Here is a 72089-nt window from a genome sequence, read left to right on the forward strand (position 1 = left end):
AAGTGGATTCTACGGTATATTGCGGGGACCGTAGATGTTGGTTTGAGGTTCGAGAAGAGTGAAGATAGTCTAGTAACTGGATATGTTGACTCAGGCTATGCAGGTGATCTTGACAAACGTCGATCGACAACTGGTTATGTGTTCACTATGGCTGGAGGACCAGTTAGTTGGCGATCAACTTTGCAGTCAACAATTGCACTATCATCAACTGAGGCTGAATACATGGCTGTAACAGAAGCCGTGAAAGAAGCTATTTGGTTACAGGGATTGGTAACAGATTTGGGCTTTGAGCAGCAAGAGGTTACCGTTTACTGTGACAGTCAGAGTGCAATTCATTTGGCCAAGAATCAAGTATATCACTCTCGAACAAAACATATAGATGTCAGATTTCACTTTGTACGTGAAATATTGGAAGAAGATGACATCAAATTTTAGAAGATTGGCACTGAAGATAATCCAGTAGATATGTTGACGAAGGTCGTCACAGGGATCAAGTTCCAACACTGTTTGGACTTGATCAGTATTGAACACTGCTGAGCACCCTCGGGTGCATTGGAGCGTATTCGATAGCAGAAGTCTCTCATGTCAAAGAATGTGGTGCATTCATTTGAAAAATGAATCAGTTTGTAAGCATCCTGGTATGACACACTTGGGTGGAGGGGGTGATTGTTGAAATCAACCCAAGTGTAAGTGTGAGTGTGAAATGAGTTTGGGTTTGCAGCCACCAACTCATGCTCACCCACCACCACCCACCACCACCTACCATAGTTAGGCCACCCACCCTCTCCCAAGTCAGAAGAAGCTGCAACAGGTGGGCTGCTCTTCTCCTATAAATAAAAGAGAGCTCTGAAGATAAAATGCAATGGGTAAAAGAGAGGAAGAGGAACGTGAGAGAGAGAAATAGAATTTTGTAGAGTGTTTTGTAAATCTCGTATAAATTCTATAAAAGAGACTCCAGTGGACGTAAGCAATTTGCTGAACCACTTTAAAATTGTTTTGTGTGATTTTCGGACAGACCGGAGGCACAACAGTTAGACCTTCTGATATTCTATTTTATTTGAATCCCACAGGTTCTCAATAGCATGGTGGGCCTACACTTTCCCAATGACTGGTGCTGCCATTGCAACCATCAGGTACTCAAATGAAGTCAGAAGTGTCTTGACCCAAGCTCTATCCGTCATACTCTCTTCCGCTGCTACGCTTACAGTGACGGCCCTGCTTATAACAACCATCTTGCATGCCTTTGTTCTCTGAGACCTTTTCCCTAATGACATTGCTATCGCCATCAATGACAAAAGGCCAAAAACAATGAGAAAGTGGTTCCATCTAAGACATAATAGCTCAGATTCCAGAGATGTAGAGAATTTCTTAAAATTTTCAAGCTCAGATAGCAACGATTTAGAAGCGTCTCTAAAATCTTCAAGCTCTCAACGTAGAGAATCTTAAGCTTCCACTATTAGGCCCGTGATTCAACTGCCTTAAACGTTAAGAGATTTGTGACATTATTCAATGAGTCGTTTGCTCTGATACATGGGAGGAACAAAAGCGATGGTTTTGGCAGTTCCAGGGAACATTTAACAGAGTGATCAAAGATTCAGTAGTAAGAGAAGAGTAATGCTCAAACAGAAGCTTAGTTGTAAATTGTAGGAGAAGGTTTGCTGGGAATACACTTTTAGTCTATATCTTGTGCAACAATGTTCAATTATAGCTCAAAAGAATAAAAGAACAATGGATCCTGAGTAGTTCATTTGCACTTAACTTTCTTATGCTGGTAAGGAATCTTGCTTGCTCATATGGGGAGCTTTAATCTTTAACCAGAGTATGTAAATGAAATGTAGTGTCTATTACGTTTGCCTTTTCAATTGGTTCGCGAAAGTAATTTCAATTGCTGGAATTTATCACCACAAGCATTAGATTTAAGCATGCATACTGATCACACTCCTCATTTTAAACCATGATGGGGTGGGAACTAACTCAGATAATATACTAGATGCCTACTAGAAAACTTTTGGTAGTTTAAGAGGCGAAATCATGTCATTTTTTGCATGTGCTACGATCTGTGTACAACCTGAGACGAATTCGAATGATCTGAACCCAACACATACATTTATGACCCAAATTCGACACAAACTCCAATGACCTGAAGTAAATTGCCATCCTTAAGAGCCCGCGAGTGCAAAACAAATGTTGGGTTTTAAAAAAACCCAAATTGCCTGAGTTTAGTACGAGTTTCTAATGCTCTAGATGTTACAAGGTTGACATGACAAAAGATTTCTTGGCAGAAGCTAAGCAACTGTAATATGGACCCTGTCCTAGTGCAATGATCTTAAGTGCAACATAAGGTCTGCACAAAAGCCATATCATGTACCATTCATTGTCCTTGAACTTAAGAAAGGTCTTACGCAGGATTGTTTTCGACATAGGACATGTAAAAAGGTTGTGGTCCCCTGGTTTGTTCGGAAAAACCTGTCTACAAGTTTTTCTAATTCTCAAGAAGCCTTCTGAAGTCTCTTGACAAGGAAGTTAACTCAATATCTTCGTCATACTCATTTTATTAATTCATTTTTTTCTTCCAAGAACAATCTATGTGACATTTAACTTCCTAGGGATTAAAAGGACATAGCAGTTGATGGAAGCTGAGATCCTTGGTGCATATGTATAGCACATAGTTTGCTTCTCTCATTTTTGTGCCACATGTTCTTAATTTAGACCCATCATTATCTGTGGCTCGATCTCTGATCTCTGCAGTGGAATTGGTTGCTTCCGTATGTACAAGTAAGACAACAAAAATCTAGTCATTTTGTGTTGGATAATAAGAGAAATTCAAATGTTACAACTCAAGTACGTCAGGAACACTGTCATTTACAATAGTAAGAATGAAACGGTTATATCTTTTGCTTTCGAGGGTTTACATAGATCGGAGGAGTGTCCCTAAGGAGGTGACAGGTTCGATGGCAGTGGAAAGATGGGGTCTACCTCATATACGATGTAAATGAATTTTGATTCCTGCTTAGTATAGTGTGGAAAAGTTGTGCAGCATTTTCTAGTATGGTTTGTGGTTGTTATACATATGTAAAAGTATATATATCACTGGCCATGGCAGACCTTCTCAATGTGACAAAAACCATGTCGAATTTTTGTGTTCACATTCGTTTGTTAATTATTTGTTGTGTATTCAAAGATGAAAGGGGACCGCAAGAATGTCTTTCCACACTGATTCCGATGTCAACATTTGAAGGACTTATCTTGAAAATGCACACATCCTCTGCTTGCAAGTTTATGCAATGTAATGAGGACAGGCAGAGTTATCACTTGGCCGCTATGGTCTTGTTACAAGCTAAAGTGACTCAAGGTTCAATAGCAGCGACAAGTAGCATGTTTGAGGTAACATGGTCCCCTCCAACAAGGCTAATTGATGTAGCAACATTTATAACCCTTGGTTCTGCTTTCTTTCAAATTGAAGCAAAACATCCAACAGGTAAGACAAAAAAAGATGTAGAAGGAAATGCAAAAGCAGTGTTTCAAACTTTGGCATATCTCCAACACTTTTTTTCCATGTCTCCCTATCCTGCTTGGTCACGCGACAAACTTCTTACTCTCAGCCACTTCTCTTTCCCAGTCCCACTTGGATGAAATTGGGCCACCTAAACTTGAATTTAGGTATCATGGGAATGAATTGCAATGCAAATTCAAGAAGAACATCAACATGCATGTTTAGAAGAGCAAGTCCTGTCACATACTAGACCCATGACTAAGGGAACCCAGAGCAGAACATCTATGGTTATCCACCCTTATCAAAACAGAATGGTCCTAAAAGTTCTGTTTATCTGGTAAAAACAGCTAGTTGAAAATGACACCACCATACTATTGCAGGAAGGATATGTCACTATTCTATAGTTCCTGGCCCCCCAAGTATAACAAAAATTATGTGAAGAATGCAGTAAATTATGGGGAAATTAACTTGCTATATTATATATGTATTTGAAATATTATAGGAAGTTGGGGATGTCTTTGCATGATGTGGCTGTACTCGTTGCCTATGATCTTTTGTGGTAAGAGTATGACAATATTATCCATCTGTGATGATCTCCGATTTCAAAAGGCATTAATTAATTTGGTCATTAATTATATATCAGTGAAGTATAGATAATGTTGTAGACGAGCATAGAACAAGGTAGATTGTGGTACAATGATATGATGAGATTGGAATTTTTAGTACCAGACTAGTAGTTACTTAGAATGACGCCAATATATACACACTATAGCTGTCGCTAAACATGACAATATATTCAAAGAATCAAACATCTTTCTGAGGGACGTGGGAGGGGACCTACTTCAACTTTGTAGAGCCATTTTTTTAAAAGGAGGGAAAAAATCACATGATTCTTGTAAGTAGTTAAAATTTAAAAAAGAGGAAAATGTAATTAAGAAGGTACAATTTTCTTACAAACAAGGAACCTCGATTGGGATTTTCCAGAACGACGAGAGTACTTCAGTTTTCCATTTTATACAAGAGTAATGCTGAAATTATAGTTTTATCTTGGTCTATTTAATCGCATGATCTCATAACTCATTGTATTAAAGTGAAACTATCCATCAATTTGAATTAATTTTTTAAAGCAAGAATTAATCACATGATCAACACAATGATAAGGTGATAATAGGATGACGGTCTATGATATTACATAATTCTTGATTTAATTAATTTATAAAAATAAATGTGTGACGAACAAAAAGAGTTGACAACTCTAATAAATAAGTACATTATATATATATATATATATATTGATCTATGTATAAGGAAATGATGTATCAAATTAATTGATCAAATTAGCCAGGAATGACAGGAAGTGATCGATCTAGCTAGCAGCTTAATTGATCTAATTTATAAGATAGATATAGATCGAAACAGGCGTACTATATATATAATTATGAGTACATATAATCGTGAAATATATAAGTACTGTATAATTATTTTAAAAAATAATATAGCGATCTATTATTAAAAAATTAATTTCTTTTATATAAATTCTATATTTATTTACTTTTTTTAAAAATACTTACACGACAATTTAACACTCACCATATGATTTCTCTATAACTACAAGAGTAGTGATTATTCATGTATTTTTTTATTTCTTTTCCGAGAGTGGGTCAGCTGCTCACATGACTCCATCCACTTGGTTTAATCAATTAAAATCATGACTTTCTCAGTACAAACAACGTACTATTATTATACATACATACTTTCCCCCGGTTTGAATCAAAATTAAATACGATATGGTCTATATATATATATATATATATGCATGCATGGACCACAAAGCTGCAGGCCGGTTGTCATACCTAATTGTTCAATATAATTACCAAGCTAATTTTTCCAACGTTTATTAGCTAGCCTAGCATGCATTATTATTGCAATGCAAAATGGGCAACCTTTTGCTCACAAGAAATTAAAGTCCATGCTGGTGGCCGATGCGTGAGGGCTTGTAGAAATAAGCATCGTGTCAAAATGTCTAGCCTCAATTAAAATCGATTACACCAGGCTGCACAAATGTATAAAACATTGATGAACTTTAGTTTTTATGTCAAGTAAAAACTAATCAGGAATAATAATGGTGGCAGAGCCTTTGCAGAAGTAATTAAGCTACATCCCATAATTACAAATTCGTACAAAATGTTTCAACCTTCACTCCCTGATCATACCCACCACCACCAGATCTCCCGGCCTAGTTCCTGATCTACCTCAAGGCCAGAATTTCCATTGCCGACCATCACACAGCTTCTCTACTCCCTTGGAGGACAAAACCATTGCATTATCATCCCAAAAATATGGTGGAAAATGATAAAAGAACACGTGGCCGATGATTTTCTGGTCACTCCAACATTCTCTTTCCATGTGTATCTTGAATTGCTCCCATAATTAATTCTTCCCACTTCCTCCTCTTCCCTTCCTTTTGTGGTCTTCATTTCTTTGTTTTGTACGACACCACCCACCATTCATTTTCCTGAAAAGAAAATGTTTTGAAATATCTTAAAATGGTGCCCCAAAATGTTTGCTGAATGATTATGGAATGAAAGCAATAACCTCTTTAGGAAAGAAAGACATATATAAATATATATCTATCTATATATATATATACCTATGGATCTTTTGCAATGGAGAACTGCCTCGTAAATTGAGCTCTCAGAGTCACAAGATCTGCGCCGATGATCCGATGGATAAGCTACACTAATTCGAGGAGATGTTCTAGACGAGTATGCCCAGTTCTTAAGTCTCTTATCAACAACTTCAGCTTTAGAACTTCTTGATTTGTTTCCTCCGAGTCTTCGAAGCAATGGCCTAAGAAAATCCAAGTACTTTTGAAAGATGTGCTTTGACATTCTTCGACATGACCTTCTAAGGGAAGAGCAATAAGGATTATTTTCAGCTGCAGGAACAAGGAGTTTTGGTGCATGGGAATAGGCCGATGGCAGAGCAGAAGTGGAATGATCTGAGGCCTCATAATATGCCTCCATCTTCCCGGTGTCCATAAAAAGAGGCATAAGATAGCCATCGGAGAAAAGCTCATCTGCATGAACAACAGCGAGAGGAGACTGCGAAATAGGGAAGTCAAACTTAAAATCTTGAGAGTTTCTGAAGAATCTCTTGGAGGCTGTCATTGTTGGGTCCATCTCGATGAAAGAAGCTTCATCGGAGGCGTCCAGTGAGGATCTGAAGGAGTTATCTAGGCTTAAATCTACAGATGGTTTCAGGTTCACCAACCAACTGTACGAAAAGCTTTCAATTGAAAGAGGATGTGAGGCTTCCATGAATGTCGACCTATTAAGGTATGTAAGGAATACGAGGAAGGAAAAACAAGAACAAATATAAACACTACAAGCAAGGGAAAAATGAACAAGGTTTAATTTATAGCAAGCAAAGGCCCCTCCTACTGTATATAAATGTAACATATCTTTACTATGTGTGTGTATGAATAATTTCATCTCCTATTTCTCCACGAAATTGATTGTGTGGTTGTCTTACTTAGAGACAAGGGATTTTAATAATTGAAAAAGAGAAGAGAGAAAAGAAACAGAAATGTGAGCCCCAGCAAGACCCCTCATCAATGTACTGTTGCATCAATAGTTGACCCCACTGTTTTTTTTTTTTTTTTTTTGGCCTTTCAATATATCATTGTTTTTTCCAAGCCATCTTTAGAAATTAAAATAAGAAGAGATTCATCAAGTGTCATGCTTTTAAATTCTTATAAACCTATATAAATTCATAGGAGTAAAGTAATTAGAAGGAAATCAGTGTTCATTGGAAGCATGCAGGTTCATGCATGCATGCTTGTTGCATGAATTGTCCAACTGCTCTAAAATAGAAAATAAACAGAGTACAATCAGTTTTATTAATTTAAATTCTTTTTCTCTAGTAATCCTAGTAATATATTCATTCTCGACCATTGGATGAGGCTATCTTAGCTTGCTCTCTTTTGTCCTCGTCTTTTCATGTTATTTTTGTGCCAAATTTGGAGTGGGTATGACCATTTTGAAAGGACGATGTCACCAAAATGATGCTTACATCCTAGCGACTTCAGGACAAGGCACAACCTCAATGATATGATGTTAATTTGATTGTACAAAGTTGGTAATTAGTTGCCAATGAATGACCTACTCTCTTTTTTTTTTGTCATCAAACTTGCATTCAATTAAAAAGGAGAATACAAGAGGAGAGGGCGGAGGACCCTGACAAAAATTCCTTCATAAAAATTGCAGTGCTTACAATAGAAAACTAAAAGTAAAAACGAGCGATGGAACTAATAAATTGGACCAACCCCAAGGGAAAGCTGCAATAGCGGTTTTAAAATCCAACTAGTGGATTTGTCGAAAACTATTGTGATCTGCATATGTGAAAGCAGCATCGCTACCATCTGATCCAGATTCGTTGATGAAGGTTTTCACATCCTTTTTCCCTAGATTCTCGATTAGGGAAAGCAGTAACATAGCAAGATAGTTAGAATTGGACAGTTTGGATTGCTAGCAGTCTTTCAGAGGGACACGTGGCAGAGCTGGTGTTTGTGCTACACTCACCGGTGCGGATGGAGCCTGGAGATTGGGGTCATAAGGATCCAGATGTGGCGAGTCCAACTGCAATTAGACCTACTTAATTAGACCTTTGTAACATATTTTTTTCTTGGAACAAAATATAGCAATTTTTTTTATATTATATTCGTAAGTACATTCGTTTGTTTTAGAAGAAAACATATTACGAACGAAGGTAATGAATAAGCGACCACTTTTTTCTTTTAAATTATGAATAAGAGACCACTCACACATGTATGGTAAAATAAATAAATAAATAAATAACACATCGATTCTAATCTTGAGAGATTAGGTTACGTGTAGATGCTAAGATGATTTGAGTTAAGTTGTAAATAATAATTTTTTACAAGTCTCATTAAGATAGGTTTAACTTTTTTAGGTTGAGATGAATTTAACTTTTTAAATTTAAATGTATGAAATAGGTTGAGATAAGTTTTTTTTTTAAGTTAAAAAAATAGTAAGTCCCATCAGTGATTGGTTAAAATAAGTTGAGTTTGATTCAACAACCAACCACAAATGGTGGTGGTGTTCGGGTCAAACCTCCTCAAGCTTAAAGCCTCGTTTGGTTACACAACACAAACTATCTAATCTCATTTCATCTCATCTCATATCATCTAATCATTACAATTTTTCTAAACTCTCACACAAAATATAATAAAAAATTTAATTTTTTCAAATCTCAAAACAAAACTAATATTAAAAAAATACATTCTAACAATATTTTATTTAAATTTTTAACTTTCATCTCATCTGATCTGTATAATAAAATGTTAAAAAGATTATCACGCATGTCCTTATTTCAGACACAAATGAACCAAGTAGTATGGTATATTTACAAAAGGTTAATAAAAATAAAGAAATATTGCAGACACTGGTCCCGGGGTTGTCGGAGAAAGAAATGAACACACAACAAGGCTTTTGTGACAAAAACCAGAGCTAGAGAGTGACTTGAGTGAACTGGTCCCCCTTGATCATGTGCCCCTTCTAGTCAATAACCCAATCTAAAAATGAAGTTATATATATCATAAAGGAAGGGAAAAGGCCATTTTAAAATTTGTCCATGTGATACTGCACAAATCCTCCGTCCAGTTTCTCTGCCGGCGATACATGCAGCATTTTCAAAGATTTCAAGGTTGATGGGGGCCAAGATCTGACTTAACTTCAGTCATAAAACTTCATCTTCATTATCATAAAGAATTTAAAATTCTCTTAGCTCTTACCACCGGAACCGCAAGGAAATCAACATGCAACTCATTCATGAATAATACAAGGAGTATCATCTGTCTGTTCTAATGAAAGGTCGCTGTATGCCTGCCAGCATATTCCAAAATCATGCATAACACTAGTTGTTACATGGGATGGTCGCGTACGTACAAAGCCAAGGAAAGAGGTCAAAACAAGGTTGTTTGTTTTTCTTCGCAAGTAAACTCTCATTTCAAGAAATCGTTCTTTATTTACGATTTCTTTATTTCTTTGTTAGGGATTATAGGTTTGAAATAGCTTGTTTTAGTAAAACTTGTGAATCAAACTTAGAACCTTTACATGCTGGCACTTAGGTGGCCGGGTTGCAGTGATGGGCTGCCTCTCTCAAGAACAGTAGTTAAGGCTCGATCCGAATATGCTTCAATGAGTGGGGCCTTTATGATCACACTCAGGGAGAGAACGTATACTGACTTTAGTGATGTTGACAGAGTAAATGGAAAATACTTTATCCATAAAAAAATATATAAAATTAAATTTATGATGTGGTTTGATATACTTTATCAGATTATAAAATTATTTTTATTATAAAATAAATCTAACGTATTTTTATTAATATAAAATAAATTTAACGGATATTATAAAATTATATAAGTTTGTGAATTTATTTTTTATAATTTCTTTATATTTTTAACAATCCTCAAAGTAAATAGAATGACAAAAACCAGCTACAATTGCAATAGACAATGATTAATCTTAAAAACATGAATTATTTGAGAGGAGAGAAATCATTGAAAGGAACATGTGAACCTCCACAAATTGTTTACCTTATCTTCGCTCGGTACTGAAGTTCTCGATCCTTAGCAATTTAGTTATGTTGATAGCTATTGTTACGTAGGGTACTCTGCCTCCAAGTACTGGAAATAGGCTTGCCTCCGGGAACTCTTCAATATTAACGATCCACAAACTCTCCAAAATTGGTGGAAATCCAAATTAATATGAGATTTCAGTTACTTCTTCCAAAATCATTCAAAATAATATCAGTTATTTTATTTCAAATCATTATATATTTATGAGAACTGTTACAAACATAAAAAAAATTATACAAATTAAACCCACAAATTGACGTGGTTTCATGAGATCCATTAAATTTATTTTATAATAAAAATAACTTTATAATATATCGTATAACATGATCAAACTACATCAGTTTATGAGTTTATTTTTATATAATTTCTTTATGCATGTCTAAAGTATTTATCTATATTTATACTATTAATGATCTTACCCTACTTGTAAACATTTGGTTAAGTTTAGAAATGATTTTGATTAAATTTTTAGCAGGATTCTTGTTTTTTTTTATATTAATTTCTCGTACAATAATTTAGATTCTTGTATATTAATGTAGCAATCCAACGTCGCAAATGAATTAACCAGATAATTATCCGACAAAACTCAGCCTTTGGGTAAAGAGATTATACTTTTCCATTCAGCGTTTTCCAGCACGACGATCGATAGGTAGCCAAAGGCTACAGCCAAGTAGAAGGGATGAGTTCACATTCATGGTCTTATCTACAAATTTATATAGACAAGGAAAGTGGAGACCGAGAGATGATCGATCAAGTTCTTTTCCAACAACGTACCAGCAACGCAAATTAAAGATTATTCATTTATTTTCATTCGGCTCAAAGCCGTACATGCAAGGATATCAACTAATTTTATTTATTGATAATTATAATAATTATACGAGGATATCCAGCTCCTTAATATTCAAACTAGAAGCACAATTTCACACCTTTTTCACAATTTTGGAACTATATCCAGTCCTATCATCAAAATACTTAGACCACAGCATCACACCTCCATACTTTGGTGACTTCTTAATGACAGGAAGAATTCGAGAAATCAGCATATTGGGTGGAATATATCCACTTCCGGCGGCATTAGGAGCTGCAGGCAAACCCAAAAATATCTTCCCAGCCTTTATTGACTTAGTCCATCGGTTCCACGAACTTATTAATTTTTTGATGTTACCTGAACTATATTGGCATTGTGGATTGTTATAGAATTGAATCCAGACATAGTCAAAAAGGCCTGTGTTTAGAGCTTTACCAAGGAATTTATCAGGAAATGGACATTGGGGAGCTGCGCTTAAGTACACCTTTCTTCGTGGCGTGCTGTAGGACTTTAGGTACCGTGCAAGATCGTTCCAATACTTTGTGGATCCAAGCTCTATGTCAAAGTCTATGCCATCCAAAATGGCATCGCCTAATGGACGTGAGGAAGACTTTCCACCCAAGAAATTATTCCACAAATAGTGTGCTACATTTCTTGCGTCTGCAGCAGAAGCTAGGGAGTAGCTTCCAACACCACCCCCAAGGGAGAGCATTACCTTCACTCCTCGCTTTTGGCAATTTCTAATGCCATTGCTGACTATCTTGCATCCGTTGGATGCTGGGTTGCAATGACCTGCAAGGTTGATCACTGGTTTTCGGCCATTGCCGAATTTGATGAGGAAAGCTATGTTTACATATTTGTATCTTCCGGTGGCACAGGTTTGGGTTAAGGTTCCCTCGTTGCCGTTCTGACCCCAGTAGATGGCGATGCCACCAGCATGAGAGGTTTCGATTAGTGTTAGGAATAAGATGGCAAAGAGGAGTAGAGGTGTTACTCGAAGGACGTTGGAAGCTACCATTTTTTCTGCCAACCTCTTTGGTGTTTCGTGCTTTCATAATGTTGAGAGGATCGAGGGTCCTTTTATAGGGTTCAGGGTGCATATGGAGCAGTAGATCAGGTTTGACCAATTATTCTTAAGAACGTGTAAACACATGCATGCATGCCCTTCTCAAGCCAAATAAACTTAATATATATCAAATTAACAATTCCTTCTTTTGTTTATATCACATTAATCTAGAAAATAGAAGTGTCATCAGAGAAAATGTCGAGGCTCGGATACACATGATGTACTATATAATATTATAAATAGATAGATGCTGCATAGTACTAGTGGTACTGCAGTACTTTTGGAGTGTTACTTCTGCTTAAATATTACCATTGACAGATCATGACTAGCAATCGTAGCTCACGAGACGAAATTATGTGAAAAATATAAGGAATCATGTATAATGAACATAAGGCGTAGAAGTTCACGTACATGCAATGTTTGCGCCATACTCCATGCTGCGCGCTGGCTCAAAATTTTATCAAAGCTAGCTAGGCTTCTTCACTATTGACCAATTATATTAATGCACCTGGCTAATAGCAGCATTAAAATAAGTTTTATTGCTTGCTTAACGCGCGCCATAATCTCACATGAATCAAAACCAATTAAGTAATTGCAATATGCATCCTTATCACTTTGCTCGTGAACGGTGAACGTTCTTCGTACTATTTTTCTATATATATATAATCTTCACTTAATATACAAGATATATATAATTAACCAATACCAGATGGCGCTTGATCCGCGGGCAGATATTACTCGACCGGCTAATCAGCTAGCATGATAATATATACTGAATAATAATGCAACCATATCATTTGCTTGCAACAACATTTTGGGGCCGGGAAATGATCACGACTTACATTAATGGCGACTAACTAATTAAGAAAAGTCTAATCCTGGACTCTGATCTACTCTTACTGATCTTATCTTATCCTCTAAAATGACTTCAAGAAGTAGGCATGCACGCACGCATGCAGCTAAAAACTGATCAGTTTAAGATCAACTTTTTCTAAGTCCGAACATCAACTACTTATACATGATTGAGGATGTAAGAATAAGAAAAAAGGTAGAGTTTGACAAAAAAGAAATTCTACCTTCTTGTATTCAATCATGGTAGCAAACTTTACAGACTACTATCTATATATAACAAAAGGTACAACCAGTTGACAGACTGGAGAATAAAGGAATATTTATACAATTTACTAACTAACTCTGAAAATACAAAATAGTACATGACACTTCATGTATTTCATGAGGGACTTTCTAGTAATTTATTTACAATGGAATCTTTGTTGATAAGTGCTGAATGTGGAGGCAGCAACTACAAGTCTGGTGCAATGTTGTTGCCACGACTAATATGATCATCATGATTCTGCTACTCCAAGGTGATGGCATTTTGTGGTGGATGTTGCTCCAATACTCCCCTGCAAGATGGATAATAGATATTTGCTATTTCCATCTTGGAGAGGTGTGAATAAAGAAGATGAGATGGCAAAGACTTGGTAAATATATCAGCTAATTGTGAGAGAGTTGAACATGAGCAGTTTTTATACTGACTTCAAGAATTTTGTCTTAGATCAAATGACAGTCAACTACAATATGTTTGGTTCTTTCATAAAAAAAGGGTTCAGCTGCTATGTGAATTGCAGCTTGATTATCACAATATAAATCAGTAGCTTGTGGATGAGCAACAGACAGATCAGATAGGACCTGCTTGAGCCAAGTGAATTATGATGTAATGGAGGCCATGGCTCAATATTTTGCCTCAGCAGAGGATCAAGATACAACCGTTTTTTTCTTTGATTTACATGAAATGAGAGAGTAGCCCAAGAAAATACAATAACCAGTGACAGATTTTCTTGTGTCTGGACATGATGCCCAGTCAGAATCACAATAGCCTTTGAGCTGAATTGGAGATTTGGAGGATAGAAGGATACCTTGACCAGGGGAATTTTTAATATATCTGAGAATTTTGTGGGCAGCAACAAGATGACTGGAAGTGGGATGGTTTAAAAACTAACTAAGAACATGAGTAGGGTAACTAATGTCTGGTCTGGTTATAGTAAGGTATAACAATCTGCCTATGAGGCGCCTATAAACTGTAGGATCAGTTAGGGGGGAACTAGAAGATCTACTAAGTTTATGATTTTGGTCCATTGGAATTTTTAATGGTTTGAAAGCAAGAAGTCCAGAGTCTGCAAGAATATCTAAATTGTATTTTCTTTGACAAAGATGAATGCCAACTGATGATCTAGCAACTTCAATGCCTAGCAAATACCTTAAAGAACCAAGGTCTTTGATCTTAAAATGGTGATTGAGAAAAGCTTTGAGAACAGAAATAGAATGAATGGAATTACTAGCCACTACTATGTCATCCACATAGACTAGAACAGTTGTGAATGTGTCACCATTTGTGCAAGTAAAGAGGCTATAATCGGCCTTTGATTGAGTAAAGCCAAAATGAATGAGTGATTGAGAAAATTTGTCATACCATTGGCGTGAGGCCTATTTAAGGCCATAGAGACTTTTGAGCAGTTTGCAAACTTGAGTGGGAGAACCTTTGCTATATCCAAAAGGTTTCTTCATGTAAATTTCTTCATATAGATCACCATGTAGGAATGCATTATTGACATCAAATTGTTGAAGTTGCCATCCATGAACAGCTGCTTAGGCAATAACGGTTCTCACAATGACCATTTTTACAACTAGTGAAAAAGTCTTGTGGTAGTCAATACCCTCTTTTTGAGTGAAACCTCTAGCAACCAACCTAACTTTTTTCCTCTCAACAGTACCATTAGAGTGGTATTTGGTTTTGTAAACATATTTACAATCAATGGAAATTTTTTCAAGGGGTAACTCAGTAAGATCCCATGTATTGTTTAATTCTAAAGCTGCAATCTTAGTCTTCATTGCCTTACACCAGTCAGCATCTTTTATAGCTTGTTTATAAGTGGTTGGATCATTGTGTGAAGAAATTGTTGCAGAAAAAAAAATAAAAATAAAAAATAACTAGGTGACAGGTTATCATAAGACGTGAATGAAGACAAAGGGAATGGTATACCTAAACATGAAGATGATGAAACCATATATTGAGTAGGTGAGATAGAAGAAAGGTGCTAGCAATGGAAGTCTTGAAGATATTGTAGTGCTCTTCTTGTTCTTGTTGATCTTCTGAGAATAGGTTGAGGAGAAGGATCTGAAGGTGGTGACAGAGTTGGAGGTGGTGTAGGAGGAATGAGTTCAGGAGGTAAAGGTTGTAAGGGAGAGGATGATGAAGAAGATGGCATATACTTGTTGGTAGGTGGCGTAGAAGTCAGAAGACAATTAGTGGGCAGAATGTGAGGGGAAGGGAGAGAAAAGTTATTAAAAACTCAGAGAGGTGAAGGAGCAGTGGGTGTAGGAAGGGTTTGAAGATGAAAAGGAAAAATATGCTCATAAAATGTGACATCTCTTGAAATAAAAACTACATTAGTGTCAAGGTCAAGTAGTTTATATCCTTTGATGCCAAAAGGATACCAAAGAAAAAGGAATTTCCTATCTTGAGGGTCAAACTTTTTTCTATTATGGGATAGTGTTGATGCAAAACATAGATAACCTAAAATTCTCATGTGGGAATAAACAAGAGGTGTGTTAAACAAGAGCTCGAAAGGAGTTTTGTTTGAGAGTAATGAACTAGGTGCTCTATTGATAATGTATGTTGCGGTAAGAATGTAATCATTCTAGTATTTTTGTGGTAGGTTGGATTGAATTTTAAGAGCTCAAGCAATATTCAAGAGATGTTGATACTTTCTCTCGGGTATACCATTTTGTTGTGGGGTTTCCACACAAGTTTTATGGCATATGATTCCTTTTTTATTGAAAAAATCTAGCATCTGAAATTCTAGTCCATTGTCACTTCTCAGGATTTGAACTTTAGTATAAAATTGAGTTTCTACTAGGCTGCAGAAAGCTTCTATACAAGGTCTAGTATTTGATTTAGACTTGAGCAATTTGATCCAAGTACTTCTTGAGAAGTCATCCACAATGGTTAAGAAGTACTTTGAACTGTCATAAGCTGTAATAGAGTTAGATCCCCAGAGTTCACAGTGTATGAGCTCAAAAATTTTCTTACTTTTATGAGTGATAGTGAGAAAAGGAAGTTTGTGATATTTTGCTACTGGACAGATAAGACATGGCTAATTACTAGAAATTGAAGACAAGTGATTTTTGATAGAAGGATCTTGAATTACATGTAGTTTTGAAATGGGTGTGTGGCCCATTCTACAATGCCAAAGATCATAAATGAAATCAACAGACTTGAAAGTATTGGAAACAGAGAAAATTTTAGGCAAAGAAACAAAAAGTTGATGAAGAAGAGCTGTTGATGAAACTGCAGCATTAACCAAGTAGTAAAGTCCATTCTTCATCTCACCCATGCCAATCGTGGTCCATGTCAAAAGGTCCTAGATAAAACAAGTTTGTGAAAAGAATATGAAGAAACAAGAAAGAGAATTAGTTCATTGTTTTGCTGAGATTAAATTGAAATGAAAAGATGGAACACAGAGCACATTGTGCAGAACTAAAGTGTTGGTAATTTTAACAATGCTTATATGAGAAACAGCTGCAGTGCTGCCATTGGGAAGTCTGACCACAAAAGAAACACGTGAAGTAATAGTTGGAAAAAAAAAGGTGCTACAAACCATATGGTCTGTAGCACTAGTGTCAATAATCCAAAATGTTGCTTGTGCTTTTTTGTGTGCTTGGGTAGATGAAGTAAGACAAAAATGTATACCATTCATGTGGGAAGATGAAGTACAATCTGTATGAACATGTTAACCGAGTGATTGGCAATGGAAACTTCCTTTGGCTACAATAGAGACAATAATTGCTGATATTGGTCCTTTGTGAATGTCAATTTCTCATCTGTAGAAGCTACTAGTTCAACTCAAGTGAGGTTGGCAGATAAGAAACCAAGAAAATTATGCTTAACAAGTAGTTTGTGTCCAGGTGGGTAGCCATGTAATTTATAGTATTTTTCTGCCAAATGGCCTGTCAAATGACAATGAGTGCAGAGAGAGGGTTATGCATTGCCTGCTTTGAAGCAGTTTTCAAGAGTATGGCCTTGGATTTTGCAATGTGTGCAAAATGGTCTATCACATTTTTAGTGATTGGGTGGTCTATATGATTGTTTAGGTAGGTGGGATGATTGTATAACAGCAATGGCCATAGAATCAGGGCAAGGTAGGCTTGAAATCATGAGGTTTTGCATTTCTTGCTATTGAATCATTGAAAAGATTTTGTTGAAAGGAGACAATGGGTCTAATAACATGATTTGGTTTCGAGTGACATGGTAAGAGTCATTGAGACCCATGAGAAACTGCATAACACAGTCTCTTTGATATCAATCAAAAAGAACAGTGAGCTTACCTCAGGTACAATCAAGTAAAGGATCATAAATGGTGAGTTCATCCCACAATCTTAAGTTTGCCAAAATATAGACTCACAGAATCATGATCCTGCTGTAATGTTGTCAATGCCTTCTTTAATTGAAAAATACGATGGCCATTTTGTTGAGTAAATCTATCTTTAAGTTCAGTCCAAAGCTGTCTAACATCATCAACAAGTGCAATGCTAGACTTCAGAGTTGGACTAATTGAATTTTGAAGCCATGATACAACAAGATCATTGCATCGATCCCATGCATCGATGCAATTGATAAAACCAAGTCTGTTTTTGGCTCTAAGAGCTCTGCACATAGCTCTTGACCAGGTTGTGTAATTGTCGGTGTTAAGAGGATCAGGAACCAAAGGGAGGGAAGGATTGTCCCCATAGTCAAGTTGATAGGGGTTGAGAATATTTGTAAAATCTATAAATAAAGTCCTGGTGGGTTTGATTGGAGGAGTGGATTCAGTAGTCATGGAAGAAAAATTTGCAATGTAAAATCTGGAGTTTTGAAGCTCGTGATACCATGTAAGAATAAGAAAAAATGTAGAGTGTGACAAAAAAAGGAATTCTGCCTTCTTATATTCAATCGTGGTAGTAAACTTTACATATTGCTATCTATATATAACAAAAGGTACAGCCAGCTGATAGACCGGAGAATAAAGGAATATTTGTACAATTTACTAACTAACTCTAAAAATACAAAATAGTACATGACACTTCATCTATTTGAGAGACTTTCTAGTAATTTATTTACAATGAAATCTTTTTTGATAAGTACTGAATGTGGAGGCAGCAGCTGCAAGTCTGGTACAATGTTGTTGCCACGGCTGATATGATCATCATGATCCTGCTGCTCCAAGGTGATAGGCATTTTTGGTGCATGTTGCTCCAATGGAGGAAGTCTAGGCTGATCACGGGCTAATTAATGCGGCATTGGGTTAACAAAGTCGGATCGGGCATTAGCTGATCTCCGTTATTAGCCATTCTGTCCATTGAAGTGACAGGATCTTTATTCAACTGGGCCTTAACAAAACAAGAAAAACACAACACCCCCTCCCCGAACCCATGAAAATCATTTATCTATATAAATAAATAAAACCTTCATTTAATTTGAGGCTTGTTCGAGGACAAAAATGAAAAACAAAATCTGCTCAAGCAAAGCTAGGAGACGGAATATATTTCTTGAACTTCTTCATGCCACGTTAACGTCGTTGTTTTTGTTTTTTTTGGTTTGGAAAGAGCTGTCATGTCAGGGTGACTTATCTTGAGATATATAGATTCTATGATCCATCCGATGTCACACTGTTTTGGAAGATTTTAATAATTTTCTGTATTAATGTTACATCAAATATTATCGTTCAATTTTTACATGAGAACCATCGACATATATATAGTCAAGCAACAAAAAAATCCAGGCCCGATGGTAAAAAGTCATGAAGGGATCGGATAAGCTAGCTAGCTATTTTGAACGAGAATAAATTATAAACGAAATCAAAGCTAGCTAGCTCTCTGCAGGGAATTAGTTATATAACCAATTTGATGACCATGTGGGTTTTGGTTTGTCGATGAAAAATATGTACAACGTAGACACTACAAATTTTCTCATCGCCAAACGTCGTTCCTTTTTTGACCAATAGAAGTCCTTATTAAATTTTCTTCCTTCTTTTTTCTTTTTCTTTTTTTTTAATTTGTTAAAGATTTCTCTGATGAAACGTTTATACATACATACATATATATATGGTTCTAATCACTTGAATTGATCAGACGAAACGTACTGCTAGCTAGTCATGTTGAATATATAAATGTACATACGAAGAAGCTAAGCGATCGAGCTCTCATGAATTTATATGTACACGTAAAACATGGGGGGCAAAGTACTATTGAGTAAGAATGACGTTATTTCTCTTATTTATTTATTTAGAGACTAGTTGCCATAAAAGTACATGTCAAACCCCATAGGATAGGCAGTGAAAAACCCATATACTAGTTGTTCAGCAAAGCGTTAATTATGAGCGTGACCTAGACACTGTCCTTTATGGCTGAACTATAGCCACTATCGAACGCTTTGTTCCATAGCATAATTCCTCCATACTTTGCTGAACTCTTAATAGATGGAAGAACCTGAGACTTGAGCACGTCTGCCGTAACAAATCCGCCGCTTGGAGCAGCCTCGGGAGCAGCTGGAAGCCCCAAGAACACTTGGCTAGCTTGAACCGTGGTCCATTGATTCCAAGCACTTAAAAGATTGTTAGCATTGTCTGCGTATTGGCATTGAGCGTTATTGTAGAATTGAACCCAAACATAATCAAACAGACCGGTTTTGATGGCCGTATCGAGATGAGCATCCGGGAACGGACACTGCGGAGTGTAGAAGATCAGATTAATATCACTGAAAATTAGGAAGTAAATCTGCATTCATCACTTGCCGAAATCAGTGCTACACATAAGGGATGAGGAGCTGTGATCCTGCGGGTCTATTTTTGAATATTACAGTTGTCAAACTCAAATTAGGATGTTGCATAAAGATAGGAATCAGTTATAATTATGTATATATATAAACCTCTTGTAATCTGTCAAATATATGAAGAATATACAATTCTTAAAAACTCTGCTTTAGTTTCTTTACATGGTATCAGACTGACCCTCAAAAGACCACCGTCTACTCAATGTCTTCCTCATCCCCTTCCTCTTCAACTAGCATCCCTCCTCCACCAACCAGCTCTTCTTCTGTCATTCCCATGGCCAATGTTGTCACTGTTAAGCTCACTTCCGACAACTATCTTCTTTGGAAAGCTCAACTTGTGCCTTACTTTCGTGGCCAAGATCTATTTGGTTATCTCGATGGGTCCACACCTCTTCCTCCTCAAACCATTTCTACCTCCCATCCTGACAATGGTACCATCACTATAGCACCGAATCCTGCCTACTCTCACTGGGTACGTCAGGACAACATCATTCTTAGCATTTTAATGTCATCTCTTTCTGAAGGAGTCCTTTCTCAAGTGGTTAACTATACCACTTCACATGCTGTTTGGCATGCTTTGGATGAAAATTTCTCCTCTCGCACACGTGCAAAAACAGTGCAAATACGCACCCAACTAGCAACTGCCACCAAAGGCAATAAGTCTGCCACCGACTATTTTTTGTTTATAAAGAAACTAACTGATGAGTTAGCCATTGCAGGACAACCTTTGACCAGCGAAGACGTAATCACGTATGTGCTTGCTGGTTTAGGCCATGAGTACGACAGTTTTGTGGCCTCCATCTCTGCTCGGTCAGACATGGTTTCTCTTGAAGAAATTTACTCTCTGCTGCTGACAACTGAAGCACGCATTTCTCGGCACCAACTAGCCTCCCCTGTTCCACCAGCCTCTGTTAATCTTGCTCAAAAACCATTCCAGCAGTTCCATAATCGAGGACGAGGTGGCTATCGTGGCAAGGGACGTCCCCAACGTGGTGGCTACACCAACAACTCTCCTCGCAATGATTTGTCATCTCTGATATGTCAGGTTTGTAATAAACCAGGTCACTCGGCCAGAAAATGTTACCATCGCTTTGATCTATCTTATCAGGATTCCCCTGCAACTGAAAGCAAACAAGCTATGGTAGCGTCCAATTGTTCGAACTGGGAACCCAATTGGCATGCAGACTCCGGCGCTACTCACCATGTCACAAACGACATCAGCAATCTAACTCTCAAAAGTGAAGATTACAGTGGTTCCGATAATGTTCACGTGGGAAATGGTCAAGGTTTGCAAATCACAAAAATTGGTTCTACTCAACTCTCCACTCCCTCCTCTTCCTTTGTTCTTCATAATGTTCTTGTAGTTCCTGAAATTCAAAAGAACTTATTGTCTGTCCAACAATTTTGTGTTGACAATCATGTGTACTTTGAATTTCACGATAACTTCTTTCTTGTGAAGGATTACTCGGGGAAGGTCCATCATCAAGGCAAACTCAGTAATGGTCTCTATAAATTCAGCTCCACCTCTCGCCACCCTTGTGCTCTCTCAGCTGTTCGCGTCTCCTCTCGTGACTGGCATCTTCGCCTTGGCCATGCATCACAACCTATTGTTAACAAAGTTCTCTCCACCAATAATCCTTCGGCTAGCAGTAATAAATTGTCTTCTGTTTGCTCCGATTGTCAACTTGCGAAAAGCCATGCTTTACCGTTTCACTCTTCTCCTTATGTTTCTAGTCACCCCTTAGATTTAATCTTTACGGACGTGTGGGGACCTGCCTCTGTGGCTTCCACCACCGGAGCTAAATATTATGTTAGTTTTCTTGATGATTATTCAAAGTTCGTTTGGTTATTTCCATTGAAGTTTAAATCTGATGTTGAAACAATTTTTCTTCAATTCCAAGCATATGTTGAGAAGCATTTTGAACGAAAAATCAAAGCTATCCAATCCGATTGGGGTGGTGAATTCCGCCGCCTCAACACATATTTTAAACACCATGGAATCCATCATCGGCTCGCTTGTCCGTACACTCACCAACAAAATGGCTCCATTGAACGTAAACATCGACACATTGTCGAAGTCGGCTTAAGTTTATTGGCTCATTCCAAACTACCACTCGCCTACTGGGAAGATGCATTCCAAACAGCCACATATATCATCAATCGTCTCCCCACACCTGTTCTAAAATACAAATCTCCCTTTGAATGCTTGTATAATCGTATGCCTGATTACTCATTTTTGCGAGTCTTTGGCTGTGCATGTTGGCCAAACATGCGACCCTACAATAAACATAAACTTAGCTATCGGTCTCATACGTGCATCTTCCTCGGCTACAGTCTCTATCATCAAGGATACAAATGTTTTGATCCATCTACTGGTAAAACTTATATTTCGAGACATGTTATATTTGATGAATCTCTTTTTATTCCTGTTCACTCCGCCAGCTCCGAGTCTTCCACTCTTCAATCTGTGTCTCTTCCCTCAAATATACATGTTTCTGCTCCCTCAACAGATTTGCAAACTCCCCTCCTTCCCATGCGCACACAGTCTACCCATTGTTTATCTTCTCTTGCAGAAACAGAGGAAGAGCCTTCACGTGCTGTCAATTTTCCTGATCCTCAACCCCACGCAGCAGCAGCTCCACATTCGGACTTAGCTTCTACTCAGTGCAGTAACCCTTCACAGCATGCTACAAACAGTCATCCTATGCTTACCAGATCGAAAAATAATATTCACCAGCCAAGGAAGCAGTCCGATTGCTATGTTCGATATCCTCTTCCAAGAGCCTTGCTCACCGAGACAGCTGTCCAAGCTTCAGAACCAACATCTTTTACGGAAGCTTCTAAACATCTTCCCTGGCGTGCAACAATGAATAAGGAATTCGATGCTCTCCTACAAAATGGTACTTGGTCCCTTGTTGCACCCTCCCCGCATGCTAACATAGTGGGTTGTCGCTGGGTATATCGGATTAAAAAGAATGCCGATGGAACCATTGAGCGTTACAAGGCTCGATTGGTTGCCAAAGGCTTCCACCAACAAGAAGGAGTTGATTTTTCAGAAACATTTAGTCCTGTTGTGAAACATGCAACAATCCGGTTGGTGCTATCCCTTGCTGTCTCCTATGCCTGGCCTATTCTCCAACTTGACGTGCAAAATGCCTTTTTGCATGGCGATTTACACGAAGAGGTGTACATGTCTCAGCCTCCAGGCTACGTTCATTCTCAGTACCCGAACCATGTGTGTAAATTACACAAATCGCTATATGGCCTTCGCCAAGCTCCAAGAGCTTGGTTTTTGAAACTTTCGGATAAACTCAAGATCTTGCATTTCCGAGAAAGTCAAGCTGACAACTCTCTTTTTATTCTAAAGACAAAAACAGAGATTATTTACATTTTAATATATGTTGATGATATCTTAATTACAGGCTCAAGCTCTATTGCTATCACCCGAATCATACAACGTCTAAAAGCTGATTTTGCGGTCAAAGAACTGGGTGATCTCCACTTCTTTCTCGGGGTTGAAGCTGTTCGCAGCTCAGAGGGACTTTATCTCACTCAAAGAAAATATATAGTTGATTTACTAAAAAGGAGCAACATGGACAAAGCCAAGCCGTGTACCACTCCAATGGCTTCTACATGTCATCTTACTGCAACTGATGGCCCTTCTTGTACTGATGTGAGTTTATATCGAAGTCTCGTAGGCAGCATGCAGTACTTAGCTTTCACAAGGCCTGATTTGGCATTTGCCGTTCATAAAGTCAGCAAGTTCATGCATAAACCTATGGAATCACATTGGCAAGCCGTTAAACGAATCCTTAGATATTTGAAGCATACGGTTTCTACAGGTCTTCTCATTACCAAAGCAACAGATTTAAAACTACAAGCTTATTCAGACTCGGATTGGGCAGCTGATAGAGATGATAGACGATCTGTTGGTGCATATTGCATTTTCCAAGGTCCTAATCTAATTTCATGGAGCTGCAAACAACAACAAACAGTGGCCAGAAGCAGCACAGAGGCTGAATACAAGTCACTTGCAAACACTGCAGCCGAAATCATATGGATAAAGTCCATTTTATCCGAGCTTGGCGTCTCTGCTCATCACCCACCTGTACTGTGGTGTGACAATATCGGCGCCACTTATCTCTCCTCCAACCCAGTGTTTCATGCTCGGACGAAACACATCGAGATTGATTTTCACTTTGTAAGGGATCAAGTATCTCGCAAGCAATTATCTGTACAGTTTCTTTCCAGTCGTGATCAACTAGCAGATGCTTTGACCAAACCGTTGCCACCAAGCAAGTTCAAGACTATACTACTCAATCTGAATGTTCGAGAACTCCCCTTCAGATTGAGGGGGCGTGTAGAAGATCAGATTAATATCACTGAAAATCAGGAAGTAAATCTGCATTCATCACTTGCCGAAATCAGTGCTACACATAAGGGATGAGGAGCTGTGATCCTGCGGGTCTATTTTTGAATATTACAGTTGTCAAACTCAAATTAGGATGTTGCATAAAGATAGGAATCAGTTATAATTATGTATATATATAAACCTCTTGTAATCTGTCAAATATATGAAGAATATACAATTCTTAAAAACTCTGCTTTAGTTTCTTTACACGGAGCTGCGGCCAAGTACACTTTTTTCTGTTGGCTGAATCCGTTTAGAGACCGAGCGAGCTCATCCCACGGTTGGCCCGAACCAGCCTCGATGTCGAAATCAATGCCATCCAGAACTGCATCGCCTAAGGGTCGTGAATTGGACTGACCACCAAGGAAGTTATTCCAAAGGTAGTTGGCCACTTGCTTTGCATCGTCGGCTGAAGATAGGGAGTAGCTTCCGGAACTACCGCCAATGGAAAGGAGGACTTTGATGCCTCTAGCTTGGCAAGCTTTGATATCTGTGCTTTGACCGGCGCAACCATTGGCACTGGGATTACAGTGCCCGGCTAGGTTTAGTACAGGGGTTTGGCCATTACCGAATGTGGATAGGAAGGCTATATTCACGTATTGGTAGTTTCCCGTGGCACAAGTGTCAGCCAAAGTGCCTTCATCGGTGCGTTGGCCCCAATAAATGGCAATACCAGCGGCTTGTGAGGACTTGTACAAGGAGATGATTAAGAGGGAGAATAGTAGGCTGATTGATGCTTGTTTCTGGGCTGCCATGGTCTTGTTAGTCAGGTTCTGCTCTGGGTGAAGGAATTAGTACAAATTTATAAGTGCGGGGCTAGTTCATTTAAGTCCAAATGCTTAGGGAAGAAAAGTCGACAGTCATGTCGTGGAGGTAACAAATTCTTGATAATTATTGCTGGAAAATTTGACAAACAATATACAGGTGTACGTAAATAGTTAACCACCAGCAGTCTTGACTGATCGAAGAGCTACCTAATGATCCCTCCTCATTATCAAGTGATACATGACCTATTAATAATCTAGACCTCGTGTTTGACACCGCCGACACATCTGACCAGTTGGACACTACATCTCGATTCTTCTTATAAGACATTTTATGAAAGGTACTGTTGCGTGTCGCTCACTTAATTTGAAAAGCTAGTTTGCGGCTGAGATTTTTCCTTATTCTTCTAAACTAATTATCAATCCCTTTCATAATTGGTGTAGAATAATCTCAACAATCTATTCCTTACACATTAGGTGTCGGAGCAAAGATAACATATTTCTCCAGAGACTATTGAACATAAATTGTTGATAAACCTGACTCTAATTATACCAGTGTTAAGTAATTATGAGTCTCTCTCAATCCTAAAAGTTAACTAACTTAAAGGGTGAGGCAATCTCTTACACTTACACTGAGCCCTTTCAACAATTGATGTAGAATAATTCAACAAAAGGATCATGAATTTCGAATCTCTTAAAGAAAGATGCTAATTAGTACATTAATTTATTATTTATGTTGTCTTGTTTTTGAATCACCACATCATATGGACGGGAATTTTTCTCCCTCCAAGTTCTACTTTATTTCCATGCTTTAATTTCAATCCAACACATGATATATGTATATATATCCATTGACAACTAGGGAAAAAGGTACCAATCGATTACAAGAACAAAGGAATAATGCTACAAATTAAGACATGATTTTTATTATCACACTTCCATATCATTAGACAAAATGTAGCATTTTGATGCAAGCAGATTCGAGTCAGATGATGCTGAGTTGTTAGATGGCATGTTGATGCTACTGAAATATCTTGAGTTGGCATATCAGCTCAAAGATGGCAGGTACTCGTGATCTTTTCTTAATTGTGACAATTTTGGATACGTTTCTGTATTTTGTCCATAACTTTAACTACAAGTATCAGAATCGCATATATAACCCCAATTCGAAAAGTTCTTTTCGGCTTGCACGTCGTGGCCACCCAGCAATGCTCGGTCCGCATTTTTTTGAAGTCAAAATCTACTATTTTCCCTTCTGAATCCCCATTTTTAATTTTTTTTCCTTTTATGGTAATATTTTATTTCTCTTTTAAGGAGTGATTTTGAACCCGATTTGAGCTCAATTTTTGACAGATTATTTCTTTTATTACGTATTTAACTTTGGCATGATTATTGAAATTTTACTATTTTTGATAAAATTCTGATAATGACGATTTTCAGCTATATAGCCTGGCTTGTGGGCTAATTTTGAAAATTTTTTTATTTGATAATTTTAAATTGAACATCAGAGATCATGTTTCTTTGTATTTTTAGATAATTCTCTTGTGTTCTACCCTATAAATTATCTGTTGAGACTAACTTGTAGAATAATCACTATATAGTCCAGCATCACATTTTTATTACTATTAGATCATGTATTATTTTGTTTCTAAGATATATTTACAAGTTGACGAGTAATATCACCTCATCATGGTAAAATGAGAATGTACTTTATAGAATTTTTCATAAAAAATAAAATTTGCATCCGCCATCGGCAACAATAATGTTATCTAGACATATAATAATCATAATCCAATTTAATTTATACAAATAGAATGGATGGGACTCCTCACAATGTGCATGCAGAACCACGAATTAAGATATTATGTTCCGGATCCATATATATCTATAGAAAACGCTAGTTGTACCAATAAAAGTGACTGATTAATTTTTTTTATTTTTATTTTTTTATTCTACTTAATGGTAGGAATTGAATATTAGTAAATTGATTTTTTGTTATTTTTTAAAAATATTTAAAGATATATAAAAATTTAAAAATGATTAAAGAAAAAGAAGAAAAAAAATACATTTGCATTTATCGAAATATTCTATTAAAGTCTAGAAGAAGTTCTAATTAATTAAAAGTATCGGTATCCTTATTATATAATTATATATTCATGCATGGAAAGTAATATTTAAGATAGAAATTTCACAAGCATACCTAGTACCACTCATATATATATATATATATATATATATATATATCTCTTATATATTAAAAGTGAGAATCGGCGTGCTACAGTGTTAGGAACAGTATTTAGCTACAGTATTAAAAATAGTAATTTTTCACTCGTTTTATGCTACCGTATCATTATATAGTTACTTATTTAATCCTTTATTTTTTCTTTGTATTGGTTTTTATGAGGATGTTTTACTCTTTAGCAAGATTGTGTCAGAGATTTTTTTACAGAAGAATTTTAGACCACAGAAATTTTTCATTCGGCTTCGTATTACTCCCGAGCTCGAGCTCTCTCTCTCTCTCTCTCAACCCAGACCCATTCTCTATTCTACCACTGTACCTCACGACCCTCGATTTTTCTTGATCTTGCTGAAACCCAAATCACCAAAACCGTGAGACCCAGCCCCAACACCTGCGATTTCTTTCATTCTCAGCTTCATATGTGGGGGAAGGGTCGAGGTCGGGATGACGTGGAGCTTGGACTCAACGAAGACAGAGCCGAAGGTGATGGAGCGGTAGAGCGGGACGAAGGCCGTACCATTGGGTGAGGTTAGCATCGTGATGAAGAAAAGGAAGAGAGAAACAATGGAGCCTATCGCCAAGGGGAAAATCCATTTCCTCTCTATGGTATGTGGATGCCCTATGTTCATGTAATAGCTCTTCAACCTCTTCATTTTTTTGAAAATTAAATTAAATTTCTATTTTTCTAAACGCTTCTCTCTCAAATTTTAGAGATAGGGAGAGAGGTGGTTATAGGGCTACCTTTGGGAGAGAAAGTTAAGGAAAATGAGCCTGAGAGAGGGAGTGGGGACCGTGGAAGGGGGTGGGTTTTGTAGTTATTCCTTCCTTCCCTTTCTCCTATTTGTTTTTTTTTTGGGTTCGTATCTTGTTGTTGGTTTCCTTTATATCATGTTCCTCAAATACGTTGGTGAATTGATAGAATAAGCATATTTATTTCTTCTGGATTTGTTTTTCTTTTTATTTCTTTCCTTTTGATCCGTCAGTTTGTCTGGAAATTGTAAAACAAGCACTCAAAAAAAAAAATTTTTTTTATGTGTATGAACATTTGAGTTTAAGATTGCTTTTGGTTTATACTTATCAAAAGAAGATTGCTTCTGGTTTATTTTATATTTTCAGTTTATGGTTTTTGTATTTGTGACAGTTCAGCAATATATGGATTAAATTATGCTGAGGTTAGAATTTCTTGGTTCGGAATTTTATAAAAAAACTGGTTATTAGTATATTTTATATCTTATTCCTCTTTACTGGTTATTAGAAAAACTGGTTATTCCTCTTTTGTGAATTGGTACATTAAGCATCATAGAAATTAGTTAGTGAGGTTCAACTATTCTTTTTATCTTCTTCCTCTTTACTTTTTCGTTGAAAATTGTTTCTTTTTTGTTGGAAAATGTCAGGATAAGGATTCTAATTTTTGTTTTTACATGTGGTTTAAGATGGCTTCTGGTTGCTCATATTATATTATGAGTTTATGGCTTTTGTATCTATGACAGTTTAGCAATGAATTAAATTATGTTGAGGTTTTGCTTTTGTTATTTTATTTTATACTAAACATAGAATGGTTATGATAACGGAGATTTCTGTATAATACTTTTGTTTTAAAAGAATACAGCATAAAAGTAGTTTGCATGGTATGGTTTGGGGTTCATGATGCTTTGAGATTTTTTTATTTTTTATTTTTTTTTTATTTTTGTGTTTCTTTGTCATCGTCTTTTTGCCTTTAGTTAATCTAATTGGTTGGTTTGTTTCTTGCAGGGAATTTACATTTTTTGATTTGCAGTTGATGATGCTATGAGGTTTGTACGTCTCTTTCAGTTTCTTTTCTCGGTTTTAATATGCATATTTTTTTATTTCATTCCTATTTTTGGATTTTTAGATTTTATTATTTATATGTTTAATTCAGTTTATATATTGTTGGATTTTCATTTCCAGCTTTTTGAAAAAAAAAACAGATGCTTTTATTTTTTTTGTTTGAAATGTTTAGGTTTGTCATTTGTATTTATTTTAGTTTGTATGTTTTTTAAGAATTTTAATTCATTTTTTTGTTTAAGATGTTTAGGATTTTTATTTCTATTTATTTTGGTTGAGAATTTGATTCAATAAATATTCCGCTTTTTAGAAATTCTGTAAGAGTTAAATCTTTCTGGATCATCAGAATATGCAGATTCATTTCTTTTCTTTGAATAGAGAAAATAGCAATTTTGTTTGGAGTGTTCAGTCTAACGAGGAGGCAATAGGCTTTTATTAAAAATAAAGATATGTGTTTCGTTAATTAAAAACTGGTTTAAAATGTTTGGAAAAATCTAGGTATTAAAAAAACAGATGAGTTTTGATTCAGTAAAACTCAAGACTTTTGTTAAAAATAAAGATATTCTTTGAAAGAATACACCTCCTTGTGGGAGACTTAAAGGTGGCTTGCGTGCCACATCTTTTCAATATATCATATTTATTTATTTTAGTAGTTTTATATTTCTGATGTTCTGAACAGCTATAAACTGTATAATCTTGTTTGTCAGCAAGTCAGAAACTGGCTTGCCCACCACTCCATGCAAGCTGGAACTCCTCAAGGATGCGCTGGGTATAATCTATTATTGTTGTAGGAGACAACTTGTTATGTTCTAATTTCCCATATTTTGGCATGACAGATGACACCAATCTTGTTTCTCCATTTTCCTTGTTGCTGTTGGTGTGGGGTTGTTTTGCACCCTGTTTATGTCATTTTATGTGATGCAATGTCTAATTTTTTTTGTTCCAACTTCAATTAAGCTTGCTCTGAACAAATTTGGAAAATCTACAAATAGAATGAACTTCCATCCCTTCATGTTGTATTGGAAACTAATCTTTTGATATAAAAGAGTCAATGGCAGTGCACTGTGGGTAGGTTTAGCTTTTGTTCCTATGGGTTTTATTGATGTTTGTCGAATATGTTTCTCAAATTTTTTGGCTTTGTCCAGAATGATTAGTCTTCACCTTTATATATAGATCTTATATGATGGTTCTTAATCACACATTTTAACTACCATAAACAACCATCTAGGATACAATGGAGTGAAGAGATTGAGTGCAAGGAGGATTTCCTGGTTGAAACTCACGGACAAGGAGGATGCTTTTCATACCCCTGTTTGGGAATGATTGATTAAGTGCCTCTCATAATTTTTAGAACACTACTGTTCAAGGATGTCTCTTAATTACAAACTGGCAGACATCTTCATCTCCAAATAAACTCATCCATACCATGATTGAGTGCAGATGTAGAAACTATATAGCTGTAAAAACTTAGTACTACTTGAGATCACAAGGCCACTTCATCACACAGTTTCTTTAAAAATACTAGATTAGGATGTAAGCTACTTCATCACAGTGATCACACAAATTCTTTAAAATTAATTATTTAAAAAACTGATTTTAAATAATTTATTCAAGTGCAGGATTTCACAAGTGGGCTAACTTCATAAATAAGATTGGAGTGCTCTTCCATAAATTAATAAATCAAACATCTATTTAATTGGATCAAATATATATAATCCATTGCAATCATCTTATTCACTTTCTGATTTCTGTTTCAGGTGCTTCAGGGATCTTCATGCAATAGCAACAAATAGAGAGAATATATTGTGTTCTCTTTAGGGATGAGAAGACTTCTGAAGATGAAACCTATTGAAATAGTTTAGCAATGGGTTAAATTATGTTGAGGTTAATTTTTTTTATTTTTTAAGAAATTTTATTCTCTTGAACAGCATGAAAGTATTAAAAGGCAATAAGAAGAGGAAAAAAGTTAAATATTTTTCTATTTTTATTTTGTTATTTTATTTTATACCAAAAATTGAAAGGTTCTTTTATTGAGAATTCTATATGGTACTTTTGTTAAAGAAAATACAGAACAAAAGTAATTTCCACTGTATGGTTTGGGGTTGATGATGCTTTGAGTTTTTTTTTTTTTTTTTTTGTTGGCATGTCATCATTTTTTTTTCCTTTAATTAATCTGATTTATTGGTTTGTTTCCTGCAGGAAATCTGCACTTTTTGGTTTCGAGTTGATGGTGCTTTGAGGTTTGTATGTGTTTTAGATTTTTCCTGGTTAAATTATGTTGAGGTTAAAATTTTTTTGTTAGTTAAGTATTTTTCTATTGTTATTTTGTTATTTTATTTTATGCAAAAAACTGAAAAGTTCTTTTAATGGAGAATTCTGTAAAGTATTTTTAAGAAAATACAGCACATAAGTAACTTGCACTATATGGTTTGGGTTGATGATGCTTTGAGGTCTTTTTTTTTTTTTTTTTTTTTTTTTGCATGTCATCGTTTTTTTTTCCTTTAGTTATTCTGATTTTTTTGTTTGTTTCTTGGTCGGGAATTTGCACTTTTTGGTAGGTAATGCAGTTTTTTGTTTGGAGTTGATGGTGCTTTTAGGTTTGTATGTCTTTCAGATATTTTGTTTGCAATTGATACAATAAGCATCGTAGATATCAATTAGTGTGATTCAACTACTAATTTTATCTTCTTGCTCTTTACTGTTTTGCTCAAAATTGGTTTTTTTATTGGAAAATGGCAGAACAAGGATTCTAATTTTTTTAAATAAACAGTTGTGGTAAAGTGCAATGTAATATAACAATTTATTTATACTAAAAGCTGGAATATGAGCACACCAATACATGGACCTGAATTTAACTGCATAAATAATCATTAGTCTCTCATAACTGACCTCTCTCTCTCTCTCTCTCTCTCTCTCTCTCTCTCTCTCTCTCTCTCTCTCTCTCTCTCTCTCTCTCTCTCTCTCTCTCTCTCTCTCTCTCTCTCTCTCTCTCTCTCTCTCTCTCTCTCTCTCTCTCTCTCTCTCTCTCTCTCTCTCTCATAAGGACTTTCCCTTGGTTTGCAAATCAACTCCTTTTGCAGGACTTGGTGATTCAGATGAGTAGTTCTATTCTTATAACAATTTGTTTGTTTCGTGGAGTTTGTGTATGTTGTAGATGAACCTTTGTAGAAGCTTTATTTTGTATGCAGAAAACTTTCTATTTCGTTTGGAATATAAATTTTTCACTTCGGGGTGGAGGTTCTGTTGGATGTTCCATGATTTATTCAGTTTCCGTCAAGTACAGCTTTTACCATTTGTAACATTCCCATTTATATATATGGTAGATATATAAGTTTGTGTTGTGGAGGTGAATTGTTATTGTGGTGGATGGTATATATATGGGTTCTAAAGTGGTAGGAAATTTCTATATATCTCTCTCCCTCTCTCTTACTCAGTTACTCGCCAAAGCAAGAAAATGCTAATGCCAAAAAGAAACTAATTAAAAACGAGAAGGATATGTTATGTTTTCAGTCACATTCTATTATCTATATCTAATTGATTTCATTTTTTATTACTTTTTCCGGCTACCATATATGCAGGTTTACTAGGGAACAAGTTGAACAACTTGACAAGAACAAGCAATGGTCCAGGGCACTTGATGGTTCTGATTACCTCCCAAGAATGGTACCTATCTTTGGGTAAGATAATTATACTTCTCCTGATCAAAGTTTCGTGGCCATGGATCTGTAAATGCTTGATTATTTGCGCGGGCTTGTTTAATCGAAATGAATGATCATTTGATTTTTAGTTTCCTTTTGTAGGTTTTGTATACAATCTTGTTGCTTTATTTTGCAATAATTAAATTCTTATTGACTTTTGGCGTGGTTTTGCTGATTGAAGATATTTTTTGAACTTCTAATTGTAAATAATTTGTAGCTAGCTATTTCACGGAGTTCAATTAAATGGTAACATTGTCTGTGTGTGGATTATAAACACACTACTATCCAAAGCGAAAGTAGCTTTGATTTTTGCTATGATAAAAGATGATTTTTTTTTTTTCTTTTTGGTGGCAAACTACAACGCTTCTGTGCATTTTTAGCTAATAATCTGGAATGAGATGCTCTAAAATGTAAAATGGTCATGAGGGAGCAACCAAGTTCCAAAACAACTTCGGTAATAATGGTTATACTGTCTTTCATTGTTGCTGCTATGGAGGGCGTTGTTTTTTTTTTTTTTCATTTCTTGCTTTTGAAGAACTTAAAGAAAAGCCTGCTGTGGAGAGCATTGTTTTTTAATTGGAAGAATGGTCTTTGAGGCTGTGGGTGTGTGTGTCTTGCCACACTACCTATTCAGTTTGACAACCAGTTTTTACTATTTTGGTGTAGAAGGTAGGAAGTTTTTTGGTCATCTCAGAAGTAACAATTTGAGGTCATATTCTTGTCTTTGGTCTACCAAGGCAGTGATAATATTTCTGGGTTGATTCTGGTGAATATTGCTACCTTGGTAACTTGTGGCCTGCAGTTGCTGACAAGGAACTACTTGTCAAAGCAAAAAAAAAGAAAAAACAAAAACTATGGGGCAATCCTTGCTACTTCTGGTTTGAGATGCAATTTTTTGTGTATGTATCTTATTTCTCATTTTCATACTCACTTGGACAATCTCCCTTTTGAGCACCTTCATAAAAGAATCAAAACTGAAGTCAGTGTTCTTAATTATAAATAGTCACACGAAGCAAACTTTTTGTTGATTTTCTTTTGAGTCTAGCCTCGGGCCCATTTCAGAGAACCAGTTAGATAAGCAGCTTTAGCTGAGCTAACATTCTTCATAGATATGATTTCAGATATAGGTTTTATTGTTTTACTTGGTTAATAATGTTAGGAATGATTCTATTCTTTTATATGGAGAATGTTTATTCTTTTAATGGAGAATTCTGTATGGTACTTTTGTTCAAGAAACATGTACATGTACATGCAGTGTAATTAATTGTTTGTGGACATGATCAAGTGATGGGTTGCAGCTGTTCATGTTGTGGTTGCAGCTATTTTGAACTCAGGTGACAAGTTGGTATTTGGAGCAAACCATGCTTATGTATCCTTTTATTTAGGTTTTGGGTGTTTACTTCAATTAGTTCTATGGTGTTGAATCTGGGTTAGAGCATGAGGAGAGCAGTTTAATAAATGGGTTTAAATTTTTGTTTCTTTGCATGTCATGGTTTTCTGCAGCATTGGGTTTATTTTTACACATATTTCCTTCTAAGACCCTCATTTCTTGGTTTCTTTTAATTTTAATTTTTGGGGTGTCTACGAGTGGGACGTGAAGAAAACCCTCAGTTGATCTCCATTGCAGTAGATATCCGTCACTGGTTGCATATAGGGGCTAACCTAGAGAAATTACGTTAAGGAATAAAGTCTCCTTTGATTTCTGGCGGAGCTTGACTGGTACATCTTCAATGTGTTCAATTGAAATTAAAAATATGGGCCTACTCTGCAGCAGAAACCGTCATTTCAGAGGATTAGAGGCTGAAGAGAATGCGCACACGTAAGTTCTCTCTCTTTTTTTTTTTTTTTTTTATTTGATTTTTTATGTTTGGTAAAAGACATCCTTGGTTATGCCCATGTATGGAATAATTGTAGAGCAACTTTATGTGGCATATAGCTTTATCTTTCTTTTCAATGTGTGTCTTGCAGGATGCAAAAATTGAAAGGAGAATTGAGGAAGAAACAAAAGCTGAAAAGCATATCCAGAAACTTCTATTACTTGGTACACGTAACTTAGACAGTAACACTGGTTACTATTTTTTTGTTTGTATCCACCAAAATTATCTACTTGTTAATTGAAGCTCATGAAGAAAAAAAAAAAAAAAAGGATCCTATATTAATGATCGAAGACAGCACAGGGCCTTATACATGGTTCTGGTGGTGGTGCTTTGCAAAAACTAGACAGAAATAACAAATGTGATTTTTTATAGAATTTGTTTGTTCTTAAATGTTGTTTTTATTTTTATTTTTTGGTACATATGGCTTTAAGATGAGTTTTGGGAAATTAAATTTTTTCTTTATTTTATAAAGGACCAGTTTTTCTCTTTTGTGGGATTCCCATCTGACTGTTGGTATCCTTTAATAGATTCTGCAAGTTTGGCTTATACACACATCGTTATATAAGTTACTTTACAAAAATGCTTTCAATTTAAAACATAGTTGTATGAATGGTTGTAAAAATGTCGAATGTCTATTATTTTCCTAACTTTCATATATCCAACCGTTGCCATAGGCTATTACCTTTAGTCCTGGATAATCTTTTGTATGTCTGCCCTTAGCTGGACAATCATCAATGTTAACTTTCACTTGTGAATGGTTCTACCAGTACTTGATTTTGTTCGTTTCTCTTAAAGGCATGCTTGAGTATAGTTGGTTTATTAGGTTTGAAGTAATGATAGCTACTCCAACACTCCAAATACTTGATATTGCTACATCCATTAGCGATCATTTCTGGATGTTTTATAGCTATAATTCATTAAGAAATCAAGGGAAAATGGTTGAAAACTTGAAGAACCAGAGAGAGAAGAACTTGCTGCTGTCTGTTACAATTTTTGCTGGTCTGTTTCAATTTTCTGTTCTATTTTGGATTTCTGTTGCCCATTTTTTGTGTGATTTTGTGTGGCTTCTCTGACTTGCAGCTTCCATTGAAAAGAAAAGAAGAAAACCATGAAGAAATCTGGAAGTTTGGACTCTCGTTGGACTGGAAAAGAAGTGAAAGAGCAGCAAAGGAAATTGAGTGTTAACTAGACAAAAGACATGTTGCTTTTGTAGCCTTCTAAAGCAAAAAAAGGATTACTTATAGAAGAAAGGAAATTGAGTTTATAATTTTAATTGTTGAGAAGTTTATGTGGTTTGTTCACTGCTGTCAAAACATTGTATTTTTTTCCCCTTTTAGGATTAATTAACTTGGTATGTGTGTACTGTTGAAAAAATAGAATACGTTGCTGAAAACTGTGTTTTTCAATGTATTTGTTTGTCTACAGCTGTTGGTATTTATACATGATGTAAAGGAATAAAAACAATTGAGTTGGTTACAAATCACCGTAGACATCAATAACAAATTTGTCTACTGTTAGCTTTTAGAACTTGTACTCGATTGTGCTGTGCTCTGCTGTTGAGTGGTACCCGTGATACCCTTTTGTTGTAAATCATGATCACTCTGTAATTGTCCTTCCATTATTTGCTGTAGTGTCATGCGGAGTGCCCTCATTCTGTTTGTGAAAAGGTGGCATAGAGTCTGTTATTTCATTATGTACTACTAATAATGTATTTAGCATATCATTTTTACAGGTTGAGGTTGTTAAGCTCAATGTAAATGCTATACTCCACTTGAATTATTAGAGTTTTTTCCCAATGCTAAATTTTTGATTAGGATCAATTTTTTATCAAAAATATTATTTTTTTCTAAAATAACCAATTGACCTAACTAAGCAAACGTGCATCGCACGTTGCACCTCAACTAGTATATATATATATATATATATATATATATCTAACTATATATAATAAGATTATTAATTTTGACCTGATCAAGCACGTAATTAATTATATAAATTATGACGATCGACTAGATCATACATATAATTTAATTATAATATTATGGACCATATACACCAAGACGATAAAATATTAAAAATCATCATGTTTTGAATTTTGATAATCAAATGATCTTAGTAATAACTATAGACAATAAATGAATTAATTAGGATCAGGACAGACTTTAATATTACTAATTAAGCAACAATTTAATTAACAGTACTACATGATCACTTACCTATAATATTATGGGAGCTTTTTTATCATATGTGTTAACATCATGTTTCGTATACCTTTGGGCCAGACTTTTCGAGGGTTCGGGCCTTCTTTTACCTGCACACACAAAATTAGTACTCCCAATTCTAGTAGCCCGGGGGGTCGCCGGATAGAGCCTCTGATGCTTAAGTTAGTCTTGTCTAAAGGAAAACTCTTGAGAGATGGAGAGTTCTTTTTTTAGCTTACCTTTCTATGGTGCTCGAGAGGATACGTATAACTATCTCAAGGGTTAAGAGCTTCATGCTCTGCCTCCTCGAGTGGCCCCTGTCAGAGCCCAATTAATGCTACTTGGCCTAAGGAAGGCATCAGATTGTGTTGTCCCATCGAGGTGGCGTGCTGCTTCTTCCCTGACAAAAGTGGTGTTGAGTGTCTAGATCACAATCCACCCGGCTCGTCGGCTTGACCCGCATCCTCTTGGGCTGGGGTACCCGCTGTTATATAGCCTGGAACTAGACGGGCTTAGGTCTAGCCTTGGGCCGAGTGCCATGCTTGCTTGGTTTGGGCCGAACTTCTAGGGAGAATTTTCCCCCTAACAATAGGATTTCCAGCCTTACTATATTTTCTATTCTAACCATATTTTTAACTTGAAACAACAAATTAAAGCGATAAAAAAATTAGCTAAGAGTCTGACCTGATGACATATTACCAAATTCTCTAAATAAAAAATTTGAATTCAAAATCTCCTATCCTTTTATAAAAAAATAAAAAATAAAAAAGAAAGGATAAAAAAGTAAGGTTGATATGTAAGTAAGGTTGACGAGAATGTTGTTATCGAGTCGGAATATATACCGCTGATGGATCAATGCTTTGACCGGCGCAACCATTGGCACTGGGATTACAGTGCCCGGCTAGGTTTAGTACAGGGGTTTGGCCATTACCGAATGTGGATAGGAAGGCTATATTCACGTATTGGTAGTTTCCCGTGGCACAAGTGTCAGCCAAAGTGCCTTCATCGGTGCGTTGGCCCCAATAAATGGCAATACCAGCGGCTTGTGAGGACTTGTACAAGGAGATGATTAAGAGGGAGAATAGTAGGCAGATTGATGCTTGTTTCTGGGCTGCCATGGTCTTGTTAGTCAGGTTCTGCTCTGGGTGAAGGAATTAGTACAAATTTATAAGTGCGGGGCTAGTTCATTTAAGTCCAAATGCTTAGGGAAGAAAAGTCGACAGTCATGTCGTGGAGGTAACAAATTCTTGATAATTATTGCTGGAAAATTTGACAAACAATATACAGGTGTACGTAAATAGTTAACCACCAGCAGTCTTGACTGATCGAAGAGCTACCTAATGATCCCTCCTCATTATCAAGTGATACATGACCTATTAATAATCTAGACCTCGTGTTTGACACCGCCGACACATCTGACCAGTTGGACACTACATCTCGATTCTTCTTATAAGACATTTTATGAAAGGTACTGTTGCGTGTCGCTCACTTAATTTGAAAAGCTAGTTTGCGGCTGAGATTTTTCCTTATTCTTCTAAACTAATTATCAATCCCTTTCATAATTGGTGTAGAATAATCTCAACAATCTATTCCTTACACATTAGGTGTCGGAGCAAAGATAACATATTTCTCCAGAGACTATTGAACATAAATTGTTGATAAACCTGACTCTAATTATACCAGTGTTAAGTAATTATGAGTCTCTCTCAATCCTAAAAGTTAACTAACTTAAAGGGTGAGGCAATCTCTTACACTTACACTGAGCCCTTTCAACAATTGATGTAGAATAATTCAACAAAAGGATCATGAATTTCGAATCTCTTAAAGAAAGATGCTAATTAGTACATTAATTTATTATTTATGTTGTCTTGTTTTTGAATCACCACATCATATGGACGGGAATTTTTCTCCCTCCAAGTTCTACTTTATTTCCATGCTTTAATTTCAATCCAACACATGATATATGTATATATATCCATTGACAACTAGGGAAAAAGGTACCAATCGATTACAAGAACAAAGGAATAATGCTACAAATTAAGACATGATTTTTATTATCACACTTCCATATCATTAGACAAAATGTAGCATTTTGATGCAAGCAGATTCGAGTCAGATGATGCTGAATTGTTAGATGGCATGTTGATGTTACTGAAATATCCTGAGTTGGCATATCAGCTCAAAGATGGCAGGTACTCGTGATCTTTTCTTAATTGTGACAATTTTGGATACGTTTCTGTATTTTGGCCATAACTTTAACTACAAGTATCAGAATCGCATATATAACCCCAATTCGAAAAGTTCTTTTCGGCTTGCACGTCGTGGCCACCCAGCAATGCTCGTTCCGTATTTTTTTGAGGTCAAAATCTACTATTTTCCCTTCCGAATTTCCATTTTTAATTATTTTTTTCCTTTTATGGTAATATTTTATTTCTCTTTTAAGGAGTATTTTGAACCCGATTTGAGCTCAATTTTTGACAGATTATTTCTTTTATTACGTATTTAACTTTAGCATGATTATTGAAATTTTACTATTTTTGATAAAATTCTGATAATGACGATTTCCAGCTATATAGCCCGACTTGTGGGCTAATTTTGAAAATTTTTTTATTTGATAATTTTAAATTGAACATCAGAGGTCATGTTTCTTTGTATTTTTAGATAATTTTCTTGTGTTATAATCTATAAATTATCTGTTGAGACTAACCTGTAGAATAATCACTATATAATCCAGCATCACATTTTTATTACTATTAGATCATGTATTATTTTGTTTGTAAGATATATTTACAAGTTGACGAGTAATATCACCTCATCATGGTAAAATGAGAATGTACTTTATAGAATTTTCCATAAAAGATAAAATTTGCATCCGCCATCGGCAACATTAATTAATAATGTTATCTAGACATATAATAATCATAATACAATTTAATTTATACAAATAGAATGGATGGGACTCGTCACAATGTGCATGCAGAACCACGAATTAAGATATTATGTTCCGGATCCATATATATCTATAGAAAACGCTAGTTGTACCAATAAAAGTGACTGATTAATTTTTATTTTTTTTTTATTCTACTTAATGGTTAAGGAATTGAATATTAGTAAATTGATTTTTTTTTATTTTTTAAAAATATTTAAAGATATATAAAAATTTAAAAATGATTAAAGAAAAAGAAGAAAAAAAATACATTTGCATTTATCGAAATATTCTATTAAAGTCTAGAAGAAGTTCTATTAATTAATTAAAAGTATCGGTATCCTTATTATATAATTACATATTCATGCATGGAAAGTAATATTTAAGATAGAAATTTCACAAGCATACCTTGTACCACTCATATATATATATATATATATATATAAATCTAACTATATATAATAAGATTATTAATTTTGACCTGATCAAGCACGTAATTAATTAATTATATAAATGACGATCGACTAGATCATACATATAATTTAATTATAATATTATGGACCATATACACCAAGACGATAAAATATTAAAAATCATCATGTTTTGAATTTTGATAATCAAATGATCTTAGTAATAACTATAGACAATAAATGAATTAATTAGGATCAGGACAGACTTTAATATTACTAATTAAGCAACAATTTAATTAACAGTACTACATGATCACTCACATATAATATTATGGGAGCTTTTTTATCATATGTGTTAACATCGTGTTTCGTATACTTTTGGGCCAGACTTCTCGAGAGCTCGGGCCTTCTTTTACCTGTACACACAAAATTACTACTCCCAATTCCAGTAGCCTGGGGGGTCGCCGAATGGAGCCTCTGATGCTTAAGTTAGTCTTGTCTAAAGGAAAACTCTTGGGAGATGGAGAGTTCTTTTTTTAGCTTACCTTTCTATGGTGCTCGAGAGGATACGTATAACTGTCTCAAGGGTTAAGAGCTTCATGCCCTGCCTCCTCGAGCGGCCCCTGTCAAAGCCCAATTAATGCTACTTGGCCTAAGGCAGGCATCAGATCGTGTTGTCTCATAGAGGTGGCGTGCTGCTTCTTCCCTGACAAAAGTGGTGTTGAGTGTCTGGATCACAATCCACCCGGCTCGTCGGCTTGACCCGCGTCATCTTGGGTTGGGGTACCCGCTGTTATATAGCCTGGAACTAGACAGGCTTAGGTCTAGCCTTGGGCCGGGTGCCATGCTTGCCTGGTTTGAGCCGAACTTCTAGGGGGAATTTTCCCCCTAACAATAGGATTTCTGGTCTTGCTATATTTTCTATTCTAACCATTTTTTTAACTTGAAAACAACAAATTAAAACGATAAAAAAATTAGCTAAGAGTCTGGCCTGATGGCATATGACTAAATTTTCTAAATAAAAAATTTGAATTCAAAATCTCCTACCCTTTTATAAAAAAATAAAAAATAAAAAAGAAAGGATAAAAAAGTAAGGTTGATATGTAAGTAAGGTTAACGAGAATGTTGTTATCGAGTCGGAATATATACCGCTGATGGATCAATGCATCAGTCGACCTCATCATCAGTACCAATAAGTTTGTAGATAAGGAATCAGTTTACAAATAATGTTCACTACTCGAACAAGTCCGAGATGATCAGGAATATTGATGATCAGTGATCGCTCCCACACGTATCCACAATTACGATCATGTCAATTAATTATATATTAATTAATTGACATATAAATTAATATATTGCCCCTAAAAGTTTAAAAAAATCTGCAAGGTAAACATATAAATTCGCTAATTTCTTAAAGAAATTAAAAAAACTAAAATATAAGAAGTTTTATAAATCTAAAAAAAATTAAAAATTAAATGTATAAAAAAACGGTACTACTAAAATGGAATTTATAAATCTCTCCTATATATAATAATTTTAAATGTGGTTTGTAGTAAGAGTTATTATAAAAAGCATTCGATCTTTCTCACAATTAAAAAGCCATGATATTGCACTTGCACTCATGAATTAAGTTTAAAAACAAAAATAAAAACAAAAATTAAGAGAACCCGATCATTCAGTGGGTGTGTGTGTATATATATATATATGTGGTGAAATATAATCAACTTGAATTCGAGACAACTATATGAAATCTTCATAAATGACTGAATTTATTATCTCGTGTTTGCTTTTCGTAAAAAAGTATCAATTGAAGTGAAGGGTTTTTCAAACAAGAAGTAGTTGAAATATCAACTATTCAATCGAATGATATTGATCAGCATGTTTCTCATCCTCATTTCTTCTCGAAAAACAAGTGAGCTATTTATTTGCAAAATTGTGCTCAATTTCATATGTGGCAATTCTACCAAGATCTCTTTTTTAGTTAGGAGAAAAATCCGCACCAATCTGATTTTTTTAGAATATATATATATATTGAGATGGGAATTTTAACCTATCAGGTGCATGGGTTCTAGCTATATATGGCTATATATGAAACAAGATAAATGTGATTAATTTTCCATGTCTAATATTGGGAGAACCTTTAGCTTTTCCAGCAAACCATATCTCCAAATAATTACGTACCTTTTCGAAGCAATTAGATTAATATGTAAATTATATATAGGCGACCTTTAGCTCTTGCATATATCTAACCATGCCGCATGCATGCAAGATCATCTCCAAATGAAATTACAATTTCAAGTGATTAGAATGTGTCCCATATATATATACATGCATCGATCGAACTTTCTTCTTCCAGCTTAGAAAACGAAATCTCATCTTAGATTTGGTCACTCCTTTAGATTCCAAAATATATGTCTAGTGCTTAATTCTTTCCCAAGATCTAATTACGTGCAATCTAAAATTATTTTCCTTTTTTTCTTTGTCAAGACAATAGGATATAACTCAATGCTTCTGCTTCGATGATCTCCATCATGCAGCTTTTGTAAAAGGGGATTCCTAAACCTTGATAATGACAAAATATGTCGACCCATATGCCCGGAATATCATACATGTCATTAAGACATACGAACCATTCGCGTAAACAATTTTCAGGTCCTATAAATATGTAGGAAGGAGGCTGCATTGACATAGGTACTGGAGATCAAAGCTGCAAGAAGTCAATATTCCTGGGGAAGTAGACTAGGTGTGGTATTGGTCTGGCTCTTCTCATCTTTTACCTTCACTTCCAATCCTCTGAGATGAGCCGAACCAATATCACTCTGGTATGCTTCTTTGCACTGCTGCAAAGCTTATTCTTCTTTTAAATGTGGAATTCAAGCTTCCAGTCGGAAATCATCTTCGGCATGACCAACATAGAACCTTTAGAGTCCAAAGTCCTGAAAATTTCTTCTTGATCTCCATATTAATTTACCAATGCATGTTTGGTTTTAGAAAGTAGCATGATTGTAAGAATAGCGTTTAATTTGTAAGAATAGCGTTTCGGGATGATGTTTGTCTATTGCAACCACTTCAATATCAGATCAAAATCGGTAAGCTCATATTTGCGCTCACAGGTAATGTGCTTCAAGCTTTAAGACGTTAATCCAAGGGATCTTTGGCTTTTGGAAAAATAGTCAACATTTCCTCTGTATGAGAGACCCAACAAACTGTGTCCTCAAAAACCTTTTCCTTTCTTCAAGAAGCAAAAAGCAGAAAACAAAGTAATCCCAGTTCATTGTTTGTATTGTAATCAACTGATAAGTACTGGATAGAGAGTTGATTAATTCAGATAATGCGTATGGGAGTAATTATTGGTTGACACCCACCAATAACAAAAGAGAAGGGATACACTTATGTAGCTTAGCCTTATTTTCATTAGGACTCGATCTTTTCTTTCTTTATTCTTTTCTCGAAAGAAGATGATACTCCTAATTTTATTGATAACAGTACTCACTTATGGTGGAGATGATACTCCTAATTTTATTGATAACAGTCACTTATGGTGGAGGAATGCCATGGTTATAAAATTAGAACACCATGGTGATCAAACCCAGAGTCCAAACAGCCTGCATAATCCGCTATAAAACTGTATATATAGACTATTAAAGAACACAAAACCATTTACATCGTACAACTGGTAAGCCTAATCTGTCTAATCTCATTATCCTTTCTAAGAAGGTTCTAATATGTGCAATAGTGTTAGTACTGCCACTGCCATATAAATCTGAGAATGCCGCCAGGTCTACCTTCTGCATCCCTTACTCCACCACCACAGGTATTTGGGTTGCCCAAGCAGCTTCCCTCTATGTTCAATATCACATACCCCTACCTTCGTTTTCTCCACTTTAAGCACAGTACCCTCGGTGCCTTTACAGGGAGGCTAGGTATCCCCAGCTGCTGTAACACATACTGATCACCTTCTAAGTTTAACATATGGCATTCTGTTCGATTTCTCTGCAATCAGCACTTAATTATGACTCTCATATACACAACGATAACTATCTAGTTCCAGGTATAAATTTCAAGCCATTTAGACCACAGGTTACGGTAAGCTTTGATGTTTTCCCCAAACCATCCTCTGTAGATTAAACTTCTCATTTTCTCCAGCATTTTCTGAAACGATTAGTATTAGCTTACACATCAGAAGAATGGTATATGTCCTTTAAAAGCCTTAAGAGAAGTTCCTACCAGTCAGCTCTTCACATATTTGTGCTTACAGACTTCTTTAGTTAGCTATCGTCTTTGAATTTAAATAGAATGCAAGGACAATCGATTCTTTGTTGCTAAGGCAGTACAGTTAAGTCAGTCAGTTGTAAAGAACCTCAGTGAAACAAGAAAAAAATCACGTGTAGCAGCAGTCTTCTGGGTCAATGCAAGGACTTAGCATCCAGGAGAAGAATATTAGGCTGCAGCCATTTTCTTGTCAGCAAGAGCTCCGCGCGCGTTCTCAAAGATATCTCACTAGCCTAATAAGAATGAATAGCAGAATAGTGATTAGTAAGAAGCGAAGAAATTCTAAACTATATGTGCTTCACACTTTTAGCATACATGGACAAATTGGTGGCAATCGAAACAACAAAAGACTATATGACTGGGGCAATCACTCACATGGTCCGCACATTAGCTTTTAATTTACAAAGCAAATTTGAAGTTTGACTTCACAACGGCACCATGAATTTGCAAGCCAACCCTCAAATCATCGAACCCGATACATGCTTTCAACAAACAAGCTGAATATGTACAATTATCCGGCCCAAATCCGTGGCTAGCCATGGTTGTGTAAACAAGAAGAGCATCACAATGGAAATGGTTGTATAGGGAGCTTCGAATCATGACATTCACGAAAACAAAGTTCTTGTCAAGAATTTTATCAAATACTAGGTATGCAAGGCCGGGTTACCTGCGAGCTGCACAAGTTCTTATGAGTTGGATGCCAAGGGAGGGTTGGAGTGGAGATGCTGTAAGTTGTAATGTATTAATTTAAATAGTTTATGGTTTTTTTCTCTTAAATTGATTTTTAGCCGATTATGTAATAATCCCAAGATTGATTGTGGGATCCGTGAAGCTAAATGTGGTGACAATAATAATCAAATTAAACTTAAAGAGATTGGGGAATTGGTTAAAAAGACTGAAATTTAGTAACCACGACATTGTTTTTAAATAGTATCAACGGAGTTGCTTTCACCCCCACCCCCCCTCGCCAACTACTGCATATACAAAAGCAAAAAAAATTAATATAATAGTTTTCACTTTTCATATTTCGAGATATTTTATATTCCAGTGCTTAAAATACATGGAAGATATCAATGAAATATTACAGCTTTATGTTAGCAACTCAAAAGCAGGAAAAAAAAAAAACATTCTTACAAAAAACAGCAAGAGAATATTGACCTCAACCACTTTAGGTTGAACTTTCCAAATAGGTTTGTTTACTCATGTCGCAAATGCATGATAGCTAGTTCTAATCAAGTCTATGCTAGTTTCCCAGAGTTCTCATGTCAGAACAGCACAATGTCAGGTCAGCTCGTAGTTACTGGCTCATCATGAATCATCCTGGAACAAAGCCTTGGAAACAGAACCCCCAGATTGACTTCCAGAATCCTGGTGGTCTTCATCGTCAAAGCTGTTTCCTCGTGGGCATGAACGTTTATTCCCTGTCATAGGTGTCTCAAATACCATGTCATTGCTTACCCTTCGGCGCTCCTTCCTTTTTGACAGCTTTCGAAGAGGGTATGACTTCTGTTTTGTCAACTTCGGCTGCTTTGGGGCCCAAACTCTCTGCAAATCAGGCATCCAACTTGTGAAAGATGCAAATCTCCGAGCCCTCTCCCTCCTCTCCTGAGCTTTCATCAATCTGCAAGCATGCTCCGTCTGTTTAATGATCCCTTGAGGGCTTCCATCGTCGTTCTCCGGCAGTTGAAGGGACTCGGCTTCTACTGACACCGGTTCATTGTTTCTTTTATTTTCACCAAATTCATCTCTCTCTAATTTCTCCCTCCAGGATTGATTGCTGTCCTCACTGTTGAGTAAAGTATTGGGGGATTCATCCTCATCGACAAACAGCAACAGATCCATTTTTGTGTAGATTTTATGAACAATATCTCCCAGGGTGTGACAATACCTGAAATTTTGTTATTCAAATGTTACTTTATCTCTCTTCATATTCTGTTATCTCAGTGATAATTAAATGTTTGTGTTTGTACATTGTAGAACGAAAGCAAGATGCTAAAAGTTAGTCATTTTTAGAAAACTATACAATTAGGCAAGTATCTGAGATCCACCATGTCCAAGGATCATATTAATAATCTAAACATGTCCTTATTAATGTTAATATACACAAATTCTTACCTATAAAAAAAATGGTAATATACATACATGGCCTATCTCTTGCAAAGAGCATCCTGTACAAAGTGAGGAAGCTGGACTCACTATTGGAATTTTGAAACCATTTTGTCCTTTTTTCAGTATTTTGTAAAAGGTCAGATGGCATAAGAATATATCTCTTGAACGAATAATAATATTCCAGAGAAAGATGGAAGAGCCAGCACCAGAAATATGTATTTGGCATAGCTCCACATAATAAACACGTGTAACATGTTCTGGGCTCCTCAAAGAACCTTTTATAATACAATATAGCATAGAATGTCAACATAATTGTTTGAAAACAAGTTTATTTATCAATTGTATGTACCTGCTTCTTATAATCTTTCCAACATAATTGTCAAGGCTCCAATCACCAAAAAAGCCTCCCTCCAGATGGCACTGAATGCTCTCTAAAAGCAAGCAAATTTGTTTCACAAACTTTTGCTTCATGGGCTCCCCAATACTCGCTCCAAGCTCTGATTGCAGTATCTCCATCCGAAATAATATCTGCATTTCATATCTTGTGCTTATTAAGGAAAACAAAAGTTCTGCAAAAAGGAGTCCAATTGATAGATCAAGAAAATAAACAAGCGCATGGAGGTGCAAGATTAGCGAATATGAAAAAGGATACTCTCGAACTACATCTTTTGAAGCAAATCCAGTACATCCTGGATCAGACGCCTGAAAGGATGGAATGTTATCTTTGTGCTTTGCAGCCAACTCCTTGGGTTCCCTGAGTAACACTTTTGTCAGTTCAAGAACTATGCTACCACAAGCATCATCAGATTTTACCTCAAGATTTTGACTCTCAGAGGGAGATTTCATTCCACGTTTTTGATATAACCAATATATGGATGAGTTCACAAGCCGCTCAGCCAAAGCCCCCAAGTCTACTCCTTCAGACTCAAGTCCTTGTTGGATCTTACTGGAAAGATTACTGAAGAAGGCTTCACAAGTTTCTAACCGAAAGTCAAGAGTGGCTTCATCCTGTATCTTGGAAGCCTCGGTCAAAAATTTTTCTCCAGCTGAGGCAGATGAAGAGACTGGCTGCTCAATTTCTTGGTGCAATTTAGTCAATCTATCATCATTTTCCTTTTGAATCTCCTGTTGGGACATGTGCTTTGGTTGTAGAGTTAGACTAGAACAACGAGGTTTCTTAATCTGCTTCATCCAACATTTTAGAAATTTCAACTTCTTTGAGTTATTACATTCCCTCGCAAAGTAAACTTCTCCCAAGTCTAGCTCAAGTAGTTCAACTGCTTTCTTGCAGAAGGCACTCCACGTGAGGTCTTGAAGCATGCGTAACTTCTTCTTTTTCTTTTTCCCATCTCCAAGTGTTGTCGTCTTATTTGGTAAAGGCCCATCCTGAGAATTTATACTTTTGCCTACGTAGGATTTGTGGATCTCACTGTTCATCTTGGTAATAAATCGAGCCACTTCTGCTCCACCAAAATCGTGTACCATGTTTGGAGGATAAACTCCATCTTCTATAATAGACAGGAGAGCTGAAGAAAATGTGAAAGGCTTGAGAACTCCCAGATGAGAATCACCATTTCCATTTGAAAGAGACACTACTGCCCAGCAGTCTTCTCTATAAAGAAAACTCAAGAGAATCTGCCAAATGGGTATGGATTTTCTCTGCACATACTCACCCAATTCCATTGCCAGCATGTCAAGAACCCTATCTGCAAAAAATCCACCAGAACATTCTTTCAGGTTTCTCTTAGAGTGCCCCAAAGATTCATGCACGAGAATCGGATCAGATAAATGGCCCACAAAATTTGCACACTCTTTGTGCCTTTGTACAGCCTTAATATGGAGTTTTACTATCCCATCACCAAAAAGTCCAAAAAACAGGTTCTTCCGTTCACAACCTTGCGGTTGTGATTCTGGAGCAAACAGAAAATCATTACATTTATTTCTAGCCAGCATCTTCAAATGGACCATTTCAAGATCACTGCACTTGCATTCCAATGGCTTCGTACTTGCATCTAATATCTCAAGAACCAGCTGAGCTTGAAGTTTCCTACGACAATCATTATAATTGAAAAACTTGGAAGAAATGGCAATCTTTGGATAAATCAACCCAAAGGGAACGAGAGCAGAACCGAGAATGATCGAATCCGTCGTGCAAAATCCCCAACCTAAACTCCTAATTGCACTTAAAAACCCCGACTTCAATTGAAAATCATCAAATTGAACCTTGCAATCACCATCTTCCAATTCATATCGAACATCAATCCAACTAAACTGAATACCCCTCTTAACAAACGCACTGTTCACATTGTCAAAAATCCCACGAAATTTTTCACAAAACACATCCACATTTTGCAAACACTCATCATCAATTTCCACGTTCAAGAACTCAGAGAGACCCTTCTTAGATCTACAAGCCGGCGAAAGCAAAATAACCAAATTCGACCCAACAACAACAGAATCATTTTGACTGCAATGAAAAAGTGTACCCGTAATCGAGTCATCTACCACCGGGTCCCACGCGTAGTCGTGCACGAGTTGGCGCATGGACGCGGCGAGGCACGAGGCCCGCGACGGCGACGTGGGCGAAGAATCGAACGCCTGTTGGTTGTGAAATGACTGGAGGGTCTCGGAAAGAGAAATGAGAGTAAAGGATGAGTGATTGAAGGATAGAGAAAGGGAGGAGCTGGGAAGGAAAGGGTGTAGTTTGGAAGAGGAGAGGAGGGGGGAGAGAGAGGAGAAGAAGGTTTTGAAGGAGAAAAGGGAGGAAGAGAGAGGGGGAAAAGAGAGGAGGGTTTTGGTGGAGCTGAGGAGGGAGTCGAGAAATGGGGTTGGGTTAGAGATGTGAAGAAGTGGGTTTAGGTCAATAAGGAGGAGTATACGCTGGGTTTGGGAGTAGTCTGTGATTGGATCTTTAGGTTGTGGTGCCATTTAAGAAACAGAGAGACACGGACAGACAAATCTATGAAGGAATTGGGTAAAGCGTGGCGGAGAAAACAGGCGAGAGACAGAGTGCTAACATGCGCCGAGGGCCAAGGGAGTGAGTTGGGGACTGGGGAGCATTAGCAAGGAACAAGAACGAGGAAAGAAAAGACGGGAAGGATAGAGGAGGCAGGCAAAACGGTGACGTTTGCTTTTGTGAGATCACTGAGATGGCAATTGAACGATCTTTGGGCGGGAAAGCAAAATTGGCGGCTGTGAATATGTTTTTTGTCTTTGGATAATTGTATTTTTTTTTTTTTTTTTTGGGTAATGGACCACTTGCTTCACTCCTCACCCCAGGCCCAGCCCATCTCCCTACAGTCCAAGGCCCAACTCCAAAACCTAACAAAACAAAACTGAAAATCGCCACAAGTTTGTTTGTGTGCTCCAAAGTCTCCCTTCAAAGTCCGAAGCTTTCCAGTTCAGATTCCACACTCTCCCTAGAACTAGAAGTTCACTTCCCCCGTCCCAAATAATAGAAAACTCTATACACCATATGAAAAATTTTATACATTATATTATCATCATATTTGCATTATATTAAATAAGATGTGGCACATTTATTACCATTGATTGATTATTTATTGTATACTTCTTTATAATCAAATTATGATAAATGTGTCACATCATTTATAGTACGATATAAGTGGAATGGTGATGTGGTGTATAACATTACTTATTAGTTCCTTCTACCTCAAATTCTCATAAAAGGTAATTAACTGATGGAGTAATACTAAATGCAAATAATTTGGAATATACAATTTGATAAATAATTTAGTTACCAAAAGATTTCATAAAAGTAAACTTACAAACTAACGTAACTTGATATGGTATAACAAATTTTAAAACTATTTTTATACTTTTATTGTAAAGCAGAACTAACAAATTAACTTAACTTTATGTGATACGTTAGTTCTGTTTTACAATAAAAGTATAAAAATAGTTTTAAAATCTGTTAAGTCAATTTGTTAGTTTATTTTTATAAAATCTCTGTAGTTGTATCACTTATCATTCTACCGTGAGTAATGTTAATGTATAAATTTGCACAACGGGCTAGAACAGAAGAATGAATTATTCTCAACCCATAATGGTGATTCGAACTTCAATATGGTGCTCTTTGTGTCCATCCATGAAATAAATAGCAAATAGAAATAAATAAAAAGAAACATAAATATTTACGTAGTTCAGCATAGAACTTACGTCCATGGATTGTTTTGGGGACAAAATCCACTATGATTAGTGATTTTATAATCTCTCATAACCTCTCATATCACTCAATACAAGGGAGAAATTTAGTCTAGGTGTAGAGAAGTCATCCAAAGCCTCTGAAGAGTCTGTCCTTTATTTGTAAAAATCTCCTCATTTTATAGAAATTTGTTTTCTTCCTTAGAATGATATAGTCCAAGTTACCTTGTAAAGACTTTTCCTTTTAGGAGTCTAATCCAATTTCTTTTTGTTCATCTCTTTATTGCCTTATCTCTTGGCTTTATATCTTCCCTTATTATTAGTAATAGGTTTTCAAAAAGCTGGACCCAATCAATTTAGTTCCTAACAAGTAGCATTCATAGAATTTTAGTCATTAGACAATGTAAGGGTGGTGAATGCTTAGATGGTCAAATTTTAAATGTTTCTTTAAAAATAATGGTAGCATTTGAAGAACCAGAAAAAATATATGAAGGATGATAATAAAAATATGATCGTGATTGCATTTTTCTTATGATCTCAAGGCGCAAGCCGAAAGAGATTATCCCATGCATCTTAGTAAATAAAATAAAAACATTCGTTTTTATAAAACCACACACATATATTACATATAGCACTTGCATCGTCCTTCTCTTCAAAGATCAAAGTGTCTAATATATAGCATCTCATTGCATCGTGAACAAGAGTGGTGCAGGATTGATATTAGGCTGCAAGCAAGGGTTGTTAATAAATAATAGCTGTTCTTAGAAAAGTATGAAGTAATTACATCAAAATGGTGACAAATGCAGTTCATGGAAGTGGAGCTCCTTTTGAGTTAAAGGAAGCGTGGCATTTGAATATGGGTAGAGATACATATATAGAACGTTGGCTCGCTGCCTGATCTTCTGGTTGATCTCTAGCCCCCATTGATATTGCAATATGTTTTATGATTCATTTTGCTTCCAACATATACTCACTCTTCACCTTATTGCTACCAAGCCCGAGACAAATGGATGCATAAGAAATTACCGGTAGATTCCGTTCGATTCTGTTGACTGATTATGAGACCAGTATTCCGAGACAAGCTGCCCAAAAAGTGAACCTTCTATCTTCATTAGTTTCGTTGGCTCATCAAACTCCACTAGTTTCCCTGAAATAGAATGGAAGTGGAACGATTTCTTTCAAAATTCTTGAACACTCGATAATTCACTGCAAAGGTAACGATTAATTGCTTACCACATCTCTATCAACTTTTTTCATATTTATATGATGCCGTTTGTCTAGTTACAAGGACATTAGTATCGCCTCCTCCTATACACCAGCTCTTAGACCCGAGAATTGGAGACATACTAATCTTTTACCACAATGGTCATACAAACTGAAACGATAGTCCTATGTGGCAGTGCATGTCAGCTAATAAACTGAAATGGGTGCTATGTTAGCTTTTAAAAACTAAATAAAGATAATAATTTAAAACAAAATTGGATATTTGGCCTGGTGGCAGACCACCTCTTTTGGGGTGAGGGCTAACCACCCTAGGGTGGAGATCCACACCCAGTGACCACAGGTCCACAAGCCACCCATTTGCAGGGTATTGGATCTGGCCAACTGACCAGGGTGGGTCACAAGCCACCCAGGACAACTCAATCCACCCCTTGGGATGGCTAGCCCTTAACCAGAGGAGATGGTAGGCCATCCAAGAGTCTGGTTAGGTGGCTGACCACCCCAAAAGAGTCCGTGTTTTTTCTTATTGTTTAGTTTTGCGTGGCATGGCAGTGCCACATAGGACTGCCACGCCAATTTGTTAGGCCCTTTTAAGTTAAATATAGGATTTACCATTAGAAACATAGTTGGCATACACTAATCACTATCGAAAGGACAACACCCCCATCCCCCACCCCTAAAAAAAAAATTAATGGTCAGTCCAAGTGTCTTATACGATGATGCTGCCTAGGAAATATTCTATGGATGAGGGTTGGGGTAATTAATGTAACTCACCATCCCTGATGGCAAGAACCATTCCGCAATCCATCACTGTTGGTATCCTGTGGGCCACCGTAATCACTGTACAATCAGCAAATTCAGTCCGAATTGTCTTCTGCAGAATCATGTCTGTTGCATTATCAATTGATGCAGTTGCCTCATCAAGCACTAATATCCGACTTCTCCTTAAAAGTGCACGCCCCAAGCAAAACAATTGCCGCTGTCCCTGGCTCCAATTCGATCCATCTTCAACAACTGAAAAACAGGTTATTAGTACCTTTTTTTTTCAAAACAAGTTAGTTGTCATTGGTGAACACAACCAAAAGTAAATGCGGAGTGAACCAAAATGTCAGAGCCTTACCAACAGAGTCTAAGCCCTTTTTTTTCTCCTTCACAACCTCTTGAAGCTGACATTTCTCCAGAACCTTCAAATGAAAATTACCCCTTGTTCAATATTCCCAACCCATGAGATAAACAGGCAAAACAAGAATGAGGCAGACCTAATTATTACTGCTGGCACCGAAACAACCAAAGGTGTAAGAGACATGAAGAAGTACCTCCCATATTTCCTTCTCAGAATGTTGAGACAAGGGATCCAAATTATATCTCACAGTACCATTGAAAAGAGTAGGATCTTGAGGTATGATTCCAAAACGTGACCGCAGATCATGAAGTCCAATCATAGAAATGTCAATGCCATCTACTATAATCTTCCCTCCTGCTGGCTCCACTAGACGAAATAGAGCACCTATGAGAGTAGTCTTTCCACTGCCAGTTCTGCCAACAATACCTATTTTCTGCCCTCCTTCAAACGTGCAACTGATTCCACGAAGAACAAGAGGTGTATCGGGCCTATATCTTATCTGTTTTAAGGTCAATATTCTCAATTATTCAGGCTCTTGGCATGATAACCTTCTGTAATTCTAACATTAAAAACAAATATATATTTACCTGCAAATCAAGTATCTCCACTTTACCCAAAGAAGGCCAATTAGTTGGAGGACGGCTTCCTTCTATTACTTCAGGGGCCTCACTGGGTATATGCATGTATTGGTTTAGCCTTTCTACAGAAATGATGTAATTTGCAAGAGTGCACTGGTGTTGTATTGAGAAGACAAGGGACGTGTTTAATGAAAGGCCATAAGAAATTGCCATTCCAATAAACCCTGCAATAGGAGTAGTTGTTATACTAATAAAAATCTTCGTATTAAAATAATCTGATACAAACATTTTGTGGCTGAAAATGACTCAAAAGTGAATTTCTAAATTGAAGCATCCATACAGGAACTTGAATTAGTAGGAAGATTGCTTGCTCAGAAAAAAATGAAAAAAAGAACACACTAGAAGAAAGCAATAAATAATGACTACTCTTCAAGGAAAACTGCTACTTACCAGAGCTAAACGTTCCAGGAGGAAGCAAAACCATGCAAAGTGCAGCAGATGCAAGAACAATTGCACTGATTGTTTCTAATCTTTGGATCAGCCACTCATTTGCAGCAAAACTATGGAAGAAAGGACTAGCATTTGTGTCTATTAGGTCAAGATTTTTTGCAAAAAACCGGTCTTCTTCCTCAAAAGCTCTTATAGTCAGGGCTCCTGCTACAGACTCCGCTAGATGATTTGCTACCAAGGACTTGGTTGTGCCATTGATACGCATCAGCTCTTTTGCAGAGGAAAAATAATATCTCTGTAGATAAAGAATGACATGACTGTTATACTAAGTATTCATATATAAGAGAATTAAGATAAGATTTCCCCAAGAAAAGAAGGATGGTCCTGTTTTGAGAGCAAGGCATGCAGGCTGTGAATTGTTCCAATCAGAAGAAAATTATCCCCTATTTTCAAGTTTTTCTGCAACAGAGCAATAACATCCATTGCACAGAAAAGAGATCGGCAAAATAAACAGGGTAGAAGAAATGAAAGGATTAGTCAGTAACATAAAAATGCTTTAAAAAATACAAAAATCAAAAGATTAACTCGGATTATGTTTAGACTCGAAACACTGATAGTTCTATATTTCCTCCAGCCCCAAAATCTTTTACCTACCACACACAAAAATGCAACCATTTGCCCCCAAAAAAATTCAATTTACATGGTGCCATCCTGACTTTGGCAGATTACATTGCTATATTGATTTCAACTTTCAAGTGCTCACAATAAAATCATCTAAAACATTCACGCTTTAAGAGTGTGGTGATCTAGTCTTCACTCCATGTATTCATCATCTATTACCTATATAAATTTCAATGTTCCTTCGTTTTTATTGAGCCACCCCATCATAGCATGGGTACACGACTAGTTTTATTAATAGCATCACGTATCACAAGTTGAGGTTTAAAGATTCCTTAGAATGTGAGTAAGAAAGATATTGCATGAAGGAAAACTTAGACCATTGAGCCATTACAAATATATGACAAGTATGGTGTTACCTGCAAGCGAATTGCCAGAAACACCATTGGTATGGAGACAAAAAGGACTTGCCATGTAACAACAGCCAGTACTCCAAGATTAGCGTAAGCATTAGTGGTTGCCCCAACAGCAAATATAAAGCTGAAAGGGACATCAAGATCAACAATACTCAGATCAGATGAGACCTGTACAATAACAAAAAGATACAACACCTTGTTACTTTCACAAATATTAATCAATCTATGAACACATTTTCTGCTTGAGATGTATACCCGACTAAGTATCCTTCCCAGAGGCGTGGAGTCATAAAAAGACATGGGTGCACGAAAAAGGGAGTTCAGAAGCTTTGAAAATAAAGATTTTGATGATTGAAGACCCAAAACAACTGTGAAAATCGATCGGCATAGCAAAATTAGTGTTGCGGAAAATCCAATCAGCAAGTAAACCATGATCAACTGCAATGTGCTGACATTGGGATTTTCCACATTAGCAGCCATCCAAGAGTTCTGTGATATCTGACTAATCACGAATAGAAGGTGACTCAGACTGGCCACGGAGAAGTACAAGAACCCCTTGTTCTGATTGAGATATTGAACATAAGGTTTAAATCCTGCGTCTCCTATTTCTCTTTCTTCTTGCTTAATCAATTGATCACCTTTAGATCCTTTATTTTCCTTCTCTATGTAAGTCTTCCTGATATCTCTGGCAATTGTTCCTCGTCCCTGGGCAGCGGGAACATCCGCAAGCCTATCAGAACCAGCAGTCTCTTTGTGTGCATTGACAAGCTCCTGAAATTCTTGGCTTGAGGCCAACAAATGATGATAAGGAGCTGCTTGTAGGACTTCCCCATCTGACATCAACTGTCAACAGTATCAACTTACTTAGTTTGATGTATTGAGGGGTTTTGACAAGAAATAATATCAATAAACAAAAAATTGCATAAATAGAAAAGTGAAATTCAATAAATTATCCATGTTTAGTGACTAGTTTTTCTGATTGGTGGAAACTTAATGACATGATTTAGAAAGGTCAGGGATTCATCCAATTCGAATGTATGTGCAGAGTGAACAGAAAGTTCATAGTAACATATCTTGCTTTTTGGGCAATAAGAGTCATCCAGATGGTTCTATATAAGGGGTGATCCATTGTATGTAGACCTAGTGACAGTTGCATTCCAACTGCACCATGCATAACTGTAGGTCTATGAATGTCACCCAGTTATAATGCATCAGTTTGGATATTTAGTCGGCCCGCATCCAATTAATAAGTTTGAACATTACAAATATCACAAAGAATTCAAAGGAAATAAATGACAAATGTCGACGATGGCAACTTAAGTTGAAAGTATACTCACCAAAACAGAATGAAACGCAGGCAGGAAATCAACTTGATGGGTTACAAGTAAAACTGTCTTCCTTGAGAGTGCTTCCATAACATATTCCTGCCAAGATGTAAGTTACTTTCCACTAAAGTTAGTTATTGACTTAAGAAGACATAGCATGGTGATAGAAAATGTGATTACATTGAATAAGCTTGAAGCAGTCTCGGCATCAACAGCACTGAATGGATCATCCAAAAGATATATATCAGCATTCTGATAAAGGGCGCGAGCAAGTTGAATTCGCTGCTTTTGTCCACCACTGAGATTAACTCCTCTCTCCCCTATCTCGGTGAGATCACCATATGGAAGTAACTCAAGGTCCTTTACAAGTGAACACCTTTCAAGCGTTTCTTTGTACCTTTGGCTGTCCATGTCAGACCCAAACAAAATGTTCTCCTGTATCGTTCCTGTCTGGATCCATGCCATTTGGGAAACATAGGCAATCTTCCCATAAACCTGAATCTGTAAATTCAAGAAATGTAACCATATTACTCATGGATGGTACATGTTGACATTTCGCAAGTCATGATAGGACCACATATGTATTTACACTAAGTTGTTAATGGTGATTAACTCTAATAGAAATTGGCAATGCAGGGAAACATAAGATGAGAAAACTTGGCAAGGGAAGAAATATGCTGTAACACTAGAAAGAAAAGCAAAGGGCAGTAGGAACTTACGGTTCCCTGAATATTTGGAACCTCGCCAAGAATTGCTGCTAGAAGGGTTGATTTTCCCGAGCCAACTTCTCCACATATAGCCACCTTTTCTCCAGGTCTGATCTCTAGATTTATGTTTCTTAGTGTGGCCTTTTGTAAATTTTCTTCCCATGAGAAATTGGCTGAATTTATAAGGATGGTATGGTTTACTGTCTCCACGTTGGTCTTTGTCCGAACATTTGCACTCTGCAACTCCGGCGCCTCAAGGAATTTTAAGATGCGTGAAAATGCAACCTTTGCTTGAATGACTACTCCAATAACATCAGGGATGGCTCTAATGGGATCCTGAACAAGGCGTAAAGTTGCTACAAAAGTGAAAACATTATTTGCATGTAGAGGAACTTTGAGGAAATAACATGCGCCGAAGGTTGCAGCAGAGACTAAAACAGGGGATGTCCAAAAAAGAAAGCCATTATATGCTCTTCGCATTTGCACCGCTGATAACCATTTGTACTCTTCCTTCCTCAAATTTTCAATTACTTTCTTGAAATGGTTTTCCCATGCATATAATTTCAAGACCTTCATGTTGACAAGAGCCTCAGTACTAGCCTTCAGTCTCTCATCTTGTGCAACCATAAGCTTACTTTGAAACTGATGCTGCCACTTCGCAAGTGGAGCATTGCAAAGCACAGTGAGGATTATCACCACCAAAGCTGCGATTGTTGCTAGCCCCACTGCACGAAGCAGAATTACTAAAGCAATACAGAGCTGGAGGCTTGTTGTCCAAGTTTGATGGAACCAAAATGGGAACTCGCCAATCCTATAAGCATCCACGGTAACATAGTTCATTATCTCCCCTCCTGAATGCACTAACCTTGCAGAATTTGATAACCTCAGCTGTTTCTTGTAAATGGAAGCTGTGAGCAAAGACCTTACTTTTAGACCAATAAGTCTGCTTCGGAAGTACCACTGCCTTTGTGATATGGATTCTACGCACTTGGAAAGAAAAAGTGTTATGGCCAATACATAACCTTCATATTTGAAACTTGCTTTCCCCTCAGCAACCAAAATGAATGCATTCAAAAGTAGAGGACCCATGGACAGAGTGACTATCTTAAGCAAAGCAAACAATCCAGACATTAGTATCTCTTTCCAATGGCAAACGATAATTATCTTGAGGACTGATGGTTGAGAAGACGGCTCCTTTTGCTTCTGTTTGTTCAGTTGCTCCAAGAACACCAAATAGCAACTTTCTGATCGATCTGCCTTGCGCAAGTTGGGAATATCTTCATCCTCAAGTGTTTTCTCCCTGCCCCTTTTCATTAATGGATTCAACCACCAGAATGAAATTCTACTGAATAATCCGGCTTTGGCAAATGGAGTAACGGAGCCAACAGAGTCGCTTTTACTAGTACCATCAGCTTCACCATTTAAAGGCATATACAAGGTACTTTCATTGATGCTCTCATCACTTGCTTCATATTCATACCCCTTAAAAGTACAGAACAGCAACAATATGGCTCCTGGAAAAGACAGGATATCCAACGCTACCTTAATGGATACTTCTTTGTTTAAAATGGCACCGGACAGAGATAAAGAGCAAACAATTCCAGCAAACAAAAAGGCAAGAATGGACAGTAGCCGCAATGGTCCTCTTGGAAATTTATATCCCCGAAGGCTCACGGTTAAACTCACCAACAGCCATGTGATCCCGTGTACCATTATTAGTATCCACCAACTAAGAGGCAAAGCAGTCTTGGTTTTCCTCAACTTCTCCTCTAAAATCCAAATTCCCAAGCACAAGTACCCAAATCCAAGACAGCCATTGACAATTGAAGAAACTATATGCAAGTTTGGGAAGCCTTCAAATCGAGCTGGAATGCGAACTGTTTTCAATGGCGACTTCTGAAGCATATTCAATAAAAGTATTACCAATAGCAAGACATCCAAACAAATTATGAATATGTGATTAACGCACGACGAGGAATGACTCAAAAACTGAAAATTAGAACTGCAGGGCCTTCCAACACTGTCTGAACAACCAGACTCCCCACAGAATATATCCCATGAATACTCCATAAGCCTTATCTCTTTGCTATTCAAGTTCAGCCTCTGTATATGGAAAATAAGAACATATTATCCACATAATCGATTCATCAAAGCAGCCAACCAACCATACACAAGAAGCACACTACACTAAAGATTTTTGAGAAAAAGGGAAGTCAAAGAAAAAAAATAAAAGAAACAACAACATGCACTATTTGAAACACAATTTAAGACACTTTCAAACGACATCACATACAATTACTTGTGAAAGGCAATGGCAGAGAATGGCGTAGTGAAACACCTGAAAAACAAAATACAGTGATCGTGGGAAAGAAATACCTTGATCGGTCTAAGAACAGGAACTTTTTCTCTCTCTTGGCCAGTTAATCATACATAGCTTTGGTGCAAAGTGTCCTGCAAAACAACCCAATTCAACCTCAAAATAGCAAATTCTAATGATCACAAATTTAACCAAAATCAGCATTCATTAATTAGCGAAGTTCTCTACGAGGGAGACGTGTAGACAATCAATTAAAAAATTAATAAAATCAAACAGGACATCAAAGGATGCCAAACGTGGACATTTAAAAAACTTAAACCATCCATCAATGAATGATTTTAAGATGTCACAGATAAAGAGGAGGCATTCAAAATGCCAATTAAAGAATCTATCTTATGTTTTGTAAATAAGAAAATCAAACTGACCAAGATAGCACGCAAAACAAAGTCACCGGCCCAAAACTTTGTCCCTTCAAACATAACAAAATGAACCAAATACGGATGGAAATTTTTTGTTTTCTGGCATGTATGGACTCAAGACGTTGCAGTCATGTAATTATGGAAATCCGGGTTCGACTTTCATGGAGGATGAGGTCATGAGGTATGGCTCTTCCTGTATGGAATAATGGAAGAAGTTAGAAACTTAGAACGACAGAGAGAGCAGCAGAGAGGGAGAGAGGGAACGAGTTTTTCATTAAGAAAAACACTTTGAATGAAAGACAATATAATAAGAATAATGTGGCTTGGATCGGAGTAGGATGTCGTCATGGCTCACGTCTCTCTTTACATGGATATGTGTCTCTTCTGGTTGTCGTCAGTTCATGAAAATACGTGGATCAGCGTCGCCTCTTTTTTCCTTGGAAGGATGAAGCTCGCACATTTTTAGAACGATTGGCCAATATTTTAGTGTAAGAATTCACACTTCGATTTCTCTAGTGAGCCAGCAGGATAAATTCCTTGCGTTTCTGGTGGCCTGATAGGGACAGTCTCACAGTAATCACCCACACGACATTCACATGCTCATGCATCTGATGATTAGGATCGATTGTCGAGATAAGAAACTACCAATTTTTCTCAATTCTCATACGACGGTTACCACCAGCTCTTCTTAACAATTTTTAAGAAATTCAAAGTTTTCTTCTTGGTTAGATATAATCATAATTATAGAAACCTCAAGTATTTAAAAAAAAAAAATAGAATTTATTATTAAAAATATCTTTTTTTATTTAAATTTTAAATTTTTTTAATTTTTTTAAATAAACATATAAAATTTATATATTCTAAAGTTCTAAATATCATTTCTCTTTATTTTTACCGACTTAGTGCATGGCCATCATAATCACATGTAAGATGCTTTTTGATTTTTTTAGAATGACCACATGCATAAGCATTTTCAATGGATTCTTTATCCTATATTTTAAAATATATTATTAAAATCTATTTTTTTTATTTTATATACTAACATTTACAATATACAATATATCAAATTATTTATTTTATATATATATATATATATCAATTAAATGTTATGCTTTTTAATATTTTTTATTTATTTCAAATATTTCATTTAACTATCAAAATAAAATTACAATATCTCTTCGTATACAATGCCATATAATTATATTCTATACATATAAAATAAAGATTTATAAGTCGAATAAAAAAAATCAAAATATAAAAAAAAAATGAGATTATAATAAGAGAATATTAAAAAATATATATACTTATTTCTTTTAACTAGAACATTTGTAATGTCCTTACATCTTCCAATATTTTTAATATTCTCTATTAATATGATTGTAACGTGTCGGAAATGGTAAAAATAATAGCAGAATAAAAATGCTGGAAATAAAAATAAATGATAAAAAAAAGAGAGGAGAGAGAAACAATGAATAAAAAAATTTTAGACAGATCATGAACAATTCACTCTAAATGTAACGGATTTATTGTAGCTAATTATATTTTAAATTTTCTTTTATTATTGGATGGAATTTCCTTTTTAAGCAATATTTCAGATAATTTATATTTCTAATATAATATGTAAGCCATTAAAAATGCTCTAATTTGCGACTTATAACATTCTCGTTCCATGTTCATATGAAATGATGCAATGATATAAAATAAACATGCTTATGTATTGAGAAATTCTATCGATTAAATATATTATATAAAAATAAATTCATAAATTGACATAATTTTATGTAATATTTTAAATTTATTTTATAATAAAAATAATTTTAAATTCTAATATATCAGATAAAATTACGTCATTTTATAAATTTATTTTTATATAATTTTTTTTTTTAATTTATTAAGATTTTCAATTACGACAAGCAATAATTCAATTAGGACTTTTTAATACCACCTTAATCCATACATTATATTTTTAATACCAATTTTGAAATCGCAAGAAATAGATTGATAGAGCACTATATATATATATATATATATATGCTCGATCTATACTGCAAAACAAATTCATTCAAATTCATTTTTTGATCTTTTTAGAACCTTAACGTCGATGCACTCCTGCGAGTTGTTCCACGTCACGTCTAGGTGTGGTTTTGTCTAATACTCCGAATACGTGGTTTTATTCAATAAATATCATCTGATAATAATAAACGTATCATATTTTTTTGTAGTAAAATGGTGGTTCGATCAATTCCCTTGCTTATGTGGTCAGTTTCTTTGACCTTATTTTCTCTCTCTTATTTCTGTCTATCCAGGCGATTTCTCTCTATCAATATCCAGGATAATCTCCCCTCCCTTGGGCGGAGAGGGTTTGAAGCTTTAGATGTGACCACCTCTTCCCCTAGCCAGCCACTGCGGCCTTATTATTATTTCCTCCCTTGTTTTGGCTTTTATTTCTTTAGATTTTCTTTCATAGCACATAAGCTTGTCGGTTTCCTGCTTTCCGACAACCTCCGACCAACACGCATTCGCTTTTCTATTTCTCCAGTCGCCGATCTTCAAGCTCAAGGAAGAAATTTGTTATTTTGCTCATAGTGTATGCCGCATGTGTGGCCGATGCTGTGCACGGATTTTGAAGCCATGCGCAGCTCCACCGGCCTGATAGAAGCTTCACTCTCACTCATTTGTGTTTGACATGTTTGATGATTAGATCTAGAATTTTTTACTTGTTGGTTGGCTAGATTTAGGGTTACCTCAAGGCAACACAAAGATCTAAATTGGTTATTAGTGAAAATCAAGACTAGCTTGGGCTGGTATTTAAGTCTCAAAAATATTGAAGAGAAAATTCTTTTTCATTGAATAAAATATAACATTAATTAATGAAATAACAATGCAAAACAAAGTATAAATAGAAAATCCCCTAGGATTGGTACCACATGCCTTCCCCTCTCTTCCCTTAACCTAGATCTAGATCTGGATCTGGATCTCACTCTTAGATCCACTCCTAAATTTTTAGGTGTTAAATCCAAAGTTTCAAGTTTTGTGTAATTATATATCTACACGCGAATTTTGATGATAACAAATGAATTCAAAGAATAAAGAAGTCTCAAGTTCAAGTTGTATACACAATAGAGTCAAGCACATCAAGAAAACAAGCGTGAGCAAGAAGGAAACAAGTTCACATTAAAGTCATAGAGTAATGCTGTAAATCTCTTAAAAATTCAAAATTAGAATTAAGGATCAAAATTAATATTTTATCATAAAACATTAAAATACATTTTCCACATGTGCATGAATATTTTAAAAATTAAATTTGAAAATTTTGAAAGATGATTGATTGTTATCTTTCACATGTGCATACCTTGATTAAATGGTTGAATTTTGAAAATATTAAAAATGATTGATTGTCATATTTCACATGTACATATTTTATTCGAATATTTTCAAAAGTGATTGATACTTTTTTTTATTTATGCAAAATGTAGATGATTTTGTTTGAAAATTTTGACAAATAAAATGTACTCCTTTTGTCATATGCAAAAACTAAAAGATTAGGTTTGAAATATTTGAAAAGTAAAGTGTGCTCCTTTTGTCATATGTCAAAAGTAAAAAATTTGATTTGAAGTTTTTGAAAAATGAATGATGTTGTTTTTGACAATTGAAAAAGAAGAATATTTTATTTGAATTTTTTGAAAAAGTGAATGATGTTTTAGACATGTGAATCTTTTTAAATTCGAATATGAAGTCTCATATACTTATAAATAGATCATTTGAGAGCTTCACATTTACAACATCTAGAGCATACAATATTCATTCAAAACTTTCATTCTCCCTTTTTTAAGCATTGAACCTTAATTTTTATTCATTCAAGACACATGACGGGAGACAAGATTAAGTTCTTTGATCTTAGATATAAAGAAGAAAAATACATGACATTTGGAGACAACTCGAAAGGGAAGATTGTGGGAATATGTAAAATTGGTAATAAATCTTCTCTCATAATTGAATATGTTCTACTTGTTGAAGGTCTAAAACATAATCTTTTGAGTATAAGTCAATTATGTGATAAAGGATTTACAGTTACTTTCAAAATAGATAAGTGCATTATTTTGAATGATCATGATTGTAATATTTGTTTTATTGCTTTTAGAAGCAATAATGTTTATACAATTGATTTTGAAGAAATTAGCTCACAAGATGCTATTTGCTTTTCAGTTCAAAATGAAACTAGTTGGCTATGGTATAGAAGATTAGGTCATGCCAATATGAAACTTATTTCTAAACTTTCAAAAAATGATCTTGTAAGAGATTTACCAAAAACAAATTTTCTTAAAGATAAAATTTGTGACCCATGCCAATTTGGTAAACAAACAAAAACTTCTTTTCAAACCAAGAAACATATTTCCACTATTAGACCATTGCAACTGATACACATGGATCTTTTTGGACCAAATAAAGTTGCAAGTTTAGGAGGAAAATATTATGTATTTGTTATTGTTGATGATTTTTCTAGATATACTTGGGTCATCTTTATTGCTCATAAAGACGAGGCACATAATGCATTTACCAAGTTATGCAAGATAATTCAAAATGAAAAGGGTTATACTATTTCAAGTATCCGAAATGATAGGAGAAAAGAGTTTATTAATAAAAATATTGAAACTTTTTGTGATGAAAATGGTTTTGTGCATAATTTTTCTACTCCTCAAACTCCTCAACAAAATGGGGTAGTAGAGAGGAAAAATAGATCTCTTCAAGAGATAGTAAGAACAATACTCAATGAGAACAACTTGCCTAGTTATTTTTGGGCCGAAGCAGTAAGTACTGCATGTTATGTTACAAATAGAGTTATGCTAAGGTTTAAATTAGATAAAACCCCCTATGAGCTTTGGAATAAGAAAAAACTCAATATTGGTTACTTTCATATATTTGGATGCAAATGTTTTATTTTGAATGACAGAGATAATTTAGGCAAGTTTGATACAAAATCTGATGAAGGTATTTTTCTCAGGTATTCTACTAATAGTAAAGTTTATAGAGTATTCAATAAAAAGATTTTGACTGTACAAGAATCTATGCATGTAATATTTGATGAATCTAATTTTTCACTCTCCAAAAAATCTATTGATGAAGAAATATGAGGTATAAATAACACGGAAAGTTTCAATCTCAACAAAGAAAACACAATAGAAGAAGTTCAACATGGAACCATCAGGAAAGATCATCAAAATTTAATACAAGATGCAACTAAACAGTGAAAATTTGTAAAAAATCATCCAGTGGAACAAATTTTGGGAGAACCTTTACGAAGTGTAAGTACTCGATCATTTATTAGAAATATTTGCAATTATACTGTTTTTCTATCTCAAATTGAACCCAAAAATATTGATAATGCACTTCTTGATGAATCTTGGATTCTAGCTATGCAAGAAGAGTTTAATCAATTTGAAAAAAATGGTATTTTGACACTTGTTCCTAGACCCAAGAATCATACTATTATTGGAACAAAATGGATTTTTAGAAACAAGAAAGATGAGTCCGGAGTCATTACTAGAAATAAGGCTCGACTTGTAACCTAAGGTTTTAATCAAGAAGAATGAATCGATTATGATAAGACATATGTACCAGTCGCAAGATTAAAAACTATTCGAATGCTACTTGCATATGCTTGGTATAAAGATTTCAAACTTTTTCAAATTGATGTTAAAAGTGATTTATTAAATGGTTTTATAAATGAAGAGGTATATTTTGAGCAACCTCTAGGTTTTGAAAAGCATATTTCTCCAAATCATGTTTTCAAACTCACAAAAGCACTATATAGACTTAAACAAGCTCCTAGAGCTTGGTACGAGAGACTCGGTGGTTTCTTGATTGAAAAATATTTTTCAAGAGGAAAAATTGACACAACTCTTTTCATTAAATATGAAAATGATGACATTCTTTTAATTCAGATTTATGTTGATGATATAATATTCGGTGCTACTAATGAAAATATGTGTCAAGTTTTTGCTAAGACTATGCAGAAAAAATTTAAGATGAGCATAATGAGAGAACTTACATTCTTTCTCGAATTGTAAATTAAGCAAGTAAAAAGTGGGACATTCATCAATCAATCAAAATATATTAACGAATTACTGAAGAAGTTTGGGATGGAAGGTGCTAAGGAAATTGGAACAAATGACCTCATTAACTAAATTTGATAAAGATGAATCTGGTAAATCAGTTGACTTGAAGATATATCGAGGTATGATTGGTAGCTTATTATATTTAACAGCCAGTAGACCAGATATTATGTTTAGTGTGTGCTTATGTGCACACTTTCAATCATCTCCAAAAGAATCACATTTAATTGCAGTTAAGCGCATTCTTAGATATCCTAGTGGTAACCTAAGGTTATGGTACTCTAAGTACACATCTTTCGATCTAATCAGCTACACAGATGCAGATTCTGCTGGCTGTAAAATAGATCGAAAAAACACTAGTGGAGCATGTCATATCTTAGGTCATGCACTAGTTTCCTGGTTTAGTATAAAATAAAATTCTGTTGCACTATCTATTGCTGAAGCAAAATATGTTGTTGCAGGTAGTTATTGTACTCAAGTTTTCTACATGAAACAACAACTTGAAAATTTTAAACTCAAGTATAATCACATTCCGATCAAATGTGATAATACAAGTGCTATAAATCTTTCAAAGAACCCAATACAACATTCTATAACTAAGCATATTGAAATAAGATATCATTTTCTTCAAAATCATGTGCAGAAAGGCGATATAGTACTAAAGTTCACAAACACATATGATCAATTAGCAGATATTTTCACAAAACCTTTACCAGAAGATAGATTATGTATAATCAGAAGATAAATAGGTATGATGCATGTTATGAATATCTCTTAAAAGATAGATTAGAGTCAATAAAAATAGAGATAGATTTTTTAAATACTTTTACATAAACTTGAGATTCTTAACCTCATGTTTGAGACGCTCATTTTTTTCATACAATATCATGTCATTCTTATCCATGGGAATCGGCAAGCAGAATCAAGAATCTAATAAAGATTTCGACTGTTTATTCTTCTGCCGAATGATTCATTTCCTTGTGTGAGACTCTTGAACAATTCGTTGAAGTACAACAATTTATTTTTTGAGCTTTTCAACTTCATGATTTCTGACTTGTAGCCGCTGGAAAAAAGCAACAATAGAGGAAGAGTAGCGAGTCCCAAGACTCACCAAGTTATAGATAACATCAGAATCTGACTTATTAGCCAAATTATTATTTTCTTACTGCAACATGGCATCAATGGCAGCTGCAGAAAGAACAGGAGGTTGACGTGCAGAATGCCTCATGGTTGGATCTAGAGAAATGTTAGAACAATGAGCCATTGAGAAAAGAATAGAAAGCTTAAAACGAGAATATTGAATGAATATAGATGAGTTATAGAGATGAGAAGAAAACTTGATGCGGATTGGAGAAATTTTAGGACTGATTTTATAGATATAGCATAAAGAACAAGACGAGCTATCATCTAAGTCAAAAAGCAACGTGATTTTTTTTACCGATTGGTGAAAATGATATTTTTTTTAGAAAATCGGAGCCTTCAATCTTGTTTGTCAACAATATCAGGCGATTTTTTCAAATTTCCAGCCATACTTGTCGGGTTACAGACGGATCCATTTTTTTAACTAGCTACAGTTTCTAGTAACGCACCATTTTCTTCAGTCCATTTACTTGTTGCGGATCCTTTTTAATGATGCCAAAAGGGGGAGAAGTGTTAAACTAGAACATTAACATTGTTTAAATTATTAAACTTGTTATATATGCTTGGAATTATATTCATACTTTTGCTTGAAAAACTAATGCACATTCTCAGGGGGAGCTTAAATATTAATACAGCTTTCAGGTTCTATCAAGTATTTGTTATCATCAAAAAGTGGAAGATTGTTAAATCCAAGGTTTCAAGTTTTATGTAATTATATATCTACACATAGATTTTGATGATAACAAATTAATTCAAAGAATAAAGAAGTCTCAATCTCAAGTTGTCTATACAATAGAGTCAAGCACATCAAGGAAACAAGAATAAGTAAGAAGGAAACAAGTTCACATTAAAGTCATAAAGTAATGTTGTAAATATCTTAAAAATTAGAAATTAGGATTAAGGCTCAAAATTAATATTTTATCATAGAACATTAAAATACATTTTCCACATGTGCATTAATATTTTGAAAATTAAATTTGAAAATTTTGAAATATGATTGATTGTCATCTTTCACATGTGCATACCTTGATTAAAGGGTTGAACTTTTAAAATATTAAAGATGATTGATTGTCATCTTTCACATGTGCATGTTTTATTTGAATATTTTCAAAAGTGATTGATACTTTTTTTGACTTATGTAAAAGGTAGATGATTTTGTTTGAAAAGTTTGAAAAGTAAAGTGTGCTCTTTTTGTCATATACAAAAAGTAAAAGATTAGGTTTGAAATATTTGAAAAGCAAAGTATGCTCCTTTTGTCATACGTCAAAAGTAAAAGATTAGGTTTGAAATTTTTGAAAAATGAATGATGTTATCTTTGAGAATTAAAAAAAAAAAAGAACCTTTTATTTGAATTTTTTGAAAAAGTGAATGATGTTTTAGACATATAAATCTTTTTAAATTTGAATATGAAGTCTCATATGCCTATAAATAGATCATTTGAGAGTTTCATATTTACAACATCTAGAACATACAACATTTATTCAAAACTTTCATTCTCTCTTCTCTAAGCATTGAGGCTTAATCTTTATTCATTTTGAGAGATATAGTTTACGCTGTATTGTTCTTATTTCACTCGTTGATGAGTGTTTTCTGATAACCTACCCACTATCAGCTCTTGTATCAGTAAAAGGGTGTGTATAACCCTTATGCGTGTAGAAAGTGTTCTATACAAGGAATAGTTGAATCATTATATGTAAGGTGATTGCAAGTGTAGAAGGTGTTTTACACGGATCTTTTGTAGCGTGTTGTTCAAATATGTAATAGGTTTCTATCTCCACCTGAAGGAGGTTAAATAGTGAATTTGAGAATCCTCAAGAGGTAGCTTGAGGCGAGGATGTAGGCAGTGGGGCCGAACCTCGTTAACATACTGAATTTGCTTTTCTCTTACCCTTACTCTTTATATTTATTGCTATTTCGTATTTTGTTTACATTTTATATTGTATATTTGATTTATAATTATTTTTTTTTAATACAACTCAATTCACCCCCCTCTTGTGTTAGTCATCTAGGCAACATTAAGAATCCTAAGTTCAAAGAAATAACATCTAATACCTAAAATAAAATAAATTAATTAGAAAATAAAGTAGGAATTAAACTACGAAATAATATAAACATATTAAAATAAATAAATTCCTAAATAAAAGGATCATGGCCGGCCACTACCATGAATGGCGCCTCCACCCCTTTAGGAACTTTTCATCTTGTCATCCAACCTTCTTGTGATCCATCCTTGTAATCTTGTCATCCAACTCCTAGATTTACGATTACCTCAAGGCAACACAAAGATTCAAATTGGTTATTGGTAAAAATCAAAACTAGTTCGGACTAGCACTTAATTCTCAAAAGTATTGAAGAAAAAATTCTCATTCATTGAATAAAACATAAAATTAATTGATAAAAAAAAAAAAAGCAAAGCAAAGTATAAATAGAAAATTCCATAGGGTTGGCGCCACATGCCTCCCCATCTCTTCCTTTAACCTAGATCTAGATTTAGATCTCACTTTTAGATCCACTTTTAGGTTTAAAGAAATAACATATAATGCCTAAAATAAAGGCAATTAACTAAGAAATAAAGTAGGAATTAAACTAGGAAATAATATAAACATATTATAAAATAAATAAATTCCTAAATAAAATGATCATGACCGGCCACCACCATGAATGGCGCCTCCATCCCTATTTTTTAGAAACTTATCATCTTGTCATCTAACTTTCTTGTCATCCAATCCCTAAAATCAAAGAATTAACCAACACATGAAACTCCTATGGTTGCATTTGTATTGGACATCTATTGCCTCACCACCCGAGCCATGTATATAACCCTTCTGGCATCGGCACGCTTAACCATCCTAGTCTCGACACGCTTAACCCTCCTAGTAGCATTACGTATTGCTCGTCTTGCATCTCCATCAATCCTCAGAGACCTCAAATACTTTGGATTTGCCTGTCCGTTCATCTCCTCGAGTGACGCGTCTTGCACACGCCACCACCGTTTGTGTTGGCCCTTCACCGACGACTCGGTTCAAGCTTTAGCTGCTACCTTATGTTACCGTTTTTCCTAACCCGTAATCTTGCAAGAAGGATAGTAGACCTCTCCAAAAAAATCTCAAAACAAATATGTAACAGTGCACCCACTTCCTTCATCGCTTCTAGCAGAGGTTTCACTGCCATCAATGATGGTTCTATCGTTTGCTTTTTTGTGAACACTTTATTTCCATCTTTTTATAAGATGGCGTCCTATTATAAGATATGGGTCGGGACTAAAAAATTGGTTTAAAATAAACTTGTTTTTTTTTCATCTCTTTACATTGTTATTTATTATTGTTGGACATTTATTGAAAAACTCCATTCTTCTTCATATATCATCTTTTTTAAGTTTAGAGTTGGACTATTTTGCCAACCAAGTCAATTTTTTTAATATAGTTTAATATTTTTAAATAGAAAAAAATATCAATAGACATAAAATTATTTCTTTAATTATTAAATAAAAAAAATTGATCAACAATCAGTCTGAGCGGTTAGCATACAAGAGTTTTCCTTAAAGTTTAATGAAATTTATTTGCTTTTATAAAATAAAATAAAAAATTAAAATATATAAAATTAAAAAAAAAAAAAAAGAAAAGAAAAGAAAAGTGGTGCTATGATGTATAAAAGTTGTCGGGTGGGCACGAATGAAAAGATCTTCTGGCGTGAAAAGAAAAATAAATTAGACATCACATCATATAATTGTATCGAGCTTGTCAAATTGACATTTCAATTTATAGCAGAAAGGAAAATGATGTGTACGGTATATCAAAGTTCCTTTAACTTCTCTTTATTTTAAGGAACGTGCTACGGTAAGATCTTCACCGAAAATTCTCACCGAACAGTAGTATTTGTTTTATTTTATTTTTTATTTTTTTTAAAATATTTTTTAAAACATTTAAATATTTTTAGAAAATAAAATAAAATTATAAATTCATTTAAAAATAGTTTCTTAATCACGAAATTAAAAAATATATATATATTAAAAAAATAAAATACAATTTGGTAAGAAATTTCGATAAAAAATTTAGGTGAAAATAGTATTTCCCTTATTTTAAATAGTCATCAATCGCCATGGTAAGATAAGGACCAGCTTGTACTGTAGCTGATGCAATTTTGATAAAGTACCATATTGATATTATATCATAACTGCATGGAAGTCTTGTTTGTTTGTTTTTTTTTTTCTTTTTTTTTATTTTAATGCACAACTATGCTTCCTGTATATATATATATATGAAAAAAAATAATATATTTGATAAATTTATAAAAAATTATTTTAATCACTTAAAAAAAAGTTAAAAGTGTACTTTTATAAAAAAACATTAAATTAAAATTTTTATTAAAAACTCATGCAGATAATTGTTTAAATTGAAAAAAATTAATGTAACTAATTATAAAATACTTTAAATACATATTTATCAAATAGTAAACAATTTTTAAAATATAGAATTTATTATTTAAATTATAAACTATAAATTCAAAAAATTATATTTTCTAACACAATTCTAAATATACATTAAATAAATTTTATATAGTGTATGATTGACTTTTCTTCAATCATATCGTACGTGACACGTATCACACTGAAACAATTTTCTTCCTTTCCATCAAGTGTTATCGATCTCTCATTGCTCACTAACTGTACATGCATGCTTTATCTAATAAATGAAGGGTTGAGAACTTTATCAGAAGTAATTAATAATTAACTGGCTACGAGCCAAACCGACCATATTGTCATTTTCTAGAGTTGGTAGGTTAATCAATTAATTATATATAGTACTATGCTCAATATTGAGAGTCGGGACACGCATGCATGTGACTAGTACTGATTCTCTTAAAGTGGATGCTTGCCCCAGTGCA

At 35.3% G+C, this 72089-nt stretch overlaps 6 protein-coding genes and 1 long non-coding RNA gene across 9 annotated transcripts in view; 1 reads left to right on the plus strand and 6 right to left on the minus strand.

Moving 5' to 3' along the window:
- LOC122313626 (S-type anion channel SLAH3-like) overlaps positions 1 to 1254 on the plus strand; it is a 9328-nt gene extending 8074 nt beyond the window's left edge. Inside the window, exon 6 of the mRNA XM_043128787.1 lies at positions 1071 to 1254. Coding sequence (XP_042984721.1) covers positions 1071 to 1254 — 184 coding nt within the window. The remainder of the gene's footprint in view (positions 1 to 1070) is intronic.
- Positions 1255 to 5505: 4251 nt separating this feature from the next.
- Positions 5506 to 7000, minus strand: LOC122313828 (probable membrane-associated kinase regulator 6). Its single transcript, XM_043129083.1, has 2 exons — positions 6144 to 7000; positions 5506 to 6008 (listed from the first exon to the last, which is right to left on the minus strand). The coding sequence occupies exons 1-2, from the start codon at positions 6985 to 6987 to the stop codon at positions 6001 to 6003; spliced, it is 852 nt and encodes a 283-aa protein (XP_042985017.1). The 5' UTR covers positions 6988 to 7000; the 3' UTR covers positions 5506 to 6000.
- Positions 7001 to 10928: 3928 nt separating this feature from the next.
- LOC122313826 (hevamine-A-like) lies at positions 10929 to 12005 on the minus strand. The gene has a single exon (XM_043129078.1). The coding sequence runs from the start codon at positions 11981 to 11983 to the stop codon at positions 11078 to 11080; it is 906 nt and encodes a 301-aa protein (XP_042985012.1). The 5' UTR covers positions 11984 to 12005; the 3' UTR covers positions 10929 to 11077.
- A 7312-nt stretch (positions 12006 to 19317) lies between these two features.
- LOC122313827 (acidic endochitinase-like) lies at positions 19318 to 38053 on the minus strand. Of its 3 annotated transcripts, XM_043129082.1 has the most exons (3): positions 37772 to 38053; positions 24527 to 24823; positions 19318 to 19803 (listed from the first exon to the last, which is right to left on the minus strand). In XM_043129082.1, exons 1-3 carry the CDS (start codon positions 38013 to 38015, stop codon positions 19457 to 19459), a joined length of 888 nt encoding a protein of 295 aa, XP_042985016.1. In that variant the 5' UTR covers positions 38016 to 38053; the 3' UTR covers positions 19318 to 19456. The 3 variants fall into 3 exon arrangements, with proteins under 3 accessions (XP_042985016.1, XP_042985014.1, XP_042985015.1); XM_043129080.1 differs by lacking the exon at positions 37772 to 38053 and having other exon boundaries at positions 24527 to 25082; XM_043129081.1 differs by lacking the exon at positions 37772 to 38053 and having other exon boundaries at positions 19318 to 19798; positions 24522 to 25082.
- On the minus strand, positions 36080 to 37765 carry LOC122313830. Its single transcript, XR_006243519.1, has 2 exons — positions 36913 to 37765; positions 36080 to 36349 (listed from the first exon to the last, which is right to left on the minus strand). It is a non-coding gene; the product is annotated as an uncharacterized LOC122313830 (long non-coding RNA).
- A 7450-nt stretch (positions 38054 to 45503) lies between the features above and the next one.
- Positions 45504 to 50049, minus strand: LOC122313821. The gene is made up of 3 exons (XM_043129073.1): positions 47267 to 50049; positions 46964 to 47155; positions 45504 to 46393 (listed from the first exon to the last, which is right to left on the minus strand). The coding sequence occupies exons 1-3, from the start codon at positions 49540 to 49542 to the stop codon at positions 45814 to 45816; spliced, it is 3048 nt and encodes a 1015-aa protein (XP_042985007.1). The 5' UTR covers positions 49543 to 50049; the 3' UTR covers positions 45504 to 45813.
- Positions 50050 to 51359: 1310 nt separating this feature from the next.
- LOC122313820 (ABC transporter C family member 10-like) lies at positions 51360 to 60246 on the minus strand. Its single transcript, XM_043129072.1, has 13 exons — positions 59959 to 60246; positions 59593 to 59667; positions 57229 to 59319; positions 56690 to 57010; positions 56522 to 56608; positions 55440 to 56027; positions 55188 to 55352; positions 54151 to 54445; positions 53710 to 53924; positions 53316 to 53621; positions 53120 to 53183; positions 52774 to 53013; positions 51360 to 51925 (listed from the first exon to the last, which is right to left on the minus strand). Exons 3-13 carry the CDS (start codon positions 59284 to 59286, stop codon positions 51801 to 51803), a joined length of 4464 nt encoding a protein of 1487 aa, XP_042985006.1. The 5' UTR covers positions 59287 to 59319; positions 59593 to 59667; positions 59959 to 60246; the 3' UTR covers positions 51360 to 51800.
- Positions 60247 to 72089: the final 11843 nt, after the last annotated feature.

Source organism: Carya illinoinensis, chromosome 6 (genome assembly GCF_018687715.1).
Source record: "Carya illinoinensis cultivar Pawnee chromosome 6, C.illinoinensisPawnee_v1, whole genome shotgun sequence".
NCBI lineage: Eukaryota > Viridiplantae > Streptophyta > Magnoliopsida > Fagales > Juglandaceae > Carya > Carya illinoinensis.

Bases quoted from the DNA above. Each gene is read 5' to 3' on its own strand.
- LOC122313826 (XM_043129078.1), bottom strand. From the start codon at position 11,983: ATGGTAGCTTCCAACGTCCTTCGAGTAACACCTCTACTCCTCTTTGCC.
- LOC122313828 (XM_043129083.1), bottom strand. From the start codon at position 6,987: ATGAAATTATTCATACACACACATAGTAAAGATATGTTACATTTATAT.
- LOC122313821 (XM_043129073.1), bottom strand. From the start codon at position 49,542: ATGGCACCACAACCTAAAGATCCAATCACAGACTACTCCCAAACCCAG. The intron at 47,156-47,266 runs GTATCCTTTTTC...AATAAGCACAAG, and splicing joins TCAAAAGATGTAGTTCGAGA to ATATGAAATGCAGATATTAT. The intron at 46,394-46,963 runs GTACATACAATT...ACAAAATTTCAG, and splicing joins GGAAAGATTATAAGAAGCAG to GTATTGTCACACCCTGGGAG.
- LOC122313820 (XM_043129072.1), bottom strand. From the start codon at position 59,286: ATGGAGTATTCATGGGATATATTCTGTGGGGAGTCTGGTTGTTCAGAC. The intron at 57,011-57,228 runs GTAAGTTCCTAC...TTGAATTTACAG, and splicing joins TTCCAAATATTCAGGGAACC to ATTCAGGTTTATGGGAAGAT. The intron at 53,925-54,150 runs GTAAGTAGCAGT...CTCCTATTGCAG, and splicing joins TCCTGGAACGTTTAGCTCTG to GGTTTATTGGAATGGCAATT.
- LOC122313827 (XM_043129082.1), bottom strand. From the start codon at position 38,015: ATGGCAGCCCAGAAACAAGCATCAATCTGCCTACTATTCTCCCTCTTA. The intron at 24,824-37,771 runs GTTGCGCCGGTC...CCAGTGCCAATG, and splicing joins CTGTAATCCCAGTGCCAATG to GTTGCGCCGGTCAAAGCACA. The intron at 19,804-24,526 runs CTCCGTGTAAAG...TGATCTTCTACA, and splicing joins AAAAGTGTACTTGGCCGCAG to CTCCGCAGTGTCCGTTCCCG.